Source organism: Sinohyriopsis cumingii, chromosome 15, assembly GCF_028554795.1.
Source record: "Sinohyriopsis cumingii isolate HCF-2022 chromosome 15, ASM2855479v2, whole genome shotgun sequence".
NCBI classification, from domain to species: Eukaryota; Metazoa; Mollusca; class Bivalvia; order Unionida; family Unionidae; genus Sinohyriopsis; species Sinohyriopsis cumingii.
Window position 1 is genome coordinate 105,829,783 of NC_142975.1, and position 72,089 is coordinate 105,901,871.

Here is a 72,089-nt window from a genome sequence, read left to right on the forward strand (position 1 = left end):
TCCTTTTCTGGCATGTAATCAGGAATGGAATCTTACTGGATACGCCGCATTAAAACATTGAAACCAAGCGGTTTAAATCAAGAAGACTAGAAAAAGACAGCCATGCACAAATGCAATTATCTTTTGCAGCCGACACATGTTCGTTTAAATAATTTCTTAAATATGCTTAATAGCATACAATTACTACCATAACAATGAAATATCCGGGATATAATTTGCACTTACATACATTTACATAAAACAACATATGCCGCTATTGTTCATCGACTTTTAGGTCAAACAAATATTTTTCAACAACCACAACAGGGTGAAATAAACTAGCTGAGACATAAAACATTTGAAGGTTTAATTCATGTATGAACAGCCATGTAAAGTTTTGCAAACCCAACGCTTTTGTGTTGTATGTGCTTGTTTTGTATATGTTTAGTATTTGCCTTTGAAAAAGAATCATGAACAGTCGAAAGCCATTTGAATTTTCCCGATTAGTCGTTTTATTATTTGTCTGTAAACGCCACAAACGTGACAGGTAAGGACAGCTATTAATACCATAGCATTTTGTCATGCAATGGTTGGTTGGTTTTGCATACAGTAGCAAGACGGAGTTCTTGAGCAAGTACGATCATCATTGCCGAGGATACGCTAAATTTAAGGGATTTATGGATATTCTGTAAGTATTATAAAACTACGTGTGTTCAGTATAGCACCACACAGGTACATATTCATATTTTCTTTCTTAAAAATGTGCGTGAACTGTTGTTGAGTCACAGTATGGAATAACCTTGTACAGGATGTGCAATCATACTCGTATCAAGATCACTAAACGCTCTCATAGTTGATACATCCGTAATGGAATTCAGTTTTAAAATCTAGGAGACTGAATGTGAAAGAGATGAATATTTTCAGACGTTCCTCTATTAAAAGGCAGTTAAATCATGCAGATGTAAAATGATGTACAGGACAATTTGACCATTTTCAATGAGCGCGATTATAAGGAAACGCATCAAGTGAACGATCCATTAATTGCAACAACGACTAGTACTCAATCTACAGTGTTTGCGCCTTCAAATTCCCATCTCCAGCATTTACACTCAACTCCCAGAACACAAACCCACATTCATTTGTCCAGTTATTGATATTATTAACTTCTCGGAGATGAATTGATACCTATGTGATGATAAGAAACCTCTAACAATTACATGTTGTGAATATACATTACCATGGTCGTGCATTTATCTCTCTCTCTCTTTCAACAAGATCATGTACTTCTCACTTTCGGTCTCTATTATATTTCAAAGTAATTCATGGCAGACTAGATCAGTTACATGAGAGTATAACACAATTATTTAATTAATACCGCTCGGTGAACACTCTTGAATATTTTACATGCAAAACAATATTTTTAAAACAGCGAAACTTTGTGCAGCGGTACAATGTGTATGGTGTGCCTTTGTGTACCGGTACAATGTGTACGGTGTGCCTTTGTGTACCGGTACAATGTGTACGGTGTGCCTTTGTGTACCGGTACAACGTGTACGGTGTGCCTTTGTGTACCGGTACAACGTGTACGGTGTGCCTTTGTGTACCGGTACAACGTGTACGGTGTGCCTTTGTGCAGCGGTACAGTGTGTAGACTAATTTCCTTTTACAAACTCTTCACGCAACAAATGTTGAATGCGACCTTTTGGACATTTTATTTTATGAAGCAACTAATATCGATACAATAATGTATACTAATTAAATTGCATTCATTCACATGTCATTGATAAGATTAGATATTTTTGGCTATTTGTTTTTTTTTTTTTTTTTTGCAGCCCGGTCCTCGCGACAATATTGTGTTAGGTTAACAAATCTGTTTCTTTGGAGTCAGTAACACCGAAACTCAATCTTCTACAACCGAGACATGGCAGCAGGAGGACAAAAAGTGGTTGCATGCAGTTTGGTCGATATTGGATCTCTCAGGCTAGAAAACAGTACGTAGTTAATGGGTTACCTATAACAATTCCATACAAATATTACAATTTGTATGGTCTATTTTCTTGTTTGTTTTTAGGTTGGTTGTTTTTGCGTTTATTGTTTGGTTTTTTGACTGTACTGAATATTTGTAAAGTCCGAAATGAACAGAACAGAAAAACATTTATTAATACAACTAAATAACAGGCCAGTAGTAGTAGTGGTAGCAGTAGTAGTAGTAGCAGTAGTAGTAGTAGTTGTTGTTGTAACAACAACAACCATGCTACGACGATGAGAATGAGGTAACCACGAATATCATAAAGTATTTTGTATATTATCTTGGAATTATTGATTGTATGACATTTATACAACATCACTCTTACCCCCTTGTGGTCAAAACTCTAAGAGCGTTTACACCCAGTGTATTATCACTGACCTACTTTAACTTTACAATTGGAATTCAATGACATTGCACACATACATGCATGCATGCATACATACATACATACATACATACATACATACATACATAGGACAAATTACCACACTATCGTTAACTATTTTTATCTTGTTCTATATTGTTTTAATGATTACTGTTCAAATGTCCGACTAAAGGTAGAGTTCATTTGATATCTTCACCTTATTCGAATATTGAACGGATCTAAAATTTTGTGCTTGCTGGTTCCATGTGATATATTTTGTAAGTCCGTCGGGTATAAATAATAATAATAATAATAATAATAATAATCATCATCATCATCATCATACGATATAACACAACGACTACGATAGTGTATGTGGTGGTGGTAACAGTTATGAAACAAAATTAGTATGCCCAGTCAGAAATTGAAACAAACACTGCTCAAAACCTATTTGAAATTTATGGTAAAATATCTAAGAGTGTTAGCACAATATAGGCTTACATCTGTAGGGTTATTGCGCCTCCAATCTGTATGCATAGCCTAACTGGTGAATTAGGTGATGATGGACAATGCACATATAGTACCACACGCATGTACCACACTAGCCTTTGAAGGACACACGGTACTAAGTATACGGAAGAACTGTAAACAAGACAAAATTATATTGATGCAATTTTAGTATTTTTACAGGCTTGACTTAGGAGTATTCAATAATGAAAGTAGCACCTGATTCATTTGGTGCAGAATCAATAACATGTGTTTCATGCACATGTAGATTTAAAAAATGCCGCGGGTCATAGGGCGTTCTCCACACAGAAGCTTGCACCAAGGATAGCTGTGCATGGAGAAATATAAGTCTGATCATCAGCGCCCAGAAAAGTTAAGTTATTGAATTTTGAATATGATGGTGTTTCCATATGTTTACTATGGGAGTTGAATTAGTACCATGAGTTCTGAAAATGATAGCGTGATAGTTTCCACATACAAGCAGTAACCACAATATCGTTACTGATAATAACAATACTAAAAAGAAAGCGACAGTGATTGTGATAGCATCACGACTGTGGTGATGGTGAAAATTATGACAGTGGCCTATTGTTTAAAATCAAGTGTATATAAATTATTTTTATGTTTATACAGCCGATGTTCACCCCTTTGGTATTTGTGTGCATAAGGACATGCTAGTGATCACAGACTACGATGCGTGGAATGTCCAGCTGTACAGACGCAGGGACGGAATGCTACTGGCCACATCAGATAAACTGGATTCGCGTCCGTTTAGTATATGTTTTATTAACGACGAGGAAATATGCGTGACAATGAGGAATGGTACGATAGAAATCATGTCAGTAAGAGACATGGGTGTAATAGCAAGGGTCAGACAGCTGCGTGTAAACAAAGTATTCCAGTCATGCCAAGGAATTGCTCGATTAAAGGAAAATGTTGTTGTCTGTGGTATCAATAGAGACACCATATACTGGTGTATTGTGTCCCTTAATAATGAACCTATTGGTAACATTCACAGGATCTGTAAAGGAAGACTTAGTAACCTGACAACAAAGGAAAACAATATTTATATCTCGTGTGATAATAGTCATGATGATCCAACTGAGAGTGGTGTATATGGATATGATATTCGCAATCCCGATAAGCATACAGTTTTATACAAACACGATGATCTGAACTTTCCCAAAGGTATAACCGTGGACTCAGCGGGATATGTATTTGTGTGTAACTTCTTCCCACCATGTATTCATCATCTGTCAGAAAAATGCGAGCTGCTGACCATATACAGGAAGAGGATACCAATACATCAACCCTTCAATATATTCTGGGACAATGGAATTATATATGCCACACACGTAATGGGCATGGAACACTGCTGGGAGAATTTGGTCACTAGATACAAAGCAACATATTCTAACGAACAAGGTAAATATCATATTTTAATAACAGCAAGTTTTAGATCACATGACTATTTTCCTATTCGAATATTTAATACTAATATACATTAAGCAAACGTTTAGTTCTTGTTTATTAAGTATTTTGTACCCTAGTTAACATCACAAAATATAGATGTAAACTATCAATCGTCTACAACGTATTACACCAGGTCAGCGCAGTACATATATTTTCTACAATGCGGCTCTTTCACTGAGACATCGCAGCATTAAAAATTGACTTTGGTTTGTCACAAGCATTGAGAGCCATCATCTAGAAATGTCAGCGTAATTTAACTGACTTTGTAGCAAGCATCACTTGATGTGCTTGTATACTTATCTTGCAATGCATCTCCAAGCCAATAAAATAAATTGCACAGTCAACATATGCTCAAGTTGAAGAAGATTATTAAAGTGCCAATGGTTTCATGAACTCGCATTGATGAAAGATACTTTGTTTCTTTCCAGAGTTTAACGTTTGTGAGACATATTTGAATAAACGTTTTTTTCTTCGCAAACCCGACTGGAAAGTCATTTAGACTAGGTGTGGGCCAGATCTAAATTGAATTTTATTCTGGTCATAGGTCTCATTGAAATTATGTATGTACAAAATTACATTGCGTAATGGCCAATATAGGTACATAAGCCGCAAAACCAACATATCAACCATCCTGCCAACCTTTTCTGAAGTTAAATAACATGTTATGTACAGATGTAGTTAGAAAACACACTCATGTCCTTAAGGTAGGTCATTATGACGTTAATGTTGTAGTTAAATTTATTTTGCGTCCCTTTAATAGTTTTAACAATGACTTTGCTATGAAAGTGTGATTTAACAGTGTATATGAAAGAGGCATGAATAATATAACCACATGTTACTTTTGAACAAATTTTCTTCTCATATTATCATTTTGCAGACATAGTTTACTGTAGTCTTTAGTTACTATTGATGTTAATTATTAACTCATTAAATTCAATGTCTTGGATGTCTGATTCTATTGATAATGATATTATGATTTTCTTATGTAGCAGATCACAAAGTTCCAGAACTGACAGATGAACTCAGGCAGTCGTTCATTGAGGAAGCACCTACAGAAAAGGAAACTGTACGTACTACATACATGATTCATGTATCCCACCCCGGTTTACCAACCTCGGTATCGGACACTCGCGTCTGATCTTACAGCCATCACAATCCATAACTTGTTATATCTTTTTGTATTCATGATAAACAATTATTGACGTTCAAGCATTTAAATCCACGAATAAGAGTATATAACAGAACAGAGGAGATGTTGGTAGTTTTCACTATCATTGAGATATGTTTAAAATATGGGAGGAAGTTAATGAAGACATAATGGGACCATTTGAACACAATAAGCGTAACTGAAGTGTATTTTGTTGATATTTCGTAGACTTTTTAGCCTTTATTGGTGGTAGGCCAGAAGAGCTCATGGGTTGACTGTTATTTCTTATGATATGTCTGTTCATCTATTAACATACCTTTCTTATCGTTACTCTTCTTAAAAATACAAGAATACATTTCTTCAAAGCACTAGTTGATTCCGAATGAAAATAGTGTCGCTTAAGCCTCCGTTATGACCGCCACATTATCCATCTTGAAAATAATGTTATTGCTACTCGTGTTGAATGGGTGGTTATATAAGCATAGAATATTTACTGAAACACTTCTAACGATGTCTGGTTGGTCCTAAATGAAAGTGAAAGTCACTCATGTCATCTAGGCAGCCGTTTTTACGTCATCTAGGCAGCCATTTTGAAGATATTTTGAGTGTCACCTCTCCAAAGTGAAATGTCATTTCGACGTGGATATTTGCACCCGAAGGCTTTAGCATGTCCTAAAGGAAAATGGTACGATATCTGGCCTACAATATGGCCATGCAGTTATATACGAACACAACTTCAAATAAATGTATTTGCTAGCTTTCTACATGATCATTTTAATATAGTGCTAACCCCTGATTTTTAGACACACCTACTGCTACATCAGGAAATAATTTGAATCATGTTAATAGTTGAAGGAAATTGTCTTTGCATCTTTATGTACTGAGACCTTAACTAGATTCGAATACCAGTATTTCAAGTATTCCATTGTGACTTTCTTCACGAAATTTATTTTAACTCTTTTACTATATCATTGTAGTGTCTTAGACGCCTATTCTAGAGAACTGTTCATCTCTGGTTCTAATGAAACATCGTGGAATTTAAGTAACTGGCTTATGCTTCTAAATATTGTTAAAATATACATTCACACAGATATCTATAATTTATTTAGGTACATTCTTCAATCCTGTTGTTCAGAATGTAGTTTTATACATTTAATAAATCCTGTATGATATTTCTTCTCATCTTCATTTTCTTAATAAAATAGGACGAAAACTTGCGTTGACAATAATATTTTCTAAAAATTCTATATATGCAATTTGTATAAAATCTGCTGGTCATAGACCATAAAATATTAGGGGATGTTCTATTAACACTATTTCATCGTCCATTCGTTTACTAGCACACTTTGGCTGTCACTGCTCATCATGATATCTTTAGAACACTGCCATGAAACTTTGCACACATTTATTTATCCCATGGTCTAGATGATAATGCCTTAATAATGAGCTGCTCGCAAGTCTAATTTGCTACCACATGGATGATCATATAAACATGTAGCATGTGGTCTACACTAATAAGATTTATGTGTAATGTAGTTGGCTATAAATGAAGCTGAAAACCTTCATCGTTCTATTCACCCTGTATAAATAATCAGTACGATAAGTGGTGTTTATAGAAAGACTTCTAATTAGGTCCACTTCTTTCTTAACGAAAATGGTACCTATATGAAAATTAATGTATCCAACTCAACAGCTAATGTGGAACGCGTGCTCTCACCGACGAATATCAGAGCTGGTTACAACATTCTGAAGTTAAAAGGACGAAATGACCTTGCCTTGTCCTGAAATATTTTCGAATAATTGATCATCAGACCTGTTGAGATATTCTTGAGCATTTCCTTCCATAATTTGTCTTAATATTTCACAGCGGCTACAGGGAAGATTCCGAATTTCATATGAAGATGGGGATGTCGTCTATTTGAAACCTGGAGAGGTACGTATACTTTTTTGAACATGTATTAGTAGTTCACATACATACGGTAATTCTTATTTTGAATGTCCTTGAACCAGTATACAGGTGTATTTATTATGTCAAGCATATTGAATGCGCTGTACTTAATATGCTGGGGTATTTTACCATGCAGATTGGATAAGGTGTACACATTATAATAGGCTGTGTTACCAAGCTTATTGAATTTGTTGTAAATATAGTATAAAGTTTCATAATATTAAACCATTTTATAATTGGTTCTTTTTTAAAAGAATGCTATCAAAAGTTACTAGTTTTGCATGCTTAACTGGCTTGATCTGGAATTCGATGCAGCCGTTCAGTCCGTATTTCTCTATCACACCCATTTTATAACTATTTGCTTGTCTTCAGACGTCAGAGCGTCGGGTTTCAGGCACAGTGAATTCAACGTTTATAAATCACAAATCGTTTAAAATTCCATTTCGTAAAGCTAAACCTATTTCAAACATATACAAGAATGGGAATGTAATATATACAAAATGGCATTCGATTTTTGCTTTTCAGGTCAGGGGAAATAACTCGTAATATAGCTTATGAATTTGTCTAGCAGCAGAGAGGGCGAACAGACCATAGAATTCCGACAAACAAATAAAACAAACAAAATAAAATCATTTGTAGAAAGGTCCAGATTATTATAAATAAACGTTTCATTGAGATGTTTTATTTTTTGTTGAAACCAACACCATCAATAAAACCTTAGTTCGAAAAGGTAGCTGAAAAATAAAGTACTCTACGTGTTTATTTATTTTTTTGTTTAATTACTTGACGACCAACGTTGGTAGGAGCCCTCTCTGCTGCTATTAATTAAAAGATTTTATCAAGACCCACACGATATCTTGTTCTTGGATCATGTAGATTTATTGTTATAAATCCATGCGGAGTAGCTTGCGCTCGTGAGAAGAAATTTCTGAATTTAATTATATCCATGTCACCACCACACCAAGTTTGATGAATATTTCGCAGCGTGTGTGTGTCTACACCATTAAACACAACTAAAATGTTGCAGTTGTCTCTAATCACCTTCGGAATTTGTGTATATCGTTGAGTAACATAGATCACATCTGTATTTTATGTCTACCTCGGGAAAATATTCTGGCTGGATTTGATTGTTTATCTAGCATCACATCGTCGTATACAACCAAATTATTAATAAATCCGTCTAAAACATCTACGGATGGTGCTTCATCAATATCGGTTAGAAACTCTATAACATCATTAACTCCATCCAGTAATCTTGCGTTTTCATTGAAATCTTTAAGTAAATCATAACATCGTTGATCATCAGCGGATGGTGCTAGTAAATATAATTTATCCCATTTCAACCATCTCAATATCAAATTAAGTAATAACTGCGTCTTACCCGATCCAGATGGTCCTATGATAATCATTCTGATGGAATTTGGTAACGCAGGGTGGTGTTTAACTGGCTCCCGTTTTCTTGTTACTGAGAAATCAGTTATATCCATATATAAATAATATGAGTTTATATTGCTTACGCTATAGAGTTAAAACTCCAACTACTGATTTAGCTACGGTTACAACAAAAAATAAAAAAATAGCTTATGGTGGAAAATGTTCTGTATGCGGCAGGAAGAAATTTTCGTTTTTACCTAATAGGCGCGGTGGTGATATTGCTAATTTGATGTCAAAGTTTCCAGGTACTCCATGGGCTAAATACAGCGGAGAAAAACATCTACCAGGATATAATTATTGCGGTCCTGGTACCAGACTTGATATCAGGCTCGATAATCAAGATCAACCAAAACCAGGCGAGGAACCAGTAAACGCTATTGATCGAGCTTGTCACGCTCATGATGTTGCGTATAAAAGTAAAAATCTACAAGATAGGCATATTGCAGAGGTGAAATTAATTCACGCGCTAGATTCTATAAAAAATAAAAATATCAAAGAAAAATTAGCTAATTGGTTAGTAAGATCCGCGATGAAAAGTAAATTAGCGTTTGGGGCTGGTAATTAATAATGGAATTAATTTATTATTCACCAAGAGGATACTGGAGAGGCAAAGCAGCAATTGGTAAACTTGCTGATGCAGCAGCGGTTAAACATTCTACTGCTAAAACGTGGTTATCCAAACAAGCAATATGGCAAATTTATCTACCAACACCGAAACGCATTCAGTACGCTTATTTCGATGTTAGTGTTCCTAATGAAGTTCATCAGGCTGATATTCTGTTTTTACCACATGATACTGTACGTAGAAAAACATACAAATACGCGTTAACCGTAGTTGATGTTGCAAGTAGGTATAGAGAGGCAGAACCGCTATCAACGAAAACATCATCTGAAGTAGCCGATGCGTTTGAACGAATTTATCAACGAGGACCATTACGATGGCCACAATTATTACAGGTTGATCCTGGTAAGGAATTTCTTGGTCCAGTATCATCGCTGATGAAAAAACATAATACCAAAATACGACGAGGGCATACTGCAGTTCATCGTGATCAGGCAATTGTTGAGCGATTTAATCGAACACTCGCTGAGCGGTTATTTGGATATCAATACGCGAAGGAATTTATTCAAGATAAAAGATCTCGCGAATGGGTTGCAAGATTATCAAGCGTGATAGCTGCATTAAATAATGAGATTACACGAACAACCAACATGAAACCCATTAATGCAATTACAAAAAAAAATATACCAACACAACGAAAAGATGTTGAAAAACAAAAAATATTGGGTGATGTTACAGTCAGATATTTATATGAACCGGGTGAACTTGAAGGTGGTAAAAAAGAGCGACTGATCCTATTTGGAGTGTTACCACACACAAAATATCCACCGTGACAAGATCCTCAGGTAGACCTGCAATCTACAGACTAGATTCGGCTGCTCCTCAACGTGGATTGACACGTGAACAACTACAAATAATCCCCGAGGATACACAACTACCCGATCACTTAACTAGCGCGAAGGGTGCCAGCACCCCGACGTCGATTACACTCGAGACAGGTCAACATGGTATTTTCTCGTGTATGACCGCGACTATTATCTTTTCTATCTACGGTAAATTGTCTTGAATCATTATTCGAATACCTCCACAGCATTATACAATTGCAACTTGTGCAATGATTATGCTGCTGCTGTTTTAACTCAATAATAAATTCAACATCAAGATCAAAGTCACGTTTATTTTTTTTATCAGATTGTTTGTATCCGATTATTTTTTTTCCTATTATATCATCATAGATGATGGTATATTTATCAACGATTTCAGGAATTATAATTCTACGTAATTGAGATATTTTTCTGACCCTCGATACTGCTAAATAGACTAAATTTGACCACTCGATGCGATCGTCCACAATCCAGACTCGTGTGTCAGAAATAGTTAATCCCTGAGACGAGTGGATTGTCATAGCGTATCCCAACACCCATGGAGATTTGTCAGCGCGTAATGCATCTTCGACCACACTGATATCAACGGCGACAATATCATTTAATACGAGATTCTGTTTCTCAGTCTGTCCTGGAATATCAACATTAATATTCTGTGTTCTTGTATCCGATGGTCTATAACACAACGGAACAGGAAATTCTGAGTATTTTTCTTTATGTAGTTGAAATAACTGCTGTTGTAAAGCGTCTCTGATTATTTTTCTGCTTGCTACTATCAAATCGTTGGGTCTCCATAAATTTAAAAAATCACTCATTGAGGTCTCTGACATCACTCCATGTATTATTTCACACTGAATTTTGTTTGATTGTAATCTGATTAATTTTTTAAATTCCTTTAAATTTGTATCGAGAGCTCTATGATCATCATCTATTTCTTCGTAATAGTCAACGAAATTTTTTAACCAATCATGTGGAGATGGTCCAACAAAAGGCGGCTGTTGACCTTGATCGCCACACATTATTATAGCGGTATTTTTCGTCAACAACCAATCAAGAAACATTTTTAATGTATCCAATGACACCGTACATATCTCGTCCCAAATAATTATTTTAGGTATATATTTTTCTCCCATTCGTTCAGGAGTCCATGTATCCCCGCGCCACCGAAAGAAACTATGATACGTGCACGATTGTACTTGCCGTTGTTTCATCTCGCGTGCAAGTCTATGTGTGGGTGTCAGCACGATCATATCTGAATTTCTAAAAACATTAATTGCTCGAGTCGTTTTGCCGCATCCACCAGGTCCATTGAGATGTACTGTCTTATATCTAGTTATTGGATCACTCAATGATGGCGCTTTCGACATTTCTGATATTGTATTACCCTCACGATAAAAATCTCTCATTGGAACATCTGCTGATTCTGTGTAATTGTGTAATATTTCTTTTTTTATCCTCCACGAACCCCATCGTTCATCATTACTTGTAAATTTCATAACAGATTCTAAATATTTACTCGAAATATAAAACGAATCTGTTGCGACTCTGACTGCGGTCTCAGGAAATCTATTAATCATCGATAATAAATTTATAGAAACATAAGCCAGCATGGAAGATCTTAGATGAGTATACTGTGGGGAGACGTCATTTATGTAACTAACGATCGTACCCAATTTTGTTCCGTCGGATAAATAAACACTTTCTCGATTTACAAATATATTTCTCGCTGTTGTATCAGCGATTATAAAATCGTACTCAGCATCATCTAAAATTAATCGTGCGTGATGTCTTTTATGATCATATGCACCACCTTGAGTAAATTTACCTATAATTTTTCTACCGAGATCTTTTGCGGTTTTGAGTTTAATCTCGAGAATTTTAGGAGCTTCTTTGATAATATCATCTTCGGAAACATCAGGACATTTTTCCTTAAACTCGCTAATAACTTCATCGAGATTGATAGAATCTGGCATGGGCAACCAAACTTCGGTCTGCGCGTGATATGATATAATCCCCTCACTGACCACCAACGATGTCAGTATCGCACAATCTAGCATATATCGTAATAAAACTATAGGTGCCCAACGTTTTTCACAAAAATGTCTGCCAAACCAAACATAACAAATCTTGTGAAGATTTTCGTTAAACTCGAATGATTCAACACAAGCAAATCCAGTCAGATCAAAATCAGGTAATGGTCCATTAATTGCTACTCGCGTCATCTCGTTTGTGGGGTGACCAAATCTTTTAAAGTATACAGAACAATCTCCGTATCCTAGAAAACTTCCTGGATAACATGCAACCATATCAACCGAAATAACATCATTGTAATTATATTTGGTATTCCACAATCCGCCGTGTCCATATTCGACGCAACTTGCGCGCACATCTTCAAGTAAATCAAATCGTGTTGGTTTCCATGAATTTCTTTCTCTGGCGAAATGAGCCGCAACAGATGGAACGGTAAAGCAATTAGTTAGTAATTTGTCAGTATTTTCGGCGAAAAACTTTTCCGCGAGATTTTTCATCTCGTCGTGGAGAGATTCTGTTCGATATATTTCACCATTTGGTCTAACAAACTGATCAAATTCACCTTCCTCATTACTTTTAAATAACCATACCGATAGAGGATCGTTTTTACTTATTTCGTTAATAAAATCAAACATACTATCTGAGGGGTAAAATCTAACAGTTCGATCACGTGGAAATATTGTTTCTGCGCTAGTCCATGCATGCACGTTATGATCAATAATATTTATTGAAACTCCTTTCGATTTATATTTAGATTCGTACAGTACCTCTCCCGTAATTGTTGATACTGCTATTGGAAATTTTAATATTTTTCCTAGTTCAGCAACATCTTTTATTGTAGCACCGGTATCCTTAACTGAATCAGCACATGAGTTTATTTTTTTACGTCTTAAATCAGTTAATCCGTTTCCACGCATCGCGTTTGTAAAGTGCTCTATTACTCGTTCGGCTACACAATTTATTTTTGAAAATTTCATGGGTGTCAGTTTATCAACGTTGGGATTTTTATTTATCTCATAGATTCCATAAATAACCGCTGTTACAGGATACGCTCGCTCATAATACGGTTTATCAATACCCGTCAATAGACCCGGTCTGGAATTTTTACTTAATATGACAGTTTTATTATTACCAAGGACAGGATCATATTTGTCACGGATAATCCAACTACCTGTTTCTGTTAATGCAATAAATTTTACTTTGAAGAAATATTTTTGATTGCCCTCGTATTCAGTGATGTAGTTAATGATAGTTGCCGCTCGCTTGTCATTCATTGTGGCGTCCTTGACAGTATTGTGAATAATCTTGAACGTTGACCATGTATGAGATGCACCATCCTTGTAAAATTCTTTCTTGGCGTCGTGAATTTTCGAGATCAAACTTTTATTTTTCGGATCAACCAGATCTCGTACTGGTAAGTCTGGAGATAATCTGTCGAGGTTGAATTTATATTTAGCAGGCCTAGTTTGGGATAATTTCTCAAACTCGTTCATATAATTAAAACAAATATTTAAATAAAAAATATTATATATACAATGTCTCAATGCAGATGGTTGATGATCGGTTCAGTAAATCGATGCAACAAATCCTGTAGAGGTGAATTTTTATGGATGCACTTACAGGGCATACGACGAGGAAGTCTAGGACCAATACCGTGTCTGCTGTGTGGTATTGGGGTGCGAGACAAAACAGAATTATGTGGAACGTGCGGTGGAAAACGGTTCAGAGAGCTTAAAAGATATTATGACAAAAAAAATAATAATGGTGAAAACGCTATAAAATCCGTGGAGGATTATATATCAAGATTTCAGACAAACAATGATTTAAACAAATAATATTATTGTATAAATGGAGCAAAATATATTTGTCCCATATCCTGTCATTAAGAATTACGAATCAGATCGTAATGGCATGATTAGAAATTGCATGTTGAAGAGACCGGTTGGTACTGTTGATAATACTGGCTATCTTAGATTTACTGTTGGGAAGAAAAGATATCTTTGTCATCGATTTACGTACGAGTGTTTCTTCGGAGTTATCAAAGATGGTCTTGTGATCGGTCATATTGACGGGGATCCTCAGAACAATAGTTTATCCAATCTGAGGGTTGTCACGCAAAGTCAGAACTCTGCACGTGGTAATACTGGAAGATGTAAGACAGTTTCTAGAAGGATGATCAAGACTACAAACACAGAAACTGGCGAAGAAATTATATTTCGTTCGATATGTTCTGCTGCGAAAAACTTTAATATTCACCCATATTCAGTACAAAAAGTAGCAGAAAATATATATAAAACTGCTTTCTCAAAAAATATAAACAGAAAATTACATTCCAATATCAATAATTATCATCACTACCTTAAATTATATTATTAATTGAGGAGACCCAGTCCTGTATAATCGTATACTACTGAACTTTTGATTATACAAAAGGGAGATTACTTTGTAATATATAGTTTTCTTCGTAGATTTCTGATTTTTTATGATCGTAATTAGTCAGTTTAACTAATTACGTCGTAATTAATTACTCGTAGAAGTATATTTATGGTTTTTAAATATATAAACGTATTTTCCCATCAAACAACATAGCGGATCCATTACGAGAAATCAGGGCAATTTTACAACCGCTGTTATTGATCCGCAGGTAGCTGTATATGCTGCATTTACAATCAGCTTAGAAACCGTTGTTATGGTGCACAGGTGTATTTCACAATCCGTTATTGATTTCGCAGGTTTGTATTTGCAGTCTGTTACGAAAAACGCTGTTATAATACAGATATATTCAGAAACCGTTATTTTAATGCAGAAACAGTCATTTAAATGCAGAAAGTATTATTATTCAGAAACCGTTATTTTAGTGCAAATATATTGAAATTAGTTCCTTTTCAATGATTATTAGCTATATATTAACTTCCGAAACATATGTTTGTAACAAGATTCGATGGCTCAATCGGTATCGTATTGGACTGTGACGCTCGCGGTCCAGGATCGAATGCCCATGGCTGACAAGTGGTCGGTGGTGTACGCATAATTGTGATTTTTATAATAATTGGGGAGCCGCAAAACCCCCGCTCAGCCAAACTTAACCACCATATCGACCGGTGGTTGATACATATTTTCGTATCACCCACGGGATTGATTATTGTGGGTGGGGTTTTGCTGAGCGTATATGTTTGTATTGTCCTTTATTCATTTCATAATATATGTTGTGCCGTCCCATGCATAATCTGAGCTCGCTAATACACTCGATAGGGGCTCCTCATTTATAATCTGAGCTCGCTAAGACACTCGAATAGGGGCTCTTCATTCATTGTATATGTTGTGCCGCCCTTGAAACATCCCGACGAACTCGCTAAACACTCGATAGGGGTTCTATAGGGATATTTTTCTTTTTATTTTAAGATTTATATATTATATAATGAACAATGAAAATATCAAAGACATTATTTCTGCTATCAAAAAACTAGAAGAAAACGGAATTAATATATCTGATGAACTAAATCCTGAAAAAATAATATCTGATTTTGAAACGTTAGAAGAGCTTAAGAATGAAAATAAGTACGTTTTATCATCTCAATATAGGTTCATAAAGCGGATTCAGGCAGCTATTTTTCAGTCACTGGCTATGGTGAGCGATGAATTTGTTCCTCTTTCTGTCGCAGTAGAAAAGGTCAGATCGGGATTATCCAGCGAGTACGAAACGAATAAAACAATCAGTACCCGCATAAGATACATAAGAAAAATTATGTCAGCAGGTAACGACCAAAGCAACCCTGTCTGAATTATTATTTATTTATTCTGGGATTATATTGATTTATTCTGAGATTATTATTTATTCTCAAATATTATATTTTTTCTGAGATTATATTTATTCTGAAATATTTTATTTATTCTGAAATATTTTATTTTTTTCTGAAATATTTTATTTTTTTCTGAAATTGATGGGCTAGAATCATGCAAATTTATAATTTTGATGGGCTAGAATCATGCAGACCAATCAAATTCATAATTCTGAAGGGTTAGTTGGTACTCAGATTTATTATTTATTTTGAATTATCATTATTTTTTCTGAATTATTATTATTTATTTTGAATTATTATTATTTTTTCTGAATTATTATTATTTATTCTGAATTATTATTATTTTTTCTGAATTTGATGGGTTAGAATCATACAAACCAATCAAATTTATGACTCTGATGGGTTAGTTTGGTACTCATATTTATGTAACATGATCAAATTTATGACTGATGGGTTAGATTTATTATTATTTATTCTGAATTTCAGTGAATTGTCTATTAGATCGTCGGGTAAAGTTGCCTGATTCTCTAATTGATTTTAATTGAATAAAATATCAAAACCAGTAAAAATTACAAAAAATCAGTAAAATTGGCTCAAATATCAGTAAATTTAGCTCAAATATCAGTAAAATTAGCTCAAAAATATGTAATTTTTTACTGATTTACTGGTTTTTACTGGTTTTGATATTTTATTCAATTAAAATCAATTAGAGAATCAGGCAACTTTACCCGACAATCTAATAGACAAAATCACCCAAGATGGGTAAAATACCCCTCAAAAACACGAAATTTGTTGATTTTTCACTGAAATTCAGAAAAAAATAAAATATTTCTGATAAAATGAAATAAAATAAAATAAAATATTTCTGATAAAATAGAATAACATAAAATAAAATAAAATATTTCTGATAAAATAAAATATTTCTGATAAAATAAAATAAAATAAAATAAAATATTTCTGATCCACTCCTTATTTTATTTATTCTGGAATATTATTTTTTTAAGTTGATCGACTTTAATACAGAAATGTGCATAATTTAGAATCTGATCTCTGCTACAAATGATCTCGATAATATGTTTTTGACGGAGCTCATCTAACTGTTCTTGTGTTAATAAGAAATCCTCACTTCCGTATTTATCAGAAACTAAATTAACGTTAAATTGTTCTGTATTTTGTGAAAACGCTGTTCTGATGGCATTTTCAGGTTCTTCTTTGTCATGTATAAAAACCCTCACGTGCTGGTACATTATATAATATTTACTTGATTAATTAAGATTTCACATACAGATTTATCACAAGCTCTTCTCCACGTATGTCAATTAAGCGATTAAGGTGGTCTGTGAGCTTAAAATTTATTCGTGTTAACATATTATTGTGACACCGCAGATACACATGATTAGTTGGTTCTTGCACGATTAAACTTCCAGGGGAAACTTGTGGTGTAAATGTATATAAAATATATCCTTGTTGAGCCTGATTTGATTTACCGGGATCTATTTGATAGCTGCCATCGACTACGTCACAAACCGGATTGACCACGATCGTGTTGGTTATATTAACGATTCCCGGAGAAACGTGTCTGCCGCCGCCATGTGGATCATTATTATATCTTAAAACAGCTGAAGGTGGTGGCAGTTTTCTCCACGCATCGAGTATTTTAGGAACGTTTTCGTTGATAAGATCATTGAGATTTTTTTTAACTCAGTTGTGTCAAATTCTGGTAATGTAAAATTTAATAATTCCTCGGTGGGTTTTTTTGTACTGATTGGTAAATAGATCATTAAAAGAATAATTTAATCTTACACCTGTTAATTTACCTCCAAATGTAAGTGTTGTGACCGATCTACCAACAGTTACTGCATTAGCATCACGAAAATCTGATATAACTTTATTTAAATGTTGTATTGACTCAATTATTTGTTGTTTTACATCATCGCTGTAAAATTGTGTAATACTAGAAAATAAATACTGTAAAATTTTAAATCGAGCTTGATATTCATCCTTAAATTTTTTACTTATTGACTCAATTACTTCTTTGGTAATTATTTTATTGGAAATTTCATAATTAAAAATAATTCTACCAACGTGATCATTAGCGGAGTTTCCATTAAGATAATTTAATCCGCTTGCATGATTACTCACATTCGTAAGAAAATCATTTAATTTTGGTTCTGGTGGTCCTTCATACACTGGCGGAACATCCGGCCAACCTAGTACGGATCTTATCGTGGATTGATAAATATCAACGACGTAATCGGGAGAATGTATCTCAACCGTCGAGGATAGCGTCGGTTCATGAACGTTAATTTATATTTTTGCTTCTTTTCCGGTTATTGATTTTATTCTACGCTGAAATTCCTCATTGATATCTTCAATCTCATAACTACCAGTGGGTATTCCAACATCTATCCAGTCAGGAGTACCATCTGGTTTGTTCTTGTTAGCAAATACGAACGAATTATTTGCTGGTGTACCATGAAATGATTTTGATCTGATATTTGGCCAGCTGTAATATACCCGTAATTGAGCTAACGCTATTTCTTTTACTGGAATTGCAGTAGGAAAATTGATACTAAATTCAGGATCAGATGAACTTACCGAGATCATCGTTATCTTTGGCGGAGTTGTGTTAGTCACGATCTGCTCGAGTAATTCTGTCGTTATTAATACTTGTATATTTAATACCGATACCTTCGTCATATATTTTAGTCATCATTGAAAACTCGAAATCAGATATAATTCCATCACTGAGACTCGCTCATAACAACGAGGATAATTTCGAGTACGCTACCGTCGCTGTGTGTAATTGTATTATGTGATCGGATAATTTTTCGTTCGTGCAAGTACATATTTTTTTTGCGATGATATTAAGCACACCTGCAATCGTTGTTGCTGCTGAAATACAAATAGTTACGGCTACTGGTGCCATCATTATCACCGCTGATAATATAACACCGGTTCCAGCAACAACAGCGGATACTGAATAAACAATCACATCAACGATAACTAATCGTCGTCGATATTTTTTTACCTTTACTGTATATTGTTCGACTTGATCTTTTAGCGCCGCCTGCCATTCACGCGCTTGATTGTACCTGTATTGTGCACCATCCATATATTTTTATGCAGTAACCAATTGAGGTGTTTCAGCTACAAATTCCAAACACCACCAGTAAGATGTTGCGGTTAATTTCTTATCAGCTGCTTCCAGAATAAATATTTCTTCAGTTCCGCTATTTAATAAAACAGATACAACCCCGGAAAACCTATCCGTTGAATGACGCCATGGAAACTTTGTAAATATCTCAAATCGCGCAGCACTGAACACAGACAGCCTGTACACGCCAGTGACTGTTGCGGTATATTTGATAGTTTTATTTTGCTGCGACCATGTTGCAAATCCCGATGATACAGTGTATACGATGTTTGTGATATGTCCGGGAGTTATTCCGGTTGGAATTTTAATCAAACTGGTTTTGTTAACGATCTCAGGAATCACCGCTACGATGTCTTGCTGTGTTCGTTTGATCGTGTCTAGGTTAGTTTTGATATCAGAAAGTTTCATGTCAATGGTGTGCGGAGTGCCGAAGAACTCATCTACAGATTCATCGGTTTTTTGAAAGTTTCTTCGAAGTCTTGTAAAAGCGGCCACGTGAACATCATACTCAACCCGCAGCGTGGATAGTTTTCCATCCACGTTTTCGACGTATTTTTTTGTTGCTGCGTCTTCGTCGGATGTTGGATCTCTTAAAACTACTATTTTATTTCCGTTCATGCTGAGTTCACCTGTCATTGTGTCGCCTGTGTTTTTCACGCGATTAGCAACGCTTCTTGCAATTTCATCTCTGATGGTTGTAAATGATATACTTGAATGATATACTTGAATCTCTGATTTTGCCGCTGTCAGTAAACACGGGAATATTATTTGTAACTGTACCGAGTACTCGTCGAACTATATCATTCCATCTGATGTTGCTCGTTTTTAGTTTACAATATCGATCTTGAAAAATAACAACCTCATCTGGATCAACTCCATCCAGGTTCATGATATCAGCAAGTTCATCTTTAGTCGCATACTTAGACAGATCAACATCGCCGGATGTTCTCTTAACGCGTGAGGATCTTCTTCCGTAAATATCAACCATTATAATAAGACCTGTTGTTTAAAACGCTTTACGCGCAACGAATCGGTTACTTGTATAATCATGCACGATTTTATGTGGCGGTTTGGATGATTTTGATGTAGCGTTAAGTACATTAATTACTTCACGGCCACATATTGGCGGATCTGTCATTGTTTGTGTGGGTAGCGTTGAATACCAAACTTTTGAACCGAAGGTTCTTGCGTGGAGTGGTGCGACATACTTGATAAATTCAACGGGTGGAGCTAACCCGTATGAATCAAAATAAACGATTCCACGTGGATCAACCGCGTATGATACCCAATGAGTACCGGGTCCTGAATTCGAGTCTAGGTTAATAATACCTGTTTCAAGTTTGTTTGGTCGGTCCGGCAATTGATCTCGCATAAAAACACCTCTAAAGGCTTTTATTTTTAATCGTTTAGCAGCATCAAGTAAATCAAAATTTGATGCTGGATTATCTAACGTGGAAGCCTCAGACCTCCCACCCAGCGAGATCCGGATAATCTTAGGCCCTTTTTTTTTTGTTATATCGTCCACCAGTAATTTTATCAAAAACTTTTTTACCCGCCGCTCCAGCAGCACCTAACGCAACTGCTTTTGCTACGGCTGGAGCAGCAGCAGCTATTAACGCTGGAATAGCCGCAAGAAGTGGAAATATACCACCCGTTTTAACCATGTCTTTGATGGCGCTCAGAGAAAGATAAAATTGAACTCCAGTTTTTAATTCTATTGCTTTATTGAAATATTTAATCTGATTATTTGTCAACGATAATTTGTTTGGACGACCACTAATCTGATCTCGTTTTAGTGATATTTTAGTTCCGCATTTGTTGGCGTTTTTTGATTGAAGCTTTTTTACCTGACCAGGAGTCAGAGTAACATTAACATGACTATACGACATTTTTATATAAAATATATTTTTCTAAATAACACGATTAAATATTTTCCACCGGTGCATCAACGACTCTCATTCGACCATTACCACCTTCAAGTAACATGGCTTTATCGCTAAGGATGACCGCGATTGCTCTATAATCAACACCACCTGTATTCAATGTTGCTTTAAGATGTATATCAACGACAGATTGTTTTGATAGATCAAGATGCTCCAATGAAAAATAATAAATCGGATATAGTTTTGAAAAATCTAGTTGTATATTTGCAATCCAGTATCAACATTTTGATCACGTCCCATGAATGACATTAAACGATGATATGCACGTCCTATACGATTCTGTTCATAATTTAGTTGTATATTTTCTGTTGGTTCTTGTTGTCCGTTTATCCGCAAAGAAATATCTGTGACACCTAGTTTATCAAATATCATGTGAGAGCGAGTTTGATCACCTAATCGATTAGTTTCCTGAAACGCAATAAAAATATGACGCGGTGCAGAAACACCCTGTTGTGATGCTATATGCCATGTAAACTGATTGTTAACGTTAGTTTGCATACTGTCTGTGCTTGTTGTTAACCATGACAATAAGGATTTACCACCAGTGTCCATGAAAGAAATTAATTTTTGTTCTACTGCGATCGTTGGAGTCATTACCGGCATCCACAGTGAAAGTTTCGATAATATTACTTTACCAACATCACCAAGAGGTCTCCACAGAGCATCGTTATCATCACCCTTTCTTACAAGAACTACCGTGTGTCTAGCTCAAAAAATAACCTTTTTAAAATTTCTACAATATCCAAAAATATGCGATAGTGGAATTGCACACGAGAATCTTCTATTGTCTCCTAGCAACATATTTCTACGTGCTACAAATCCCAAGTTGAAATTATCATTAGAACCACGAACCACTGGCCACACATCAGCATCCGCGTTATCGGCAAAATTTCTTGGTCGTCCTATATTATACGGATCGCTTTCAGGGTGACCAGTATTATCTTTTACAAACATCATTGTAGGACCTGCTGATCTTGTATAATCATCAGAATATCTTGCTAATCCTATTATTGTTTTAGCAACGTCTACATCTTTCTGAATCGATTCGATATTTTTTCCATCGATCATATAAGTGGCGCTATCAAACAGTGCCATGATCCCGTTGTTGACAAAACCAATTTTTACTGCATCTGCATAATTAGTATCATCCGTTTTTATAATTGTACCTTCTACCTCAAGAAAAGCCTCAGCGGGTAAAAAGTATCTACTTGTGTCATGAACTTGTAGTTCAATTCTTCCACGTTGATTTGGTATTCGTGCTTCATAAGAATAAAACTGATAATCACGTACCGATTCATCTTTAAGGACAGGTGCCTCCATATCAAATGCTGTGTCTGATTCACGCTTAAACATTTTATTATAATTATTTTCGTTTAACATGTTGATTATCGCGTTCGGGAAATTCCACTCCCTGATATCAAACTTGAAATATTATTCCCTGGTTCACTGAGTCTTTGATCTACTATCAAATTTCTTTCTGCTTCTTCAGATATCGCCGCTAGTTTTTGATTTGCAGCCTGATTTATTATTCTGCTGACATCTGCTGGCATAATTTCAGTACTTGGTAATTTTACTGGTGGTTGTGATTTTCGTCGCAATAATCGTGCTAGTCTTTCTTTGATCGCCGAGAACGCCTTATCAGCAACGTTGACAATTGCACTATGAGCTTTATCACGAACAATATCAATGGCTTTCATCGATAATTGTTTTGCAACGGGTGCTACTTTTGGAGCTATCCTTGTAAATAATCCCTGAATAACATCACCAAGTCCATCTCCGTAAGTAGATCTGTAGATTGGTAATCGTGAGTTTACCGCTCTGACCTGTACAGGTTTGCGATGATTATTATGTATGATCATCTTATTTTTATTTACCATTTATTTAACAACTAGTCATCAACAAGTTCATCGATAAGTTCTCGGTAAACGCCGATATCCATGATACCACCTTGAAATAATCGCCGATAAATATCAGATGCTTCATTAATTATTTCTGGTGAATTATTTCCGGCACGTTTTCCTCCTATGAGAACCTCTAACCGTGACACATCATTAATGATATTATCAGGACATAAACCAGATCCTGTTTTAGGTTCATCTTGAGGTGTTTTAAATACTGGTGGTTGCATTACCGGAGAAAGTACTTCAGTGGTGAACGGGGAGTCACTTTTTCGAAATCCACGTGGTGATTCTACCGGTGAATATGTCATTGCCGGCGCAGAAATTTTTTTACGTTGTGAAGGTGGAGGAAGCTGATACTGGGAGAGTTGTTCTTGTTGTTTCAGTCTCTCTCTATAAAGTCTTTTTACTTCTTCATTAATAATTTCATCTTTTTGACCTCTAGCTTGTTTTTTGTTGTAATATACGCGATATATATATCTAATAAGATTATCATCATTTACTTTTTCATGACGGGGTTTTAAAATACTAGATTTATTAAATATGCTATTTAATATTACCTCGGGTAATTGTTCTTCTTTAGTATTTCTAATTTCTTCAACAACCCCCTTCCTAAATTTTGCAATCAATTCTACGTTTTTTTCTACTAGTTCGGGTTCAGGTGTATGTTCTTTTTGCACGTCGGCGACTTCAGTACGAAGTTTTCCAATTTCTTCAAGTATTTCCTCATCAAAAGTTGGAGGTTGAGCCGCAGCTATATCAACTGGAAGATCTCGTAAAATCTTCTTTGTTTGTTTAGTTCTTCTTGCTATTTTTTCGGTTTGTTCTGCTGTTTGTTTTGATACCAGAAGAAGATCCTCTTTGATGACTGTTGTAACTTTCTCAGTAGCTGCAGTGACGGGCTTTAATGTCTTCTTCGTACTCAACTTGTGCTTCTTGTTGCGCTTGTAGATTTTTTCTAAATGAATCTCGCACAGGAAGAAATTTTTTAATTGCTTCTAATCGTTCTCGTGCTATTCTTGCAGTATGAGATTCTGGATGTATCATTATTTTGATATAACAATCTTTTAATTAATAGCAGCAGAGAGGGCGCCTACCAACGTTGGTCGTCCAGTAATTAAACAAAAAAATAAATAAACACGTAGAGTACTTTATTTTTCAGCTACCTTTTCGAACTAGGGTTTTATTGATGGGGTTGGTTTCAACAAAAAATAAAACATCTCAATGAAACGTTTATTTGTGAAAATCTGGACCTTTCTACGAGATGATTTTATTTTGTTTGTTTTATTTGTTTGTCGGAATTCTACGGTCTGTTCGCCGTCTCTGCTGCTTGTCTTGGCATGGCGGTCTCGATGTATTTCAATGCCATGTCCAATTAGTTCGTTCTACGTACTCAGAATATATCATGTATGTAGTTTTGTGTATGTATAATGCGCTGTTCTTGGTTGCATAAGAGTTGATTAGCATATATATGCGGTTGCCTTATATTGATGTAATAAATCATGAATAAACCTATTTCCTAACTTTAAACACACTATTAATTGATCATGTTAGTCATGCTGATCATGCTATTCATAGTGTTCATGCTAGTCATAGTGACCATGTCAGTCATATTGATCGTGCTAGTCATATTGATCATGCTCGTCATAGTGATCATGCTACTCATCGTGATCGTGCTAGTCATATGTATCATGCTAGTCATATTGATCATGCTAGTCATAGTGAACATGTTAGTCATATTGATTATGCTAGTCATATTGATCGTGCTAGTCATATTGTTCATGCTAGTCATAGTGATCATACTAGATCATGCTAGTTATAGTGATATGCTAGTCATAGTGATCAGTATAGTCATATTGATCAGGATAGTCATATTGATATTGATAGTCTTATTGATTTTGCTAGTCATATTGATCATGCTAGTTATATTGATCATGCTAGTCATATTGATCATGTTAGTTATTTTGATCATGCTAGTCATGTTGATCTTGTTAGTCATATTGATCATGCTAATCGTATTGATCATGTTATGTCATGTTGATCATGCTAGTCATAGTGATCATACATGTCATAGTGAACATACTAGCCATATTGATTATTGTCTCTTAAGTTTCACATGCATGTTGCGGATTCTAATAAACATATTTGAAATATCATCATAATTACCACTGAAGGGCAATCAGATTTGAACAAATCGTGATGTTTTAACATCAGTTAAGGTCATTAATAATTAAACTAGAAAACTTTGAAATGACCTATTGTCAAAAGCTGCAGAATAAAATAGAAACCCTTCCCGTTTATGTCAGTTATGAAGATATGAAGAAATCTACCAATACAGAATTTTAAAGGCAAGTTAAAAAAAAAATATAGAAACTCCTTTAAATCACATCTTATTTTAATAAAAGCAACCAGCATAATTTGACTGAAATCCCCATCACATGTTTACAATAGGAAGTAACTAATGGGAAAACGTTCTGCCCATTGATGTGGCCGGTGATGATCCATCGGAGAAGGTCATATACGTTTTAAAACGTATGGTTTAGATAATTAATTTGAATTTATATTAGAGCCCGTCTTTTCCTTTCTTCTGTATTTTTGCTTTACTTGACTTATATCTCACCCATACAATGTAATTGAGTCCTGTTATACTACATACATTGTCCGCATCTGCATAGATCAAACCATTTATCTCTATACAACCATCCAACATATTCATCTTTCTTCCTACGTAATAAGCATCACTTTGGAGTTTCATGCACTTACCAACATTTATTGTGTATTCAGTGCAATATTTTGTTCACAATTCACATCATGTTATACCTGGAACCCTGGGGTGCATATTGATCGGTTACTACAGCGTTTGCACCCAGAATTACAGTGCGGGTTCGGCGCAGAGAGGTCCACAATCGACATGATCGTCTCCGTCAGGCAACTGCATGAGAAATGAAGAGAACAACACAGACCCCTCTTCGGTCTTTATAGACCTCACCAAAACGTTCGATCCGGTCAGCAGAGAAGGACTCTTCACAATCCTGGCGAAAATTGGATGCCCTCCAAAGCTGCTAAGCATGATCCAGTTCTTCCACGATGACATGAAAGGCACAGTGCAGTACGATGGCTCAACATCACACCCCTTTGACATCCGCAGTGGAGTGAAGCAGGGCTGCGTCCTTGCCATCACGATCTTCGGCATCTTCTTCGCAGTCCTGCTCAAGTGCGGCTTTGGGACGTTCAAAAAGGGATAAACCAGAACACGTAATCAGATGGCAGACTGTTCAACCTGGCACGACTGAAGGCAAAAAGCAAAGTGCGTGAAACAACCATCAGGGACATGCTCTAGTCACTCACACAGAAGCTGAGCTACAGCGCCTGATGGACCGCTTTGCTAAAGCATGCGATGAGGCTGGGTTGACAACCAGCCTAAAGAAAACAAACGTGATAGTTCATGACGCGGACCCCCCAAATATCATCATCAACAGCTTAGAACTTGAGGTGGTCAGTCAGTTCACGTACCTCGGCTCTACCATCACCAAAAACCTCTCGCTCGATGCAGAGCTCAACACGCGGTTCGGAAAGGCATACCAAACTTTCCCCAGGTTTCCGCAGAGAGTATGGAACAACAGCATGCTGACCTATAACACTACGATCTCCTTGTACCGTACCTGCGTGCTAAGCACCCTCATGTATGCCAGTGAAACCTGGACTATCTACGCCTCACAAGAGAAAAGACTGAGCGCATTTCACATGCGATACCTCCGACGCGTACTCGGAATCATCGGGAGCGATCGAGTAACAAACAACGAGGTGCTTGAACGTGCCAAGATTTCCATCATGGTCACACTCCTCCGCCAACGTCGCATCAGATGACTGGGTCATGTACGTCGGATGGATGACGGACGGATCCCCAAAGACATTCTTCTTTCGATTCGTGCCTCTGGCGAAAGGTCGATCGGACGGCCACATATCCTCTTCAAGGATGTCAGCAATCCCGACATGAAAGTCCTTGACATCGATGTGAATACCTGGGAAGAGCTCGCTTTAGACAGCTCCAGCTGGCAACATGCTCTGATCACTGGTCTGAAAGCCGGCAAGGACAAACTATACTTGCTAGCTGATGAAAAACGATCTCTGGGAGAAGAAGCAGCTCCAACCCACACCAGATGCAACCTTCAAGTGCAGCAACGACTGCCACTCCCGTATTGTGGTACATAGCCACAGCAGACGCTGCACAACCACCAACCGGGACATCTCTCATGGGCGCACTTTCATCGTCTCTCGAGATTAACTGACGCCAACAACAACGTGTTAACTAACTCTCACGGATCGAAATCTGACCCTCTATAAATCAGTTCTAATTTGTTTGATACTATATGCATCTTTGATCACTCATTACGTACACCACTTAGTACCATACTGAGTCTGAATGGTGATGTTTACGCCAAGTTTTTCCTTGACTTTTCGTTTTGTACGATTCGAACTATCTATAGTGGGTCAGATTGTGACCTGCTAGAGTTAGTTACCTTGTGCTACGTGGTTTCAGTGTTATCATAATTTTCCAAGAGAATCAGGTAATTGTGCTGTCGAAGCCACATTTCCAGTCTGAGTTAAATTTTAATTACTGACAGAGAAGTATGGATATCAATTTTGTTATCTACCATCTGGTTATTTAAGTATTACATTATGTAGATTTTTGACCAAATTTGAAATAATTCCAATCTCTTGGAGTTGTAAGATACTCAGGGATAACTGTGCAGAATAATTAGATGATGTCGATTCTCATTTGCTGAACGTAACACCGCTATGGTGGCGTACATGCCCATACTCATGAAGTGAATATCTACAAACAACAATTGCCTAGTACTTGTATTTGTTGTGCGTGCATGCCAATACTCATGGCGTCAATATGTACAAACAACAACAGCCTAGTACCTTTATTTGTGTGCGAACATGCCCATATTCATGGCGTGAATATGTACAAACAACCATAGCTTGGTACTTTTATTTGTGTGCATACATGCCCATATTCATGGCGTGAATATATATAAACGACGATATCATGGTACTTTTATGTTTGTGCGTACATGACCACATTCGTGGCGTGAATATGTACAACAATAGCATATTACTTTTGTTTGTGTGTGTACATGCCCATACTCAAGGCGTGAATATGTACAACAGTAGCATATTACTTTTGTTTGTGTGTGTACATGCCCATACTCAAGGCGTGAATATGTACAACAGTAGCATATTACTTTTGTTTGTGTGTGTACATGCCCATACTCATGGCGTGAATAAGTACAACAATAGTATTGTTTCTATACATAAGATACAGATTATAGTATCTAACTGAATTTGTGAAATGACGTCATGTTAAGGTTTTCATGAGATTCTTTCAGTGATTGTTTCATTTTGATCAGAGTTTGACATTCGGTTTGAAATTAAGTTGAATTGGTATATATATATATATATATATATATATATATATATATATATATATATATGTATGTATATATATATATATATATATATATATATATATATATATATATATATATATATATATATATATATATTCTTTTGTTAGTTCCCTTCGATTGTTAAATGCAGAGAGATCCGGGAACCATCACTGCTCCAGACAGGAACGTTTACCTCAACTCAACAGGAGGAATATATTACCAGTAGGAAAGGTATGTCACGAATTTGCATCTTCTACAAATCTGATGTAAGACGGTTACAATGTTGATAGCACAAATGGGTGTTCCATGCGCAGATTAATTGGCACAAGACAGTTACACTGTTTGGTAATGCTGTATGTATGTTCGAAGATATAAACTAACTGGCATAAGACAGTTGTACTATTGATAGCACAATTGTCTTATGTTCCACGTGTGCTCTAGCTGACCTAAGAAAAGTGAGTTGTCGATAGCCCTATGTTCTTCAATTGGTGAAAACGTCTAATTATACAGGACTGTCTGCAGAGCAATACAGTTTTTATAAAAGTCAGCACTCTAGAACAGGACAAACCTGGCTTAACAACTAAACTGGACCATTTGAACTTGTCCAAAATGATGACGATATAATATTACAAATGTTGAAATAATGTAAATTGACATATTAAAACGTTTTAAGGAAATGGTGTTACACTGCATTTATAAATAACGACCTTTTATTTCATTTCATCTTTGCACTGTACAACCACCTTTGATAATGAACATTGTCACGAAATACATATTTACATCGTACACGTAAATTGATATGTTTATGAAATGAAAAGGAAGGGTTTGAGTGCATATAGAGCTAGAAAAGCAACGACACACAGGTACATGTAGAATGGAATCCTTTAAAAACTAGATATCCTTGGGACAAAACGTAACTTTTGGTTTTAGGTATTTTCCATGCAAGAGAAGTACAGTGTCTCAAGAAACATTAAATCAACGAGCTACTTTTTTTTATATAAGCTTGCTGCAGTCCAATAAAATTTAGAATGCTAATCCATAACATTTAAGCATTGTGTATAATTTATCATGTTCCTATGTCGAATAAATTTTTTGCTGAGTTAATATACATATTCGTACTCATTAAGCTGACTAATTTTATACTTTAAGAATAATTACATATATCATGACCACCACAACAGCCAAGATCCTTCTACCTCGCTATCTATCCGAAATCATTTACCATTTTGCTCGATCTGACTGACGGAAAGTTTCAGACTCCAATCTATCTGACCTTACAGAGATTCATACGGTGTAAATATCCGGAAATTGTTGCCGGTTTCATGCTCCTGCTCGGTTTGGGGTTTCATTAAACCAATCTAATGTATATTAATTCATATTTCGTACAATGTCATCTACATCCATGCGTAGTATTTCGATGATATCTCACAGAAACGTATGATCAATACCATTCTAATAAGAGGAAAGAAAAATATCATTGACCTTTTGCATCGTCTACGTTTTCTGATCAATTGTAAAGACCGGTGGTCCGAAAAGTCCGCCTCGCGTAGAATCCATTTCCAACATAAAATGGATCACAACCAGGGAGTTTCGCAACTTTTCGGATTGTTAAATGTAAAAGGGATTTTATCCCACTGGGTTATTTCTAAATGCGCCTTTTTGAGAAGAACTTGCAATTTCAAGGGCGTTCCTGACTTAACAGGCTATTCGTGTTTAAAAAAAAAAAACAACTTAATATTCCAAGCAAACATTTAACACAAAATCTACGAAATCATCTAAAGCGTTGAATCACTTGGGTCATTTACAACACGGTATATTTAACAATCCCAATTTTGCATATATGCTGTTCGAGCGGGTTAGTGTTTGTATAGCATAGCGAACCAGTTTCGGTTTGACCTAATTCTAGGTTGTAGACAAATGACGCAGACACGTCTTGGCAAGACATAACGCAAAATACAGGTTTTGGTAAAGAAATTATACACCGAAGGTCCTGAAGGAAAGATGTTAGGATAGGTATGTACAGGGATAAAGGACAAGAACTATACTACTATTAATACTACTAATAACTACTACTACTAATAATAACTACTACTACCTACTATTACTACTACTACTAATAATAATAATAATAATTGCTACTACTACTACTACTAATAATAATAATAATAATAACATACAATTTGCGTAAGTGGAAAAACTGATGATTAGCAGTGATTTTGGAAAAGGCTGCCACAGGAAGAATATATATTTTCATTGAGGCCAAACTAACCATGATTTGTTTAATTGTGGTATCTATGAACACTCGGTAACAACTTTCTATCTCTCTCTCTCTGTCTGTATATATATATATATATATATATATATATATATATATATATATATATATATAGGTACAACTAGAACTGCCCTCCATATGCAATTACCAAACTTTGTAACTGAATATGTGTTTGGATGTTGGATGCCGTTCTTCACGTTGGGTTTAAAAGATTATTATTATTGGGGTCACATAGGCAAAGCCAAAGTCAATGTGAATGAAATAAGAAAATGGGATTTCGCATATTAAATTGTGTTTCTGACAACATACATTGACTTCATTTGTGTTAGTCGTTCACTGTTAGTAATTAAGGAAACTCTAATTATGTTATGAGACGTCAGCTGATCATAATACTGATGATGCATAGACACATTGCGTCACACCATGAACAATATAGTACTGGTGCCTACACTAACAGCTATAAACACTGAACAGGCGTGTACAGCGCTGTCAAGAGTACATTTGCTCTTATACTGGAATGATGATGATTTAACTTCAAGAATGCGTATTCATTCTGGACAACGGGTCGTATTAACTAAAACACTTTTACAGCAATATGTAACAGGTTTAATAGTTATTTTGTATTCACTAAAATACTTCTATACTAACGTAAATCATGCTTTATTGATAACGTGCGTCCATAACAACACTGTTATACCAGTATGTAGGAGGTCTTATTGGCATTTGGTATTGACTTTTGCACCATTATACCATTATTTAGGAGGTTTTATTAGCATGGTTTATTCACCAAAACATGATTATATCTATATGTAGCAGATCTGAATGAATACGCAGCTTATATGACATCAGAAATTAAATTTTGAAAACTGTTATTGTCACTGTATGAATTACAAGGCGTTGGTCAACAAGATATGGCATGTAGCATTTACATGATTCTGAATAGATGACATACTTTTTCAGATCTTTGAAATATTTAGTAAACTGAAAGCCCTCAATATCCCATATTAGGATTTCTTACCGATAGTTCTCAAATATGATGGCTTGTATGCATGCATTTATTGGAATCCGGTATGACTATGTAGATAGATGAGAATTAATAATTGTCATCATGCGAGTGTGTCTGCTACGCACGAGTGCATATAACACCGATTCAGTTGCCTCACTTTTTAGTGATGTGTCCTTAGTCGTGGTGGAATATGGACTGGTGTGTGCAGGCAAGGTGACTGGTTGCCGTTTAGATATATATTCCATCAAGGAAAGTTTGAGATTTATTGGCTACTTCATTACATCTGCAGAACTGCTAACTGATGACATAAATACATTTGCTCAGTCTAAGACTAGTATTGAGTAACTAGCAGTAACTACATACATAGCAAAATTGATGTTTACATTTTAAACACTATGGAAATATGTGCTAAAGTGTTAATACCATAAGATACTGTTAAAAAGCAAACATAACCTTTTATTTCCAGGAGTGTCTTGTTTTGATCCGAAAACTCTTTGTCATGTTCTAAAGAAGGCAACACAAGATGCTTCTTCTAGCCGATCTACTCTGGAAGGAAACTGTCTAACAGTGGGGTTGACATTTCAGGGTGAAACTCCTGTCAATGGTAACTGCTTCTTTGAGGCTGTGTCCAGTCAACTTCAACGACTGCCATGCTCAGTACAGAAATCTCCACAACAACTCCGTCGTGATTTAGTCATTTTCATTAAGACTAACAGGGTACTGAAGGTAGGTACAGTATTATGCTGTCTGTACCGCAAGGAAAATAAAGGTATATACACTAGCATGTTGTCTGTGCCATAATGAATATAAAGTTATATACACTATTATGTTGTCTCTGCCACAATGAATATAAATGTAGATATAATGTTATGTTTTCTGTACCACCAGAAATATAAAGGTAGGTATAGTATTATGTTGTCTGTACGACAATGGATATAACAAACGTAAGTATAGTATTATGTTTTCTGTACCACAATGAACACAAAGGTAGATGTAGTATTATGTTGTCTGTACCACAATGGATATAAAGATAGATATACTAGTATGTTGTCTGTACCACAATGAATATAAAGGTATATATAATGTTATGTTGTCTGTACCACAATAGATATAAAGGTAGGTAAAGTATTATGTTGTCTGTACCACAATGAATATAAAGGTATATATAATGTTATGTTGTCTGTACCACAATGGATATAAAGGTAGGTAAAGTATTATGTTGTCTGTACCACAATGAATATAAAGGTATATATAATGTTATGTTGTCTGTACCATAATGAATATAAAGGTAGGTAAAGTATTATGTTATCTGTACCACAATGAATATAACACGAAGCGCTTCTTACAAATCGTATGTTTGTAGCACAGCGCATGGAATATGAAGGACTTCTTTTAACTAGATGAAATGTATGGGGTGAGATCAGGTCAATCATGAACAGATGCGGACAATTAAATTCCATGCTGACTTTATCGATACTTCGTACATACATACATACATACATACATACACATACACACACGCACGCATGCATGTACTCATGTGTGCATTGAATGCACGCACGCATGCACGCACACACATACATACATACATACACACACACACGTACGTACGTACAAACATACATACATACATACATACATACATACATACACATATACATACATATATATATATATATATATACATCCGTGATTACATAAAATATAAGAGAAAGGATCGTGGTTGTTCGTGTTTGGGTATAGAATGATATACTGCATCAGGACAAAATGTTACTGTGCCTAGCAGCCTAGTTAAGTGTTTTTGTTTGTCTCCATAAACAGCAAACCAACAAATTTCCCCATCTGCCATTATCTCATTTCACATTATTTTCTAATATTCTTTTGAAACCATGGTTGACTAACATTCAGGAATTCGTGACATCACATCAAGTAGTCCAGTTATATCTTGTCAATGTCTATGCATATTTCTTACCATTCGTCTTTTGAATTATTTACATCACACCATACTGCCCTGGTAAGGCTCCTCACTGTCTTGGTGTCATATTTTCATACCAGGTCTTCTCTTGAATTATTGGATTTGCACTGTGTCATTCGTAAACTTGCTGAGCCATGTATTTGTACTGAGATCAGCTCAGAAAATATATATGCTTTATTTGCATAGAACTATCATGCGGAGTCATTAATATGAGAAGCAATATATCACACTGGCCAGTGTAAGCAAACGAATATAATCTAAGTTTGGCAAAATAACATCGACATAATATTAGCATCCTCAATATAATATAATAAATGTCAATATTGGTTTCTGCAAACGATATTAGTAGTGTAAACAATGTATCTCTTCTACTCAGGTCTGTGAAGGCACCATAGACTTAGCTGAGTACCTAGACAGCGAGACCTTTGAACATTATTGTATACGAATGGCCAAAGATGGTGAATGGGCCGACCATGTGGCAGTTGTTGGGATGGCTAGGATCTTACGAAATGATATCTTCATTGTCACTAGCTCACCTTCCGCTGGTCCCAATGACAGCATCGTGTGGGTTGTTGGTGAACAAAATTTTCAAGGGAAGCCAATTCTTCTGGGGCACATATGGGAGCACCACTATGAATCATTACAGCCCATAGGTAAGATTCTAACAAGTTGAATATTCTTTGTCCTATCTATGGCTAAGTAATTATCATCAAAACTTTGAGCGATTTATAAGGTGATAATTTTGGCAATTGCATTTAAATTATGTATTCTTTGATCAGGATAATAAAATGATATTAGAGTCGCACTCCTTTGTAACACAGTTAGGGCATCTTCTTGGGAGACCACTCAAATATGTCGACAGGTAGCAGTTTATCAAGGCTGGTAGTCTCACATCAGAGCCAGCAAATTATCAACACAATCGATCCATGCATGACAAATGTCATCTTTTATGACTGGTGCAATCCCAGAACAATATTCATTCAAGTCTGGTTATGCTTCAGCATGGTTGACCAACCTGATAACAGCCATTATCTATGTTACTCCGATGTCGCTAAATAGAGCCTCTGTGTTATAGAGTAGGGTAATTTTGCCTATTAAATAGGTTTTCTAGGATAATCTAACCATAATCCTCTTATCACCTCTGAAGAGCTTAATATGGTATCCACGGACGCCATTTGGGTCAGTCTGCCATTAATTATGCTGTATGTTACACTCATATATTACTAAAGGCTGAACTCAGAGCAGTGTTTCCGTCACAATATTATTCCGAGGGTGACAGTGTCATTATAGACCGTCATGGCTTAAACCAAGATCTTTTCTAATCACACTAGTATTGACAGTATAGACCAATGCATACAGCAAGACTTTGCCCAATCACACTAGTATCCCAAGGGTGACAGTGTCATTATGGACCGTTGCATACATCAAGACCTTGCCCAATCACACTAGCATCCCAAGGATGACAGTGTCATTATAGACCATTGCATACACTAAGACAGACTTGACCTAATAACACTAGTATCCCAAGGGTGACAGTGTCATTATAGACAATTGCATACACTAAGACAGACTTGACCCAATAACACTAGTGTCCCAAGGATGACAGTGTCATTATAGACCATTGCATACACTAAGACTTGACCCAATAACACTAGTGTCCCAAGGATGACAGTGTCATTATAGACCATTGCATACACTAAGACTTGACCCAATAACACTATTATTCCTAGGGTGACAGTGTCATTATAGACCATTGCATACACTAAGACTTGACCCAATAACACTATTATTCCTAGGGTGACAGTGTCATTATAGACCATTGCATACACTAAGACTTGACCCAATGACACTATTATTCCTAGGGTGACAGTGTCATTATAGACCATTGCATGCACTAAGACATACTTGACCCAATAACACTATTATTCCTAGGGTGACAGTGTCATTATAGACCATTGCATGCACTAAGACAGACTTGACCCAATAACACTATTATTCCTAGGGTGACAGTGTCATTATAGACCATTGCATGCACTAAGACAGACTTGACCCAATAACACTATTATTCCTAGGGTAACAGTGTCATTTTAGACCATTGCATACACTAAGACTTTGCCCAATCACACTAGTTTCCCAAGGGTGACAGTGTCATTATAGACCATTGCATACACTAAGACTTGACCCAATAACATTATTATTCCTAGGGTGACAGTGTCATTATAGGCCATTGCATGCACCAAGAATTGACCCAATGACACTTTATTCCCAGTATGAGATAATCATTATACTCCATTGCATACATGAAGTCTTGACAGAACTTTCTCAACATAATTAGATCTAGTGATTCAAAATGAGAAAAGGTCAGTGCTGTACAAAGTATTTTTGTGATACAACAATCAGGATGAAAAACGGAATGAAGTCTAAAGTAGTGTATTCTTTTACATCTAGCGACTGGAAATAATATAAGATCGTTATATTGCATTGTTTTGTGGTACATCATATTAGAATTGTAAAATGACATAAACTCCACAGCAGTGTCGTGTTTTACATCTAGCGATGGGAAAAGATAAAAGATCATTGTACTGCATTGTTTTTAGATATATTGGATACATGGTGTAGTATATGATAATGTCTACCGTGGTGTTATTTTAGATCTAGTATTGGAAATGAGAAATATTCATTAACCTTATTTATTGAGATAGGGAATGGATTTGATATGAAACACCAAGTAAAACATCACTTTTGTGTCAGATTATATTTCACAAAAAGCAATTTTAACTTGTATAGCATTTCATTAAGAAATCACTAGGGATAAAAGCAAAAGCATTTTCCAATTATTTGATGATCACAGCTATCAAGTACATAGCTTAATGTTCAATAGCATCATGTTTCCAATCAATTAACGGTTACAGTTCTGATATTAATAAGTTAGTCATTAATAGTGTAATGTTATTTTTCCAATCAATTGTTGTTTGCAGTTCTCACAAACCTAATTTAATGTTCAATAGCAACATGTCACATTTCCAATATATTAATGATTACAGTTCTCATATGTTAAACGTATTGTTCAATAGCATGTTGTAAGTAGGATTGATTTTTTGGTGTCTCCATTACAAAAGGTTTGTTCTTAATTCCTGAAGTCCTCTTATTAGACTTTCATAGACCTACTTTACTGAAGAAGTCTTGTCAGATTAGACATATTTTACTTAACATTCTTATCAGACTGTTTTTGTACAAATATAATTTACTAACATATTCTTATTAGACATATTTTACAGATGACTTATCAGACGGTCTTCTACAGAGATGTGCTATTTAAGTCTTTAATCCCTTATTTCAAATATATTGTTGTAGTGGTATTTATAAAGCTGGGATGATTTTGTTTCTTGTGTAGGAGATAATAAAACTCCAGAAGATGAAGTGATTTATGAAAGAAGCCAGCATGGTATCGAGGACCCCAAAACAAAGACAGAACAACATGTCATTGAGGATCCTCATACACACAAACAACATCATGTTAGTGAGGACCCAAGGTTACATATAGACCAGCTTTATAGTGAGGACCCATATGCACGGGTAGAACAACATGTTATCGAGGACAAATATACAAAAATAGAACAGAGAGTTGTAAGTATTCATTCTATAATGGATGCAAACAAATGCTTAGACATATAGCTCTGTTGTGTTTACATCTTTTTGCATGTGATTTATACAATAAACAACAATCCTATTGAATTGTTGAATTAACGGAATCATTATCAATTATCATATCCGTGTGTAATTTATATATTTATTATCTACCGGTACCCGTCATTATACAACTCATGATAGGGGCTATGTTTCCTGAGGATGATCTGAAACCTTGCATCAAATGTACTTCTTATACAGATTTATGATTCATCGTATCCAAAATGCAGTATGTGTTAAAACTGATTTTTGTCTTATCGAATGAACATATGGTATACATATATATATATATATATATATATATATATATATATATATATATATATATATATGTGTGTGTGTGTGTGTGTGTGTGTGTGTGTGTGTGTGTGTGCAGTAACTTGACATGAGGAGTGTATTGAACCTTGCTTTTATTGGGGGAAACTGTCCAACCAAATCAATCAGTATTTTGTGTCCTGCGAGATGCAATGCCCTTCCAGTAATAAACATGACATTACCCAAATCAAGTTTATGTAACGATGGCATGTATACGCAAACTCATGGGTACACCAATTACTGATCCAGCCCTGGTCAGTAAATTAGATTTGAAAGATGAAGTGAAGGTAAAAGAGTAAAATATTTGAATACCATATCACCAGCATGATATTTAAATAGATCAGAGCATTGCAGTTGCTATTTTCTCAATGAAAATTAAATATGTACAAAGGTATTCCGTTTCTTCTGTTTTCTAAATACAAAGGCCAGCTAAACAAAAAGCATTTCTATCAACAAAAAGTATATGTTCACTTTATGTGTCTCTATATTTTGGAACTTTGTTGAAAATTGAGAGAAAAAGCTTTAAATAAATATGGCCTGGAATCAGTAAACACAGTCATACAAAAATGTTTTGAATCAATAATGGGTTTCTGAACAGTTTGTACAATTTCTTCAAGCCCAATGGTGCGATGATTGCACGGGAATTTTATGCTGAGCTGGGACAAAGGGTACATTTTAAGTATATTGAGTAAATGTAATTATATGTTGACTACATGTTATTAAATTATATATAGCATTAGCATGGTCACTGTTTTAAATTCAGCACAACATTAACAAGGATATTGTTTAAAAGAGGGACAATTACTGCTGACAGTCCAGATCACAAAGATTTGTGCATTCTTCATATATAGGCTGGGCTTCAGAATGTAATGCTCATGTTGATGATCAGTCTTAATTAAATCTGTGCACACTTGGCAGTGATATAGTTTCTGTGGCAAACACAACTTTTCCAGAACAGCTATTTTTAGTTGATGAAATTGTCAAAAATGTATAATATGATGATTTGGTTTTTGGTGGTTGATATCACATCAGATGATGAAATTGTTTAGAAATGTATAATATGATGATTGGGCTTGGTGGTTTACACCACATCAAAGTAATTAGTCAATTTAGCGTACGAGTAAAGACTCTTGCATTAGGACATATCATCGTAGCCTACCAGGTCTAATCTAATAGCATGATTCCAACCTGCATTCTTCCGACGCGAATTTACTAGATGCTTTATAAAACTTGTGTCGAGAGTGGCTGTCTCAATAATGCCAGGTAGGTAAAAACTTATTTTCTACTTATTTTCTGAACTACTGAGCTAATATTTGCCCAACTTCATGTAGTATTTCTCTTGTCGTGTCTTATTTATTTCGTTATTGTGTTCACGTTGTTATTTATAGTAATGGCATGGGTTCCTTCAAAACTATTCATAAAATCTGTTTGAAATCTGTCCAGTTTGGGTGAGCCAATTTTAATCAAATTTGTTACAAATGTTTCTCAAGAAATTTGCTGCCACAATTGTGTTCTTAGGGTTCTAAGGAACCATATGACAAACCAATTTTGCTTTCATCTTCAGACTAATTGAGTCAGTTTCAATTAAATTTAATAGGAATATATTTTATGGCATAACCTTTGAAAAATTTGTTTTAATATCAGTAATACATCATATTTCACTAGTGCTATGCTTACCACTTCTGTGACAAAAGTATCACTTTCTCGTTATTCCATCTTGCTAATATTCAGAACAGTTCATTCTTACATCATAGACACTAAAAAATATGTGTCCTTTTAATTTGAAAAATTCTACACATCATACAGGTGCACATTCGATTGCAGAAAGTGTGCCTTTCTTTGAATTCAAAGACGGATTTCGCAATACACTCTATTTTCCGTGTTGACTGAAGTGACATTAACCACAAGCACTATTTGTTAGATTTTAGGACTTTGTTGCACGCATTAATATAGCACTATTCAAATCAGTTATAATCTTCCCTATTATTCAGTGATAGGGTAAGTTTTTGCTACCCATTTATAGTTCTGAAATTTTCTTTTCTTTATCAGCACTTGTTAAATACAATATATTCATTTTATACTTTGTCACCTCATTTTGAAATCTCACAGAGTGCGTGAAACATGTCGGCACAAAAAAAATCATTGGGACGCTCACTCCACCTCCTTGGAATGTGCTCACAATGTACACACAGACGGTTGCCCGTTCTTCCGGTTTAGGTCGGACCAGTTTTGAGACTGTTCCAAGAGTGGGATTACCTTTTTGAGGAGGATGGGTGACCTTTCTTCCTCCTGATCACATGAGTCCATGTTGGGTTAGGGATTCCTCTCTGTGTCAGAAAGACAATGCGAATGTGGGAAATGCCCCGAGTCCTTCTGGACCCTTCATTTCCACGAGGACATGGAATCTTTCTTGTAACTGAAGGATATTACTTTTCATCCCTTGACGCTATGGAATCCGCATTGAGACCTTAAGGAAGCAGACGAAGACCCATAGATGCAAGGAGGGTATGGAATCGTTCTCTTCATTAGAGACAAGTACTGCTAGAGCCCTGGAGTATATGGAGTATAGAACACTGACCGATTCCTGCTGATTATAATGATGTTACATGTGTCTGAAAGGATTTGATATAGGTTCATCTCCATGAGAAGATGCAATACTGTGAGAAAAGATCGCCCCCCCCCCCCCGGTTAGGAATAGATATAACATAGGCCCTCTAAAGGCAACAAAGAAATCGCGTCTCCATGAAACGGGAGAGCAGCAATAATTTATGAGGGGACCTCTTTTGAGTGACCTTATAAATCACTGGTGTCCCATCACTGGTATTTGTACAGGGTTTGTGTTGACGCGGTCCTTATCTCTTGTCTGTATACTACCTATAAACCATGTTATGGACTGAAAGCAGCTAATACTATCAGAAGAGAGAATGGTATCAGGTATCTATCTCATATTTACTATGTTCCCCTTTAATCCTCAAATGATGTGTTGATATCCATCTCCTCGGGGAATAGTGCTCAATAATGACGTCCTATCAGTTTTGATGGACACTAGTGATTTTGCCAAGGAACCAAATGGGACGGCATTCCTCCCTTTTGATCCTCGGTCTCCTCGAACTTGTTGGCTTAGTAAGTATTGAAAGGATGATAAATGTGGTCTTTTGATAAGGTGAAAAACCTCTTCGAGAAGGGATTATATGACACAAAAAATCCTATCCTGTTTGGAGACATTCTTTTATTGCCACATTGTACATTGGCAAGGGAGCTTTATCAATGGATTTTGAGAGACAAGAATTTTCCAGGTAACCCAAAGCTGTTCGCTCACCCACCCACCTACCCCTCTCATCGTGACGGATAGTCTTCGTCGTCAGCTACAGTTCACGCTCCTGCCTTGTCTTTTAATGACCCACTCATCCCGCCCAAACTCTGCCCCGGATGATGGGATGTTACAAGTGGGGTATCGCTAGGGTACTGGAGACTACTGAGGTGCTATGGAACTAAGTCTCTTAAGATGTGTTGCTACGAGTGCTGGAGTGTTTAGCCAAAACGTCAAAGCCCACTTTTCACAATATCTGGAGCTGCTTCACCTTTGCAGGAACATTGATCTGGCCGTGTCAAAGGCCTTGCAGGACAAAACAAGACACTTATATGGTCTGATCTATTGGAGGCAGAAATACTCATCGGAGGTTGGGTTCCTTCCATGTCATCAGTTTGAAAGAGACCAGAACCTTGTGCTAAGAACCGTTTCTGACTAATTTAAACTTGTCTAGAATATGGCACTTAATGGCCACCTCGCTGGACCATGCCCCACGTTTCTAAAAAGTGTGAATTCTCAACAATTCAGAAAACAAACAAGCCACCACATCATTCGTCCACAGCTTGACAAGATAGTTGGATGAGAAAGATGAGACAGACTGTGGGCGCGTTCCGTTCCCATAATAAAAGGGGTCAAGACTTACGCTCCTCTTTTGTTGTGCATTCCTCCCACTGGTGTCCAGGTGGGAGCTATACTAATCCATTTGGAAGGGCATCATGGAATATACTTGAGTTTCTTTTATACTAAAGAATGTATATCAGTTTCTTTGTCAGGAACATCCCGGTCTGTCAACGGCAGCTATTCTTTATCACCAGGCTAATCCGGTTGCATTAAGGATAAAGGTTCATATTATTCCACATCAGGGAGCAGAAGATGGTGTGGAAAACCGTTTCAAGTATAATGCTATAGATATTTTGAGGTTTCTGAATGAGGACGAATGTTTCGGCTTATCATTGATCTTTCCTAGTAAACAAAGTAGAGGTTATGTGTTCTTCGCTGAATAGTTTTTGACCTAAACAGTACTAGAGTGTTTGTTTAGACAGACGGCTTTGATTTGTTCGCAGTAATACAGACCAACAAGCTACACTTGATGCCTTCCGAGTCCCAGATGACGCAGAATAGGACGTCATTTATTCAAAAGATGGGATCGTTTCTTCGCTTACACCTTCCCGCCTTATATATTGATTCCGCGCGTATTTCACATTTTATTGCCCAGCTCATTCTGATATCCCTTCAATGGCCCCAGTGGATGTAATCTGGTGATTTGCTTAACATTTTGATAGACCAACCCAGAAGTTTACCCCAGAAGAGAAACAGTACATGGGGCTCCTCTTCTCCAAAGCCAGGAAATACTTCCCCATCACGCTTGGCTCATCCTAAATCAATAAGATAAGCAATAAATCAATAAGAAACAGTTTTCTAAAGCAAATATACCGATTGCACCTTACTCACATGAAAATAGTCCAAGTCAAGGTCTATGATACAGTTTGAAACGTTGATTCTATCATTTCCCTCTAAGTACAGTGACAACTTTGTTTATCTTCCTTTTCGAAGAGAGAATGTTCGCTGTCTGCTAATAAGGGCTATATAACAGCCCTGGTTATCATATTCAAGTTCTTCAAGGACATTGATTCGGACCATCACCTTTCCAATCCAGTATCTCTCTTGCTAATGTCTCACTATCCCTTATGCATTATTGGCTAAATCTTATTTTAAGAATTGTACCATAACACTGTTTGTAATAATTTATGCCTACAATGAGAAAGAGTGAGCTGCGTTGTCCTAGGAATTTTTTAATTACAGCTAAACAGTATTTATGAGTCTGTTTCTGTTTTGGCAACATGGTTGTTTTATTTGTTTTGGTAGTTTGTTTTTTTCAAACGATTTTTTTTTCTTCAGCTCATTCCATTTTGAACCAAATATTAAAAATGTTTTCAAAATTACTTCAGCACACGATAAACATTTTATTGCAATACTGTGACTGTCCAAAGAAATTAAAATATATGTGGAGACAACAAATTTAATGTTGCACAGTGGTTGAACAAAATAAAATTATCTTACCTTTTTAGTATTATGTTCTATTATTATACTTTCGTACATTTTTAACTGTTTGTCTTTTCCATATTTTAATAATGTGGGACACAGAGTCCCCTGCCATTGGAAGCAAATATGCATCACTGGAGACTAGCAATGATGTTACTTGCATAGTAAATATATAAGAGACTTCTAGACAACTTCTTCAGCACATACAATTAATTTTTTATTGAACATTGCATACGTTATTCCTAGCAATATTAGATCTGTGTCTCAGATGTCCCCCTTCCATTAATGATGTGACTTTTATAGCCACTTTATGGAAGAACTTCAAATGATAATCTTGTTACATGAATTGCCGTTGTGTTTCTGGAATGCTAATTGCTATTCATCTTGTTTCAGATAATGCTATTGTGTTATTGACAATTATTTTAAACATTTATATACCTCTAGAACTGTCTTGCCTATGAGACAAAAATGGTTCGGTAGTGTTATTACACGAACACCTAATACGTATAAAGGGTGTCACTATACTCTTTCAGCCAAGTTGAAATTACTCAAAATAGAAACAGTTATGCAATAAAACAACATGTCAGTATCACAATTTTCTAGCAAAAAATGTTGGAAACAGTCCTGGCATGGACACCTTTCAACTCAAGGCATCTGTCTGATTACAACTTTGCTCCATCTGCATTTTAAGACAGCATATGCATGTGGGATATATGATAATGTTGGGCCTCTTTTTGAGGATATTCGATTCTATATTTATGGTTAACTGAACTTATTTGTGTTGATCACTAATAACTTGAACAAACAGATTTATATGCAAAATGTTATTCCATCACATCAATGCAAAACCAAACAACATAGCATGATATCTCCAAATTATATTATTTAATTTTTGTTAGTGCAACAGATATTTAAAAACAAAATTGCCAACTGCAAAATGTTCCAGAATTACCCCTTCATAAATGTTGTGCCATCATTATTTATTATGTTTGATGCAGTATACAGGAGATGTATTTTGGGTAAATTAATGTAAGTTATTACTTTGTATATTTCTTTTGTAGCAAAACATAGATTCTGTTGAAGAAACATGTTTAAGCACATCAAATCAGACTATGACTGAAGAATGCCAAAAACCTGTACAGGAAAGAGCTTTGCCACCACGAAAGAAATACCATGCCTTTTTCAGTTATGCAAGCCCAGACATACAGTGGGTAAAGAAAATTGTAAAGAAACTAGAAAAAGATCATGGATTTGTTTGCTGTGAGTATGATCGAGACAATACCCCCGGAACACCGTTAATGACATTTGCTGATGATAGCATTAGAAATGCCTACAAGACTGTATTAGTTATGACCAGGGAAGCATTTCAAAGTGGCTTTGTTTTACTTGAAATCCAGATGGCCATTAACCATGGTTTTATCGAAAAAAGAAATTGTATTGTTCCAGTACTAGTGGAAGACTGTGAAATTCCTGGTTATCTGAAAGTTCTTAACTATGTCGATGCTAGGGATACCAACAGGAGTAGCATCTGGTGGCCCAAGTTACTAATGGAGCTGGAGTATGAAGGTGGGCAAGTAATTTTTATGTGTTGCAGATATATATTTCTCATGAACGGGATAGGTGCATGTTATTTGGAGAAGGAGACTTTGTGGAGAATTGCAATGTCATAATGATATTTCTATATTCGCTGTCTAAAGTATATATCAATATAATTTTCCATGATTCTTATTATGAACACGATTTAATAGTAAATCAAATAAATGAAAGGATTAAAAAAATGATTTTCAAGATAAATAATCAACATAAAATATACCAAATTGACAACTTGCATTTTATACAGTGGACTGATTAGAACGCGCATGTTATCATTAAATGATTTCATGTCAACAATATACATGTAAACGATATCAATTTTAAACTAAGAATATTTAGTAGGGATGAACTAAAATATCCTTGCTCTAATTAATTTCCAATCTCCATTAATTTATATTTGACTTCTTAACAATATCCACATTTCAGTGTAAGCACTTACAGCTTTCCACCCAAAGAACATAAACACACACACATACTATAGTTTTAGAAACAATACATTTGGTGGATATTTCCAGACAGTTTAGTTTATCTTTTTAAAGAATATATGTAGCATTAAAAATACTCTTTCATTTCTTTAGTAAATTACTTTAGGATGTTGATTTTTCAAAGTATCATTTACATGCTTCAATATGCAAGCAGGTCAGTTCTATTATTGATCATAAACTGCAGCTTATTGCGTATTGTAAACAAATTAAATCACCTATTTTGCTTCTTACATGCTACATATATCAGGTATGCAAGGGAGGGAAGGGTCTTTTGAGGATGACGATGTGACTCAAGACTTTATTCGATAAAACAGTAGCCCAAAAAGACAAGTACGACTGCTTCTAATAAGTCTAAACATGGCTTGGTGAATAGGGTGTCATTATCAATGATAAACTAGAAAGTGGTTTACACAATGATACTATTTTTTTTATTACATTAAACACTAAAGAACAAGCAAAATTATATTTGTGGCTACTGAACGCTACTGAGATTGACACTTCCATAACCAAACTTCTTATTGCAATGCTCTTTCATCTTAAATTGAAGCTCAGGCCAGTGTAACATCGCCCTCTCAGAAAGAGGGGCTGTTAATTGGATTTGGTTGGCAGTATCAAGAGGATGACCTCCCTCGGTATTATAGACAGGCAGGAGTGAAAGAAGAATTAAATTTCAACAAAGAACTGAGCGAGAATACTGGGCAGAAATAAACAATAAGTGTCCCCTCTTTGCAAGAAAATAACAAATTTAATCAGAACAAATCGAAACGGCAATTCCCACTTCAAGTTAGATTATCTAAGTAGAATTTAACTGGTGTTCCAATTTGGATTTATTACATAATGATAACGAGAGGTTAAATGAGCGCAATGTCCATGATCGATTGCATCACCTTCATTCACTTTGACCGTATATCAACGTCTCCTATTTCATCCTTCCTAGACTCTAGGTTCGGCCACTTCATGGTCTTCCAGGTCTTTTTCTTCTGACCTTCCTTCTTTCTTTTCCCCATTCCTCTGTCTTCAGACTGTCTCGTTTTCGTCTCAGAAAGCTATTCCTTGTCGCTGTTTCTTTCAGGACTTGTATGTCCTTGCAGTAAACATGCCTTTCTTTTTACACGACGAACACCTGGTCCCTTTTCTTGTTTCATGAGCAAAGCACTAACCACTTTAGGGCTTTCACCGAAGAGGACTAAGTTTCCTCGTCTAAGAAATATTCAGACTAAAGAATTTCGACTAGGGTTGTCACTTTAAAGTCAGATTGCTTTAAAATGTACGCCCTAATTTTTTCTACCCAATCGTAGGCGGTGGTCCATAACCTTTCCCAAAGAAATAATTATTTTCATTATATTTAGACAGCTCAGAATCTGTGTACGACAGTGCGTGATAATTTCCCTTTGAAAATATGATAAGTGGACATAGATTCATACCAAGCGGTTAGGGTTGGTAGCTCAAATGTTTACTTTCTAAGGACCGTGTTAAAATACCCTGGTCAATTTCACTGGGTCGGAATGCTGTTCCTTTGAAGTTTACACTGACATGGGGGAGATGAACGAAGAAAGGTCGAAGTGATTCCTTACAAAGACTTTTCTGGCTTAAATGCAATAAGACTTTAATTGCTCAATTCATTCAACTTTAGAATATTCTGTAATTAAGATTCGACACTTCACAGCCAGAAATACACCTGTCAGCTGGCATTTTGTCCAAGTTACAATGTTTGGCGTCAACTATAGAACATTACTTATCGAATTTTAGTTAATAATATATATTAGTTTCAGCTCTTCTAACCATCTGAGTTTATTGCACGGGCCAGCATTTAACGGGTATTGTGTTGCAATATTTCTCGATCCGCAGTTTCTAATCTTAGCATCTTCTATAAAATGAAACATATTGTTAAGGTTAGCCAAAATAAGATGAAACTATGACTTAAAATCACCAAATCAAATTAACAACATTACACGAATCACCCACTGCACATAATTTTAGTAAATTTGACATGAATCGTCCTGACATGTAATTCTATAAGTTGTACTAAAGATGCAGAACCAAGAATATTACTAAAAATGCATTGACTAATTAATTAATTAGAATATTGATCATGGTAAATATTATAAAGATTGAAAATAACTTGCAAAACCCTGGGGGATCTTTAGTGTTAATGTTATGATACACAATAAATCAGGCACTTATAACCTTCATTGCGCTGAAAGTTTGTGATCTCCATGGCTATAAGAAGAGTTTGAAAATGAGAGAAGTGGAGTTGCATAGAGGTACAAAAATGGGATCTTGTTGAAAATGAAGCAGGTAAACAAGGACTAAACCATGAGATGAATGTGAACTTTGTGTGGTGACAAATCTGTTTGCATAACACTGTATGCCAGTCCATCAGTTAATGTAATGGACACTGCGATTCCATCAGTTAATGTAATGGTATGTTGTCTGACAGTCCATCAGTTAATGTAATGGTATGCTGTCTGACAGCCCATTAGTTAATGCATTGGTATGTTGTCTGACATTACATTAGTTAATGTAATGGTATGTTGTCTGACAGTACATTAGTTCATGTAATGGTATGTTGTCTGACAGTACATTAGTTAATGTAATGGTATGTTGTCTGACATTACATTAGTTAATGTAATGGTATGTTGTCTGACAGTACATCAGTTAATGTGATGGTATGCTGTCTGACAGTCCATCAGTTAATGTAATGGTATGTTGTCTGACAGTCCGTCAGTTAATGTAATGGTATGCTGTCTGACAGCCCATTATTTAATGCATTGGTATGTTGTCTGACATTACGTTAGTTAATGTAATGGTATGTTGTCTGACAGTACATTAGTTAATATAATGGTATGCTGTCTGACAGTCCATCAGTTAATGTAATGGTATGTTGTCTGACAGTCCATCAGTTAATGTAATGGTATATTGTCTGACATTACTTTAGTTAATGCAATGGTATGTTGTCTGACAGTCCATTAGTTAGTGTAATGGTATGCTTTCTGACAGTCCATCAGTTAATGTAATGGTATGTTGTCTGACAGTCCATCAGTTAATGTAATGGTATGTTGTCTGACAGTCCATCAGTTAATGTAATGGTATATTGTCTGACATTACGTTAGTTAATGTAATGGTATGTTGTCTGACAGTACATTAGTTAATGTAATGGTATGTTGTCTGACAGTACATTAGTTAATGTAATGGTATGCTGTCTGACAGTCCATCAGTTAATGTAATGGTATGTTGTCTGACAGTACATTAGTTCATGTAATGGTATGTTGTCTGACAGTCCATCAGTTAATGTAATGGTATGTTGCCTGACAGTCCATCAGTTAATGTAATGGTATATTGTCTGACATTACGTTAGTTAATGTAATGGTATGTTGTCTGACAGTACATTAGTTAATGTAATGGTATGTTGTCTGACAGTACATTAGTTAATGTAATGGTATGCTGTCTGACAGTCCATCAGTTAATGTAATGGTATGTTGTCTGACAGTACATTAGTTCATGTAATGGTATGTTGTCTGACAGTCCATCAGTTAATGTAATGGTATGTTGTCTGACAGTACATTAGTTCATGTAATGGTATGTTGTCTGACAGTACATCAGTTAATGTAATGGTATGTTGTCTGACAGTCCATCAGTTAATGTAATGGTAACTGTGAGTCCATCAGGTAATGTAATAGTATGCTGTCTGACAGTCCATCAGTTAATGTAATGGTATGTTGTCTGACAGTACATTAGTTAATGTAATGGGATGTTGTCTGACAGTACATTAGTTCATGTAATGGTATGTTGTCTGACAGTACATCAGTTAATGTAATGGTATGTTGTCTGACAGTTCATTAGTTAAAGTAATGGTATGTTGTCTGACAGTCAGTCAGTTAATGTAATGGTATGTTGTCTGACAGTCCATCAGTTAATGTAATGGTAACTGTGAGTCCATCAGTTAATGTAATAGTATGCTCTCTGACAGTCCATCAGTTAATGTAATGGTATGTTGTCTGACAGTGCATTAGTTAATGTAATGATATGTTGTCTGACAGTCCATCAGTTAATGTAATGGTATGTTGTCTGACAGTCAATCAGTTAATGTAATGGTATGTTGTCTGACAGTCCATCAGTTAATATAATGGAATGTTGTCTGACAGTACATCAGTTAATATAATCGAATGTTGTCTGACAGTACATTAGTTCATGTAATGGTATGTTGTCTGACAGTCCATCAGTTAATGTAATGGTATGCTGTCTGACAGTCCATCAGTTAATGTAATGGTATGTTGTCTGACAGTCCATCAGTTAAAATAATGGAATGTTGTCTGACAGTACATTAGTTCATGTAATGGTATGTTGTCTGACAGTCCATCAACTGATGTAATAGTATGTTGTCTGACAGTCCATCAACTGATGTAATAGTATATTGTCTGACAGTCCATCAGTTAATATAATGGTATGTTGACTGACAGTACATCAGTTAATATAATGGAATGTTGTCTGACAGTACATTAGTTAATGTAATGGTATGTTGTCTGACAGCCCCTTAGTTAATGTAATGGTATGTTGTCTGACAGTCCATCAGTTAATATAATGGAATGTTGTCTGACAGTACATTAGTTCATGTAATGGTATGTTGTCTGACAGTCCATCAACTGATGTAATAGTATGTTGTCTGACAGTCCATCAACTGATGTAATATTATGTTGTCTGACAGTCCATCAGTTAATGTAATGGTATGTTGTCTAACAGTCCATCAGTTAAAATAATGGAATGTTGTCTGACAGTACATTAGTTCATGTAATGGTATGTTGTCTGACAGTCCATCAACTGATGTAATAGTATGTTGTCTGACAGTCCATCAACGGATGTAATAGTATGTTGTCTGACAGTCCATCAACTGATGTAATAGTATTTTGTCTGACAGTCCATCATTTAATGTAATGGTATGTTGTCTGACAGTCCATCAGTTAAAATAATGGAATGTTGTCTGACAGTACATTAGTTCATGTAATGGTATGTTGTCTGACAGTCCATCAACTGATGTAATAGTATGTTGTCTGACAGTCCATCAACTGATGTAATAGTATATTGTCTGACAGTCCATCAGTTAATATAATGGTATGTTGTCTGACAGTACATCAGTTAATATACTGGAATGTTGTCTGACAGTACATTAGTTCATGTAATGGTATGTTGTCTGACAGACCATCAGTTAATATAATGGAATGTTGTCTGACAGTACATTAGTTCATGTAATGGTATGTTGTCTGACAGTCCATCAACTGATGTAATAGTATGTTGTCTGACAGTCCATCAACTGATGTAATGGTATGTTGTCTGACAGTCCATCAGTTAATGTAATGGTATGTTGTCTGACAGTCCATCAGTTAATGTAATGGTATGTTGTCTGACAGTCCATCAACTGATGTAATAGTATGTTGTCTGACAGTCCATCAGTTAATATAATGGTATGTTGTCTGACAGTACATAAGTTAATATAATGGAATGTTGTCTGACAGTACATTAGTTCATGTAATGGTATGTTGTCTGACAACCCATTAGTTAATGTAATGGTATGTTGTCTGACAGTCCATCAGTTAATATAATGGAATGTTGTCTGACAGTACATTAGTTCATGTAATGGTATGTTGTCTGACAGTCCATCAACTGATGTAATAGTATGTTGTCTGACAGTCCATCAACTGATGTAATAGTATGTTGTCTGACAGTCCATCAGTTAATGTAATGGTATGTTGTCTGACAGTCCATCAGTTAATGTAATGGTATGTTGTCTGACAGTCCATCAGTTAATGTAATGGTATGTTGTCTGACAGTCCATCAGTTAATGTAATGGTATGTTGTCTGACAGTCCATCAGTTAATGTAATGGTATGTTGTCTGACAGTCCATCAGTTAATGTAATGGTATGCTGTCTGACAGTCCATCAGTTAATGTAATGGTATGTTGTCTGACAGTCCATCAGTTAAAATAATGGAATATTGTCTGACAGTACATTAGTTCATGTAATGGTATGTTGTCTGACAGTCCATCAACTGATAAAATAGTATGTTGTCTGACAGTCCATCAACTGATGTAATAGTATGTTGTCTGACAGTCCATCAGTTAATGTAATGGTATGTTGTCTGACAGTCCATCAGTTAAAATAATGGAATGTTGTCTGACAGTACATTAGTTAATGTAATGGTATGTTGTCTGACAGTCCATCAACTGATGTAATAGTATGTTGTCTGACAGTCCATCAGTTAATTGTAATGGTATGTTGTCTGACAGTCCATCAGTTAAAATAATGGAATGTTGTCTGACAGTACATTAGTTCATGTAATGGTATGTTGTCTGACAGTCCATCAACTGATGTAATAGTATGTTGTCTGACAGTCCATCAACTGATGTAATAGTATATTGTCTGACAGTCCATCAGTTAATATAATGGTATGTTGTCTGACAGTACATCAGTTAATATACTGGAATGTTGTCTGACAGTACATTAGTTCATGTAATGGTATGTTGTCTGACAGACCATCAGTTAATATAATGGAATGTTGTCTGACAGTACATTAGTTCATGTAATGGTATGTTGTCTGACAGTCCATCAACTGATGTAATAGTATGTTGTCTGACAGTCCATCAACTGATGTAATGGTATGTTGTCTGACAGTCCATCAGTTAATGTAATGGTATGTTGTCTGACAGTCCATCAGTTAATGTAATGGTATGTTGTCTGACAGTCCATCAGTTAATGTAATGGTATGTTGTCTGACAGTCCATCAGTTAATGTAATGGTATGTTGTCTGACAGTCCATCAGTTAATGTAATTGTATGTTGTCTGACAGTACATCAGTTAATGTAATGGTATGTTGTCTGACAGTCCATCAGTTAATGTAATGGTATGTTGTCTGACAGTACATTAGTTAATGTAATGGTATGTTGTCTGACAGTACATCAGTTAATATAATGGTATGTTGTCTGACAGTCCATAAGTTCATGTAATGGTATGTTGTCTGACAGTCCATCAGTTAATGTAATGGTATGTTGTCTGACAGTCCATCAGTTAATGTAATGATATGTTGTCTGACAGTCCATCAGTTAATGTAATGGTATGTTGTCTGACAGTCCATCAGTTAATGTAATGGTATGTTGTCTGACAGTGCATCAGCTCATGTTTGCTGCTACTACTCATCCTATACTACTTGGATGATTAACATGAAACATTACATAACACTTATCCCATGGTCTCATTGGTACTAAATTAAAAGGTGCTCTTTTGACCTCCAGCTTGGCTGCCGCTTTCATGGCAGTCATCTAAACATCTTACTACTATTCCTCCATGCTGGATACTCATATTCACATGGGGTTTTCACTAAAATACTTTGTAGAATGTCAAGTTCCCAATTTACATCCAACATGGTCAATACTGGGCCAGCTTGAAAATCTTGTTATCATTTATTCTCCTGCATGGATGATCATATTAACTTGGGGTTTGCACTGAAAGACTTCTAATAATGTATTGATGTTTCTAACTCAAAATGGCACTGATTTCAAATCCAAAGAGGCTGTCATGCAGTCATCATGAAAATCTAGTTATCACTACTCACCTTGAAAGGATATTCACACTGGTTTAGAGTATAGTTTCTACTGCAAAATTGATGATGAAACTAATAAATAATACATCTTAAATATAGAAGAATATTTAATAAGCAAATAGCAATACACTATGGATGTATGTATGTATTTATGTATGTATGTATGTATGTATGTATGCAAGCATATATGTATGCATGTATGCATGTATGTAAAAGTAGGTTGTTTCCGTTTGTTCTTCCTCTACACAATTAATTACATTCTTTCAGGAGACTGATATTGCCTTGCCTCCCGCAGAAAATGTTAAATGAGCATTCAGAAGAGATGGACACATGAAACAGACAGCAGAACAATTGTGAATGATTATATTCATCTTGGTGTCCAGGTATGAGTACCAGTGTCCAGACTTATACAAATTCGTATAAAACACCCACGTGACATGACACAAGGATTCACTGTGTCCAGACCCACACAAAATCATCCAAAACACCCTGTGACATGGTAATAGGTGTAACTGTATCTCAACCCAAACAGAATCATATAAAACACCAGTGTGAAATGACACTAGGAGTTTCTGTATCAAGACCAGCACAAATTCATATAAAACACACAACCGCATTGCCTATTAAGTCAGTGGTCTACAATTATAAGACCATTGAGACCAATTAAGCATGCTAAGCAGGCCCACATTTATAAAAGAAAATTAGCTGGCTACATGTTCAGGTCTATGGAAATTTTGAAAGAGTTGAGACAAAAGAGAATTAAGGAAGATGGTACATATTCAGTGCTCTGTAGCAAATATATTGACACCACCATTTATACACTCTGACTGACATGGACACTGACATTCATATACTCTGACTGACATTGACAACGACATTCATACACTCTGAGTGACATTGACACCACTCTGACATTGAAACCGACATTTATACACTCCGATTCTTTCTCAGAATAGAGATTGCATATATTCTAAATGTTCTAATTTAAAATAATCAGTTTAATATAACAAACATTATCTTTTACTAGGATATTGAACATAGTATTTAATAATTACTTTATCATTACATGTGTAACATGGTTTCTTATTTGAATATTGAATATTTTTTAATAAAATAATTACAATGTACATGTATGTAAATGTATTACATTTAATCACATTATATAACTATTCATGTAAATTTTCATTTCGCACCAATCCAGAATGACAATTTTTGTTCATAGAACACTGTATTTAAATGATCTCTGTCCATGCTGTTCATCATTCACTACAAGATAATTATCACTGCAAATATTAGCCACTGCTATTACACAGAATGGGAGATCATAACTTGCAATAGTTTGAGTCCATCTCATTATTTGCTTATATTCTTCATTATTCCATCAGTCTATATACCTGCTTTCTTTGTGGCACAATAACTCTCTTTAGAAAGTTATATTTGCATTAAAACCGAATGTTGTGCCAAGTTTGTTGTAATGGAGACCAAAGTCTGGTTTAAATGTCATTGTCTATTGATATAAATATCGTCACTCTCATTTGACACACATTCTAGATATAAGCCATTCTCTCAATACTAAACACAACATATAAACAGTAATAATTTATGAAATTTTAAAAATAACAAAAAAAAAATTTCAAAAATTTTCATTGTTGAATATTTAGTTTTGCAGAAATGTACAGATATGTTGCTTATCCTGATGTAGCCAAGAAATTGTGATTCCGTGCTTAAAATTAAATCATTATGTATATATTATATGTATTAAAAAATTCCTGTATCTGTTTTAGTCATTATTTAAAATTAAATCATTATGTATATTTTAAATCCATTTGAAAGAAAGAAAAAATTCCTTTATATGTTTTACTGAAAATGAATGAGTGAAACAATCAACTATGTTGCTTCTCTTGAACTTTCTTATTATTTCGTGCCAAAGACTTGTGTACTTATACAAAATGGAAGGTGTACAAATATGTTTAAAAACTATTCTCTTTTATGGCATGTTGTATTTGACTATTTAATAGTGATCGTAATTAAAAAATAAAAAGTGAAATGCATGTACCATGTAGAAATGCACCACTGGTTTAGCGGATAGCTTCTATTGCAAACTCTATGATGAAGCCACAAATTAGTAACAATATATTGCTGAATATTTACAAATTAATAAAGGCGTAAAATCAAAATGGTTTCCCAATATTTCAGGTGTAACAAGGTCTTTTTCAAGGGAAAACATTTTACAAATGCAAAACAAAACACTAAACGCAAAAGCTGTGAACAGGTCTGGACTCCTACATGTTAGAATCACTATAAGCTATTTACAGGAGGCGATGTATTGATACAAAGTTGTGAAAAAATAATTGATGATTGGGTTCATTTGGCTACCACACAGTGAATCAATATTCATTTCAACTCCCCACTACCCCATTTGCTCCTACTTTGGATTTCTAGTTCTAAATAAATACATTTATGATCTGATATTTTAGCATTAGGAATACTTGCCTCTTTATATTTTTACAGAAATTATATATATATATATATATATATATATATATATATATATATATATATATATAAATTAGCTCCTTGGCTATGACAAAATACACTGTATCTACATTTCAGTGAAATCTGTCCAACACCATTTATCATGCAGAAAGTAAATGCAAGAGTTTCTGTTTTATTACACTGACCATGATATCTGAGCAACTTATCATAAAATGAACCGCTTTCTTAGCTTTTAGAAGGGGATAAATCTATTTTTAAGCAATTTACAACCACTCTGCACAACTGGTCTGAATCTGTTTCAGGACATAGCCTTAGAACTAGTGGGTCATCAATACCAGTGAGTAGAGGGAATCTAGCAAATCAGTTTACCCACCGCAAACAAGTTTATCATGATCATCACAAGTACATAAACAAATGAGACCTGGGAACCCAATTAGGAATGGAGCATCTCATAGAAAGTGTTTTTTTTCTTGCCAAAAAGCTTGATTGGCAAACGAGAGAAACCGACTCATAATTACCACTGAACCTCAGACACCATATTTCTATGGACAGGCCAATATGTAAGTTCCACATGTTGAATCTGGTGTGATTTTTGGATGGATGCAGTAGAGAAGGCATTCAGTGATCAGTCAATGGCCTTCCATTCCTGGGTGTTCCTGATACCAGCAAATGTAGGAAAGTTTGAAAAAATTATTGACCTTTAAGTTTCCTTCTTAACACATTTCTGCAGGATGTTCTCCTTAGCATACATGGGATGAGGGAATGAGCTTCATACCCTATCCATATACTAGAGGAGGAAGATATCAGAATAAGATTCATACCCTATCCATATACTAGAGCAGGAAGATATCAGAATAAGCTTCATACCTATCCATGTACTAGAGGAGGAAGATATCATAATGAGCTTCATACCCCATCCATATACTAGAGGAGGAAGATATCATAATGAGCTTCATGCCCTATCCATATACTAGAGGAGGAAAATATCATAATAAGCTTAGCAGCAGAGAGGGTGAACAGACCACTTAAGGGAATGGTCACCCTTGTGTTTAGACCCAAAAAAAACCAGTGACCCTTCATAGAGGTCAATACCACGTCTACGATTATTGTTTGTCCCAAACAGAATTGTAGACGAACCCTCTCTGCTGCTATCAATCTTGGGAATCATCATCTGAATGATGGGAATCTTCATCTGAATGATGGGAATCTTTTGTTTTGTTCTTCAAGTAATATTCAAGTTCTGATGGTGGTTTTTCTATTTTTGGATTTATGTTCTTTCTTTTTCTGTAATAGTTCATCAAACTTCTGTATCGATCTCCACCGCAATTTTTACAAATCTGATATAATCCTCTAACGCCGTTGTGACATCCAACACATCTTCGTGAACCAGCATGAGGATTTTTCTTTGAAATATAATTATGTTTTTTGCAATATTCTCCACGACACCTTTTGTTGCATTTATTTGTTGTTCCTTGAATTAACCACGCACAGTTGTTCATTATATGAATGATATCTGTTTAATTAAATTTACACCCTCTCTGCTGATATCAATTAAAAAATTGTTATATTTAAAATAATGGTACATCCAGAATCACATGCTGCAAGAATGGCACGAGAACGATTAGAAGCAATTAAAAAATTTCTTCCTGTCAGAGACTCATTTAGAAAAAATCTACAAGAGCAGCAAGAAGCACAAGTTGAGTACGAAGAAGAAACTAAAAAACTGTTTAAACCCGTCACTGCAGCTACTGAAAAGGTTACAGCTGTCATCAAAGAAGATCTTCTTCCGTTATCGAAACAAACAGCAGAACAAACTGAAAAAATAGCAAGAAGAACTAAACAGACAAAGAAGATTTTACGAGATCTTCCACCTGGCATAGCCAGGGAAATAGCTGCGGCTCAACCTCCACCTGTTGGTGAGGAAATACTTGAAAGTATTGGAACACTTCGTACTGAAGTCGCCGACGTGCAAAAAGAACATGCACCTGAACCCGAACTAGTAGAAAAAAACTTAGAATTGATTGCAAAATTTAGGAAAGGGGTTGTTGAAGAAATTAGAAATACTAAAAGAGAACAATTACCCGAAGCAACATTAAATAGTATATTTAATAAATCTAGTATTTTAAAACCCCATTAAATATATATATCGCGTATATTACAACAAAAAACAAGCTAAAAGTCAAGAATATAAAAATCTTAATGAAGAAGTAAAAAGACTTTATAGAGAGAGACTGAAACAAGAAGAACTCGCCCAGTATCAACTTCCTCCACCTTTACAACAAATAGAACAACAGCAATTGATGTTGAAACGATCTATAGAGAATAGGAAGCAGATGGCAAAGGAAATGAAGCAAAAAGCAGAAGAAAAATGAAAACAAGAAGAAGAAATATTTAGAGATATAGAAACTAAACAGCAGGAGAAATTACGTTCACTGGGTAAAGAAAGAGATCCTGACGATGATCCTCCAAGCGCTGTAGGAAGTGGGTTCCTGACTACATCAGAAGGAAATAATTTTGTTTGTCCTGATAATATCCTCAATGACTTGTCACGGTTAGAAGTTCTCATAGGAGGAAAACGTGCCGGAAATAATTCACCAGAAATAATTAATGAAGCAGCTGATATTTGTCGGCGATTATTTCAAGGTGGTATTATGGATATCGGAGTTTACCGAGAACTTATCGATGAACTTGTTGATGACTAGTTGTTAGATAAATGGTAAATTAAAAAAGATGATCATACATAATAATCATCGTAAACCTGTACAGGTCAGAGCGGTGAACTCACGATTACCAATCTACAGAGCTACTTACGGAGATGGACTTGGTGATGTTGTGCGGGGATAATTCACAAGGATAGCACCAAAAGCAGCACCCGTTGCAAAACAAATATCGATGAAAGCTATCGATATTGTTCGTGAAAAAGCTCCTGGAGCAATTGTCAATGTTGCTGGTAAGGCGTTTTCGGCAATCAAAGAAAGACTAGCACGATTATTGCGACGAAAACAACAACCACCAGTGAAACTGGCAAGTACTGAAATTATGCCCGCAGACGTAAGTAAAATAATAAATCAGGCTGCAAATAATAAATTAGCGGAATTATCTAAAGAGGCAGAAAGAAATATAACATCAAATTTGATAGATCAAAGACTCAGTGAATCAGGAAATAATATTTCAAGCAAGATATCAGGAAGTGGAGTGTCCAAACCCGGTTTTCGTGTTAGACGAAAATAATTATAATAAAATGTTTAAACGTGAATCCGATGAAGCATTTGATATGGAGGCACCTGTCCTTAAAGATGAATCGGTACGTGATTATCAGTTTTATTCTTATGAGGCACGAATACCAGATCAACGTGGAAGAATTGAACTAGAAGTTCATGATACAAGTAGATACTTTTTACCCGCTGAGGCTTTTCTTGAGGTAGAAAGTACAATTATAAAAACGGATGACACTAATTACGGAGGTGCAGTAAAAGTTGGTTTTGTCAACAATGGGATTATGGCGTTGTTTGATAGCGCCACTTATATGATCGATGGAACAAATATTGAATCGATTCAGAAAGATGTAGACGTTGCTACAACAATAATAGGATTAGCAAGATATTCTGATGATTATACAAGATCAGCAGGTCCTACAATGATGTTTGTGAAAGATAACTCCAACAACTCTGAAAGCGATCCGTATAATATAAGACGAACAAGAAATTTTTCCAATAACGCTGATGCTGATGTGGCTCCAGTGGTTCATGGTTCTAGCGAAAATTTCAACTTGGGATTTGCAGCACGTAGAAGTATGTTGATAGGAGACAATAGAAGATTTTCATGTGCAATTCCACTATCGCATATTTTTGGATTTTGTAGAAATTTTAGAAAGGTTATTTTTGGAGCTAGACGCACGGTTGTTCTTGTGCGAAAAGGTGATGATAACGATGCTCTGTGGAGACCTGTTGGTGATGCTGGTAAAGTAATATTGTCTAAACTTTCACTGTGGATGCCGGTAATGACTCCAACGATCGCAGTAGAACAAAAATTAATTTCTTTCATGGACACTGGTGGTAAATCCCTATTGTCATGGTTAACAACAAGCACAGATAGTATGCAAACTAACGTTAACGGTCAGTTTACATGGCATATAGCATCACAACAGGGTGTTTCTGCACCGCGACATATTTTTGTTGCGTTTCAGGAAACTAATCGATTAGGCTCACAAGTTCACTCTCATATGATATTTGATAAACTAGGTATCACAGATATTTCTTTACGGATAAACGGACAACAAGAACCAACAGAAAATATACAACTAATTTATGAACAGAATCGTATAGGACGTGCATATCGTCGTTTAATGTCATTCATGGGACGCGATCAAAATGTTGATACTGGATTGCAAATATCACAATATGATTTCAGAACTTTGTGTCCGATTTATTATTTTTCACTGGAACATCTTGATCTATCAAAACAATCTGTCGTTGATGTACATCTTAAAGCAACATTGAATACAGGTGGTGCTAATTATAGAGCAATCGCGGTCATACTCAGCGATAAAGCCATGTTACTTGAAGGTGGTAGTGGTCGAATGAGAGTCGTTGATGCACCAGTGGAAAATCTCTAATTATTCAGAAAAATATTATTTATATAAAAATGTCGTATAGTCATGTTAATGTTACTCTGACTCCCGGTCAGGTCAAAAAGCTTCAATCAAAAACCACCAGCAAATGCGGAACTAAAATATCACTAAAAGGAGATCAGATGGGTGGTGGTCCAAACAAATTATCGTTGACAAATAATCAGATTAAACATTTCAATAAAGCCCTAGAATCAAAAACTGGAGTTCAATTACGTCTTTCTCCGAGCGCCATCAAAGACATGGTTAAAACGGGTGGTATATTTCCACTTCTTGCGGCTATTCCAGCGTTAATAGCTGCTGCCGCTCCAGCCGTAGCAAAAGCAGCCGCGTTAGGTGCTGTTGGAACAGCTGCTGCAATGGCTCTAAAGAAAGCAACTGGTGGACGATATAGCAAAAAAAAAAGGGACGCGGTCTAAGATTACCGGAATCTCGCTGGGGAAGCGGTCTGAGGCTCCCACGTTAGATGTTCCAGCATCAAATTTTGATTTACTTGATGCTGCTAAACGATTAAAAACAAAAGCCTTTAGAGGTGTTTTTATGCGAGATCAATTACCAAAACAACCATACAAACGACAAACAGGTATTATTAATCCAGACTCGACTTCAGGACCCGGCACTCATTGGGTATCATACGCGGTTGATCCACGTGGAATCGTTTATTTTGATTCATACGGGTTAGCTCCACCTGCTGAATTTATCAAGTATGTCGCACCACTCCACGCAAGAACCAGAGGTTCCAAAGTTTGGTATTCAACGCTACCCACAAAAACAATGACAGATCCGCCAATATGCGGCCGTGAAGTAATTAATGTACTCGACGCTATATCAAATCATCCAAACCGCCACATAAAGTTGTGCATGATTATACAAGCAACCGATTCGTTGCGCGTAAAGCGTTTTAAATAGATCTTGGATCATATATAATGGCTGATATTTACGGAAGAAGATCTTCCAATGTTAAGAGAAAATCCGGCGATGTTGATCTGTCGAAGTATGCAACTAAAGATGAACTTGCTGATATCATGAATCTTGCTGAAGTTGATCCAGATGAGGTCGTTATTTTTCAAGATCGATATGGTAAACTAAAAACGAGCAATATCAGATGGAATGATATAGTTCGACGAGTACTCGGTGCAGTTACGGATAATATTCCCGTGTTTACTGACGGTGGTAGAATCAGAGATTCAAGTGTATCATTTGCAACAATTAGAAATGAAATTACAAGAAGCGTTGCTAATCGTGTGAGAAATACCGGTGACACAATGACGGGTGAACTCAGCATGAACGGAAATAAAATAGTGGTTTTAAGAGATCCAACATCCGACGAAGATGCAGCAACAAAAAAATATGTCGACACCGTAGATGGTAAATTATCCACGCTGCGGGCCGAGTATGACGTTCATGTGGGCGCTTTTGCAAGATTTCGCAGAAACCATCAAAGAACCGCAGAAGAATTCTTCGGCACTCCGCACTCCGTTGACATAAATCTCGCTGATATCAATACGAACATCGACACGATCAAACGAACAGAGCAAGACATCGTAGCAGGGATTCCTGAGATCGTTAATAAAACCAATTTGATTAAAATTCCAGCCGGAATAACTCCTGGGCATATCACAAACATCGTATACACTGTATCATCGGGATTCGCAACATGGTTGCAGCAAAATAAAACCATCAAATATACCGCAACAGTCACTGGCGTGTACAGGTTGTTTGTGTTCAGTGGTGCGCGATTTGAGATATTTACAACGTATCTATGGCGTCATTCAACGGACAGGTTTTCCGGAGTTGTATCTGTTATATTAAATAGCGGAACCGAAGAAATATTTATTCTGGAAGCAGATGATAAGACTTTAGACTCAACATCTTACTGGTGGTGTTTGGAATTTGTAGCTGAAACACCTCAATTGTTTACTGCATAAAAATATATGGACAGTGCACAATACAGATACAATCAAGCGCGTGAATGGCAGGCGGCGCTAAAAGATCGAGTCGAACAATATACAGTAAAAGTACAAACATATCGACGACGATTACTTATCGTGGACGTGATTGTTTATTCAGTATCCGCTGTTGTTGCTGGAACCGGTGTGATATTATCAGCGGTGACAATGATGGCACCAGCAGCCGTAACTATTTGTATTTCAGCAGCAACAACGATTGCAGGTGTGCTTAATATCATCACAAAAAAACTATGCACCTGCACGAATGAAAAATTATCCGATTACATGATAAGATTACATACAGCGACGGTCGCATACTCGAAGTTATCTTCGTTGTTATCAGCGAGTCTCAGTGATAGAATTATATCTGATGTCGAATTTTCAATGATGACTAAAATATATCACGAAGGTATCGGTATTAAAGATACAAGTACTAATAATGACAGAATTACTCCAGCAGATCGTGACTAACACAACTCCGCCAAAGATAACGACGATCTCGGTAAGTTCATCTAATCCTGAATTTAGTATTAACTTTCCTACTGCAATTCCAGTGAAGGAAATTGCACTAGCGCAATTACGGGTATATTACAGCTGGCCAAATATCAGATCAAAATCATTTAATGGTACACGAGCAAATAATTCGCTTGTATTTGCTAACAAGAACAAACCAGATGGTACTCCTGACTGGATAAATGTTGGAATACCCACTGGTAGTTATGAAATTGAAGATATCAATGAGGAATTTCGACGTAGAATAAAATCAATAACCGGAAAAGAAGCAAAAATATCAATTAACGTTCATGAACCGACGCTGTCCTTGACGGTTGAGATACATTCTCCTGATTATGCCGTTGATATTTATCAATCCACGATAAGATCCGTACTAGGTTGGCCGGATGTTCCCCCGGTGTATGAAGGACCACCAGAACCGAAGTTAAATGAATTTCTTACGAATGTGAGTAATTATGTAAGCGGATTAAATTGTCTCGATGGAAACCGCGCTGATGAGTACGCTGATTAAATTATTTTTGATTATTTACTTCATGGAAAAATAATTGCCAAGGAAGTAATTGAATCAATAAGCAAAAAATTTAAGGATGAATATCAAGCTCGATTTAAAATTTTACAGAATTTATTTTCTAGTATTACAAAATTTTATTGCGATGATGTAAAACAACAAATCATTGAGTCAATACAACATTTAAATAAATTTATATCAGAATTTCGCAGTGCTAATGCAGCAATTATTAATAGATCGATCATAATGATTGCATCTTATGGTAAAATAACAGGTTCAAGATTAGATGATCTTTTTAATGATTTATTTGCCAATCATTACAAAAAAACCTCCGAGGAAGTATTAAAATTTACATTACCAGAATTTGACACAACTGAGTTAAAAAATCTCTCAATGATCTTATCAACGAAAACGTTCCTAAAATACTCGATGCATGGAGAAAAATGCCACCACCTTCAACTGTTCTTAGACATAATAATGATCCACATGGCGGCGGCAGACACGTTTCTCCTGGAATCGTTAATATAACCAGCACGATTGTGGTCAATCCGGTTTGTGACGTAGTCGATGGCAGCTATCAAATAGACCTCGGAAAATCAAATCAGGCTCAACAAGGATACATCCTATATACATTTACACCACAAGTTCCCCCTGGAAGTTTAATCGTGCAAGAACCAACTAATCCTGTGTATCTGCGGTGTCACAATAATATATTAACACGAATACATTTTAAGCTCACAGACCACCTTAATCGCTTAATTGACATGCGTGGAGAAGAGCTTGTGATAAATCTGTATGTGAAATCTTAATTAATCCAGTAAATGTTATATAATGTACCAGCACGTGATTGTTTCTTATATACTTGGAAAACGCCATCAGAACAGTGTTTTCAAAACACAGAGCAATTTAGCGTTAATTTAGTTATTGATGAATACGGAAGCGAGAACAGTTAGATGAGCTCCGCCGAGAACATATTATCGAGATCAGATTCTAAATTATACACACTCCTGTATTAAACTCGACCAACTTAAAAAAAATAATATTTCAGAATAAATAAATATAATCACTGATGGGATAAATTGATCAATTTTGTAAAATCTGATGGGGTGGTTGGTACTGAAAATTACACAAATCAATCAGTTTGCTAATTCTGATGGGGTAATTGGTACTGAAAATTATACAAATCAATCAGTTTGCTAATTTTGATGGGGTAATTGGTACTGAAAATTATACAAATTAATCAGTTTTCCAAAAAATACTACAAAAAGAAATATTGTATTATTATTCTGAAATATTTTTATTATTATTCTGAAATATTTTATTTTTTATGAATGAATCTGATGGGGTGGTTGCTACTCAAAAGTATACAAATCAATCATTGTGCTAATTCTGATGGAGTGATTGCCACTTAAAAGTACACAAATCAATCAGTTTTGTAATTTTGATGGGGGTGGTTGGTACTTAAAAGTATACAAATCAATCAGTTTTCCAAAAAATATTTTATTATTATTCTGAAATATTTGTAAATTAATTCTGATGTGATATGCAGTGAGGGAAATTATATTACTAATCAGTCATTACCCGCTGACATAATTTTTCATCAGTATCTTATGCGGGTACTGATTGTTTTTTTTTTTGTTTCGTATTCGCTGGATAATTCCGACCTGATCTTTTCTATTGCAACAGAAAGTGGAATAAATTCAGTTACTTGATCATCGTTCACCATAGCCAGTGACTGAAACATAGCTTTATGAACTTATATTGAGATGATAGAACATACTTATTTTCATTTTTAAGTTCTTTTAACGTTTCAAAATCGGATATTATTTTTTCAGGATTTAGTTCATCAGATATATTAATTCCGTTTTCTTCTAGTTTTTTAATAGCAGAAATAATGTCTTTGATATTTTGTTGGTTCATTATATAATATGTAAATCTTTAAAATAAAAAAAAAAAATTATCCCTGAACCCCTATCGAGTCTTTAGCGAGTTCAAGGTACAGGTACACGAAACACTACCCCGCTATGAGAGCCCCTAACCCGTCAAACAACGGTCTAGAGGCCCAAGAGGGTGTGTTTGGTGAAGATATACAATGAAATGGATATGTACAATGAAATGGATATATACGATGAAATGGGTATGTACAATGAAATGGGTATGTACAATGAAATGGGTATGTACAATGAAATGGATATATACAATGAATGAATGACGGCACAAACATATATTATGAAACGAGTTTTTTAGCAAGTTCATGAAGTATCAAAGAAATGGGTATGTACAATGAAATGGGTATGTACAATGAAATGGGTATGTACAATGAATGAAGGGCATTACAAACATATATTAGGAAACGAGTTTTTTAGCAAGTTCATTAAGTATGAAATGAAATATATACAATGAATAATTGAATAAGGACGGCACAAACATATACGCTCAGCAAAATCCCACCCACAATAATCAAGCCCGTGGGTGATACGAAAATATGTATCAACCACCGGTTGATACGTGGTTGGGTTTTGCTGAGCGGGGGAGGGGGATCTGTCGGAGCCCCCAATTTTTATAAAAATCGCAATTATGCGCAAACCACCGACATGTTGTTAGCCATGGGGATTCGATCCTGGACCGCGAGCGTCACAGTCCAATACGATACCGATTGAGCTATCAAATCTTGTTACAAACATATGCTTCGGAAGTTAATATATAGCTAATAGTCATTGAAAAGGAACTAATTTCGAATAATACAATTCTGAATTCAAGAAATACGTTTATATGATATATCTTCACCAAACAAAGCTAAATTAAGGAATTTCCTATTTACTATACCACGCCATGTATGATAGAACATCCGGTCTAGATCATCTAATTGCTAGACTGGTCAAAGGGAGTTTACTCGATAAATAAATAATCACAAATACATACACAATCTCGCATTATATTTCTGTACTGAACAAGGAAAATGCACTGATTTTTAATTCCAAACACTGTCGTGGACCTGTGAGTCAGTACATTGCCACACGATACAGACTAGACGCTGGATTCTGCATTCAGTAGGCTGGAATATACATGTCGGTTTTCTGTAGGTTAGGATGAAATATACATGTATTTTATGTGTTGCATTCCTTGAACAAACAATAGGTAGCAGTGATGTCCTAAAGTATACATGGTTATAAGGTGGGTCGAATGCGCTGTTCTAATGGGGCAGAAAAATACACGAACTGTAAGTTAGAAATTATAAATCCTTTTTGTATCCACCAGGCATCACAGACCTTGGATGTTGTATATGATTATTACCATAAATTACCTCCCTTTCGTGAGTCAAAAAATAAGTAGTACAATAATGACAATTTCTGACCCCCAAAAAATAAATATAATTCGAGGTGGTGATGATAGTTAACAATACTGAAAGGTGATTTTCTGCTTATATTTTTTTGAGAAAGCAGATCTGGTTATATTTTCTGCTACTCTTTGTACTGAATATGAGTGAATATCAATGTATTTCGCAGCTGAACATATCGAACGAAATATAATTACTTCGCCAGATTCTATGTTTGTGGAATTTACCGCCCTTCTAGAAACTGTCTTACATCTTCCAGTATTACCACGTGCAGAGTTCTGACTTTGCGTGACAACCCTCAGATTGGATAAGGAGTTGTTCTGAGGATCCCCGTCAATATGATCAATAACAAGACCATCTTTGATCACTCCGAAGAAACACTCATACGTGAATCGATGACAATGATACATTTTATTTCTCACAGCGTTGAACCTTAGATAGCCAGTATTAGTAACATTACCAACTGGTCTCTTCAACCTACAGTGTCTGATCATGCCATTACGATCTGATTCATAGTTTGTTATTGTGGGATGTGGGACAAATATATTTTGCTCCATATATGCAATAATATTATTTGTTTAAATCATTGTTTGTCTGAAATCTTGATATATAATCCTCCACGGATTTTATAGCGTTTTCACTATTATTAATTTTTTTGTCATAATATCTTTTAAGTTCTCTGAATCGTTTTCCACCGCACTTTCCACATAATTCTGTTTTTCCTCACACTCCAATACCACATCGCAGACACGGTATTGGTCCTAGACTTCCTCGTCGTATACTTTGTGAGTGCAATTCCTTTCTGCAGGATTTGTTGCATCGATTTACTGAGCCGATCATCAACCATTTGCATTGAGACATTGTATAGATATAATTTTCTTTATTTAAATATTTGTTTTAATTATATGAATGAGTTTGAGAGATTATCCCAAACTAGGCCTGTTAAATATAAATTCAACCTCGACAGATTATCTCCAGACTTGCCAGTACGAGATCTGGTTGATCCGAAAAATAAAAGTTTGATCAATAAAATTCACGACGCCAAGAAGAATTTTACACGGATGGTGCATCTCATACATGGTCAACGTTCAAGATTATACGCAATACTGTCAAGGACGCCACAATGAATGACAAGCGAGCGGCAACTATCATTAACTACATCGCTGATTATGAGGGCAATCAAAAATATTTCTTCAGAGTAAAATTTATTGTATTAACAGAAACAGGTAGTTGGATTATCCGTGACAAATATGATCCTGTCCTTGGCAATAATAAAATCGCCATATTAAGTAAAAATTCCAGACCGGGTCTATTGACGGGTAATGACAAACCGTATTATGAGCGAGCGTATCCTGTAACAGCAGTTATTTATGGAATCTATGAGATAAATGAAAAATCCAACGTTGATAAAGTGGCACCCATCAAATTTTCAAGGTTAAATTGTGTAGCCGAACGAGTAATAGAACACTTTACAAACGCGATGCGTGGAGATGGATTAACTGATTTAAGGCGTGAAAAAATAAACTCGTGGGCTGATTCAGTTAAGGATACCGGTGCTACAATAAAAGATGTTGCTGAGTTAGGAAAAATATTAAAATTTCCAATAACCGTAGCGACAATAACGGGAGAAGTACTGTACGAATCAAAATATAAATCAAAAGGAGCTCCAATAAATATTATTGATCATAACGCGCACGCATGGACCAGCGCAGTAACAATATTTCCACGTGATCGAACTATTAGATTTTATCCCCCAGATATGGGGGCAGATATGTTTGATTTTATCAACGAAATAAGTAAAAACGATCCTGTATCAGTATGGCTATTTAAAAGTAATGAGGAAGGTGAATTTGATCAGTTTGTTAGACCAAACGGTGAAATATATCGAACAGAATATCTCCATGACGAGATGAAAAATCTCGCGGAGAAGTTTTTAGAGTGCAAGCACTCCGCGGAAAATACTGACAAATTACTACCTAATTGCTTTACCGTTCCATCTGTTGCGGCTCATATCGCTCGAGAAAGAAATTCATGGAAACCAACACGATTTGATTTACTTGAAGATGTACGCGCAAGTTGCGTCGAATACGGACATGGCGGATTGTGGAATACCAAATATAATTACAACGATGTTATTTCGGTTGATATGGTTGCATGTTATCCAGGAAGTTTTCTAGGATACGGAGATTGTTCTGTATACTTTAAAAGATTCGGTCACCCTACAAACGAGATGACGCGAGTGGCAATTAATGGACCATTACCTGATTTTGATCTGATTGGATTCGCTTGTGTTGAATCATTCGAGCTTAAGGAAAATCTTCACAAGATTTGTTATGTTTGGTTTGGCAGACATTTTTGTGAAAAACGTTGGGCGCCTATAGTTTTATTACGATATATGCTAGATTGTGCGGCACTGACATCGTTGGTGGTTAGTGAGGCAATTATATCATATCACGCGCAGACCGAAGTTTGGTTGCCCATGCCAGATTCTATCAGTGTTGATGAAGTTTTTAGCGAGTTTAAGGAAAAATGTCCTGATGTTTCCGAAGATGATATTATCAAAGAAGCTCCTAAAATTCTCGAGATTAAACTCAAAACCGCAAAAGATCTCGGTAGAAAAATTATAGGTAAACTTACTTAGGGTGGTGCATATGATCATAAAAGACATCACACACGATTAATTTTAGATGATGACGAGTACGATTTTATAATCGCTGATACAACAGCGAGAAATATATTTGTAAATCGAGAAAGTGTTTATTTATCCGACGGAACAAAATTGGGTACGATCGTTAGTTACATAAATGATATCTCCCCACAGTATACTCATCTAAGATCTTCCATGTTGGCTTATGTTTCTATAAATTTATTATCGATGATTAATAGATTTCCTGAGACCGCAGTCAGAGTCGCAACAGATTCGTTTATATTTCGGGTAAATATTTAGAGTCTGTTATGAAATTTACAAGTAATGATGAACGATGGAGTTCGTGGAGAATAAAAAAGGAAATATTACACAATTATACAGAATCAGCAGATGTTTCGATGAGACATTTTTATCGTAAGTGTAATAAAATATCAGAAATGTCGAAAGCGCCATAGTTGGGTGATCCAATAACTGGATATAAGACAGTATATCTCAATGGACCTGGTGGATGCGGCAAGACGACTAATGTTTTTAGAAATTCAGATATGATCGTGCTGACACCCACACATAGACTTGCACGCGAGATGAAACAACGGCAAGCACAATCGTGCACGTATCATAGTTTCTTTCGGTGGCACGAGGATACATGGACTCCTGAACGAATGGGAGAAAAATATATACCTAAAATAATTATTTGGGACGAGATATGTACGGTGTCATTGGATACATTAAAAATGTTTCTTGATTGGTTGTTGACGAAAAATACCGCTGTGGTGGTGTGGCGATCATGGTCAACCGCCGCCTTTTGTTGGACCAACTCCACATGATTGGTCAAAAAATTTCGTCGATTATTACGAAGAAATAGACGATGATCATAGAGCTCTCGATGCAAATTTAAGGGAATTTAAAAAATTAATCAGATTACAATCAAACAAAATTCAGTGTGAAATAATACGCGGAGTAATCTCAGAGACCTCAATGAGTGATTTTTTAAATTTATGGAGACCCAACGATTTGATAGTAGCAAGCAGAAAACTAGTCAGAGACGATTTACAACAGCAGTTATTTCAGCTGCATAAAGAAAAATATTCAGAATTACCCGTACCGTTATGTTAGAGACCATCAGATACACGAAAACAGAATATTAATGTTGATATTCAAGGACAGACTGAGAATCAAAATCTCGTATTAAATGATATTGTCGCCGTTGATATCAGTGTGGTCGAAGATGCATTACACGCTGACAAATCTCCATGGGTGTTGGGATACGCTATGACGATCCACTCGTCTCAGGGATTAACTATTTCTGACACACGAGTCTGGATTGTAGACGATCACATCGAGTGGTCAAATTTAGTTTATTTAGCGGTATCGAGGGTGAGAAATATATCTCAATTACGTAGAATTATAATTCCTGAAATCGGTAATAAATTTAACGTCATTGATGATGATATAATAAGAAAAAAATTAATCGGATACAAACAAGCTGATAAAAAAAAATAAACGCGACTTTGATCTTGATGTTGAATTTATTATTGAGTTAAAATAGCAGCAGAATAATCATTGCGCAAGTTGCAATTGTATAATGTTATGGCGGTATTCGAGTAATGATTCAAGACAATTTACCGTAGACAAAAAAGATAATAGTCGCGGTCATACACGAGAAAATACCATGTTGACCTGTCTTGAGTGTAATCGACGTCGGGGTGCAGGCACCCTTGGCGCTAGTGCTAGTTAAGTGATCGCGGTGGTAGTTTTGTATCCGTGGGGATTATTTGTAGTTGCTCACGTACAAATCCACGTTGAGGAGCAGCCGAATCTAATCTGTATATTGCAGGTCTACCTGGCGATCTTGTCACGGTGGATATTTTGTGTGTGGCAACACTCAAAATAGGATCAGTCGCTCTCGCGCTACCACCTTCAAGTTCACCCGGTTCATATAAATATCTAACTGTAACATCACCCAATATTTTTTGTTTTTCAGTATCTTTTCGCTGTATTGGTATATTTTTTTTTGTGACTGCGCTAATGGGTTTCATGTTGGTTGTTCGTGTGATCTCGCTATTTAATGCAGCTATCACGCTTGGTAATCTTACAACCCATTCGCGAGATCTTTTATCTTGAATAAATTCCTTAGCATATTGATATCCAAATAACCGCTCAGCAAGTGTTCGATTAAATCGCTCAACAATTGCCTGATCACGGTGAATTGCAGTATGACCTCGTCGTATTTTGGTATTATGTCGTTTCATCAACGATGATACTGGACCAAGAAATTCTTTACCAGGATCAACCTGTAGCAGCTGTGGCCATCGCAGACCACTTTGTGGTCCGAGTCCTCGTTGATAAATTCGTTCAAACGTATCGGCTACTTCAGATGATGTTTTCGTTGATAGCGGCTCTGCCTCTTTATATCTACTTGCAACATCAACTACAGTTAACGCGTACTTGTACGTTTTTCCACGCACAGTATCATGTGGTAAAAACAGAATGTCAGCTTGAACTTCATTAGGAACACTGACATCGAAATACGCGTACTGAATTCTTTTCGTTGGTGGGAGATAAATTTGCCATATTGCCTGTTTGGATAACCACGCGCTAGCAGTAGAATGTTTAACCGCTGCTGCATCAGCGAGTTTACCAATTGCTGCTTTGCCTCTCCAATATCTTCTTGGTGAATAATAAATTAATTCCATTATTAATTACCAGCCCCAAACGCTAATTTACTTTTCATCGCAGATCTTACTAACCAACTAGCTAATGATTCTCTGATATTTTCATTTTTAATGGAATTTAACGCGTGAATTAATTTCACATCTGCAATATGCCTATGTTGTAGATCTTTATTTTTATAAGCCACATCATGCTCATGACAAGCTCGATCAATAGTGTTTACTGGTTCCTCGCCTGGTTTTAATTGATCCTGATTAGCGAGCCTGATATCGAGTCGAGTACCAGGACCGCAATAACTATCCTGGTATATGTTTTTCTCCTGGGTATTTAGCCCATGGAGCACCTGGAAACTTTGACATCAAATTAGCAACATCACCACCGTACTTATTAGGTAAAAACGAAAATTTCTTTCTACCGCACACAGAACATTTTCCACCATACGCTTTT

General features: G+C 35.8%; 1 protein-coding gene across 2 annotated transcripts; it reads left to right on the forward strand.

The window, feature by feature from the left end:
* Positions 1-398: 398 nt before the first annotated feature.
* Positions 399-54,668, forward strand: LOC149782424 (uncharacterized). Of its 2 annotated transcripts, none has more exons than XM_089933825.1 (11): positions 399-667; positions 1,812-1,970; positions 3,513-4,304; positions 5,345-5,418; positions 7,367-7,432; positions 28,741-28,843; positions 32,360-32,619; positions 34,245-34,521; positions 37,263-37,495; positions 44,285-44,789; positions 53,160-54,668. In XM_089933825.1, the coding sequence occupies exons 2-11, from the start codon at positions 1,901-1,903 to the stop codon at positions 53,165-53,167; spliced, it is 2,388 nt and encodes a 795-aa protein (XP_089789951.1). In that variant the 5' UTR covers positions 399-667; positions 1,812-1,900; the 3' UTR covers positions 53,168-54,668. The 2 variants fall into 2 exon arrangements, with proteins under 2 accessions (XP_089789951.1, XP_089789950.1); XM_089933824.1 differs by having other exon boundaries at positions 403-667; positions 5,342-5,418.
* The last annotated feature ends 17,421 nt before the right edge of the window (positions 54,669-72,089 follow it).

Bases quoted from the DNA above. Each gene is read 5' to 3' on its own strand.
- LOC149782424 (XM_089933824.1), top strand. From the start codon at position 1,901: ATGGCAGCAGGAGGACAAAAAGTGGTTGCATGCAGTTTGGTCGATATT. The intron at 4,305-5,341 runs GTAAATATCATA...TTTCTTATGTAG, and splicing joins AACATATTCTAACGAACAAG to CAGATCACAAAGTTCCAGAA. The intron at 32,620-34,244 runs GTAGGTACAGTA...TCTTCTACTCAG, and splicing joins AGACTAACAGGGTACTGAAG to GTCTGTGAAGGCACCATAGA.